This window comes from Callithrix jacchus, chromosome 4 (genome assembly GCF_049354715.1).
Source record: "Callithrix jacchus isolate 240 chromosome 4, calJac240_pri, whole genome shotgun sequence".
NCBI classification, from domain to species: Eukaryota; Metazoa; Chordata; class Mammalia; order Primates; family Cebidae; genus Callithrix; species Callithrix jacchus.
The window spans coordinates 91,348,827-91,420,557 of record NC_133505.1 but is presented as its reverse complement, the minus strand read 5'-3'; the positions used below and the strand labels follow the sequence as shown (position 1 = coordinate 91,420,557).

The following is a 71,731-nucleotide window of genomic DNA, read 5'->3' as shown; positions in this document are numbered from 1 at the left end:
CAAAAGCCAAAATAGACAAATGGGACCTAATGAAACTCCACAGCTTCTGCACAGCAAAAGAAACAGTCACTAGAGTGGATCGGCAACCAACAGAATGGGAAAAAATTTTTGCAGTTTACCCATCTGACAAAGGGCTGATATCCAGAATTTACAAAGAACTCAAACGGATTTACAGGAAAAAAACAAACAAGCCCATTCAAAAGTGGGCAAAGGATATGAACAGACACTTTATGAAAGAAGACATATATGAGGCCAACAATCATATGAAAAAATGCTCATCGTCACTGGTCATCAGAGAGATGCAAATCAAAACCACATTGAGATACCATCTCACGCCAGTTAGAATGGCGATCATTAAAAAATCTGGAGACAACAGATGCTGGAGAGGATGTGGAGAAAAAGGAACACTTTTACACTGTTGGTGGGAGTGTAAATTAGTCCAACCATTGTGGAAGACAGTGTGGCGATTCCTCAAGGCCTTAGAAATAGAAATTCCATTTGACCCAACAATCCCATTACTGGGTATATATCCAAAAGACTATAAATCGTTCTACTATAAGGACACATGTACACGAATGTTCACTGCAGCACTGTTTACAATAGCAAAGACCTGGAATGAACCCGAATGCCCATTGATAATAGACTGGATTGGAAAAATGTGGCACATATACACCATGGAATATTATGCAGCAATCAGAAATGATGAGTTTGTGTCGTTCGTACGGACATGGATGAATCTGGAGAACGTCATCCTCAGCAAACTGACACAAGAACAGCAAATGAAACACCGCATATTCTCACTGATAGGCGGGTGATGAAAAATGAGAACACATGGACACAGAAAGGGGAGTACTAAACACTGGGGTCTATTGGGGGGAAAAGGGGAGGGCCAGTGGGAGGGGGAGGTGGGGAGGGATAGCCTGGGGAGAAATGCCAAATGTTGGTGAAGGGGAGAAGGAAAGAAAAGCACACTGCCATGTGTGTTCCTACGCAACTGTCTTACATGCTCTGCTCATGTACCCCAAAACCTAAAATCCAATAAAAAACTAAAAAAAAAAAAATACCTGAGACTGGTAATTTATATATTTAAATAAGTTTTTTTTTTTTTGTTTTTCTGAGACAGAGTCTCACTCTTTCAACCAGGCTAGAGTACAATGGCATAATCTCAGCTCACCACAACCTCCACCTCCCAGGTTCAAGTAATTCTCCTGCCACAGCCTCCTAAGTAGCTAGGATTACAAGTGTTTTCCACAATGCTAGGCTAATTTGTTTTGTAATTTTTAGTAGAGACAGGGTTTCACCATGTTGACCAGGTTGGCCTCAAACTCCCGACCTCAAGTGATCCACCCACCTTGGCCTCCCAAAGTGCTGGGATTACAAGCATGAGTCACCACACCCAGCCTGAAAAATAAGTTTAATCGGTTCATAGTCCTTCAGGCTGTACAGGACGCATAGTAGCTTCTACTCCTGGGAAGGCCTTAGGAAGCTTACAATCAGGGTGCAAGGTAAAGGGGAAATAATCATGTCTTACACAGATGGAGCATAAAGAGAAGAGGGTGGTGCTACACACTTTTAAATGACCATATGTCACAGAACTCACTATCTTGATGACAGGTCCAAGGGGAATAGTATTATATCATAAGAAACTGCCTCCATGATTCAATCACCTCCCACCAGGCCTGACTCCAACTTTGGGGATTACAACTGAATATGAGATTTGGCTGGGGACACAGATCCAAACCATATCAGGCCTGATGTTTGATATTCCTCCTATGCTACTGGACTTCCCCTTCTCCAGTTACCTCTTGAACCAAGAGGTTTCCAGCTGTCCAGAAAAAGCTGATTCAGCCCATTCCCCTGAGGACCCACCTTTGGGTCAACCCTTAAGACAAAGTTGACAGCAACAGAAAAATTCTTTTCAAGAAAACCTATGGTCAGTGTGAAATGCACCTGACTCATCTCAAAAAAAGAAAAACTGACTTAAAGTAGAGGACCAGCTTCAGAAAACCTGCATCAGGTAGCAGAATTTTCAGTAATGCTAGCAATCACCTTGGATTAATCTCTCCCTAACCTCTCCCCTAGTTTTCTGATAAGACTGATATTCTTATATAAACAAATAGAATGGGTAAGGAGATCCCAGAGCTGAGTGCCCTGTTACAGGTGGAAGCTTAAAGCAGATTTGATTCTTAAAGAAATGAAGGAATGTGACACTTTTTGTATGCTAATATTTTGGACCAAAATTCCTAACCATCATAGACATTAGATAAAAGAATTTAAAGGAGAGCCATAAAAATACAACACTTGATTTCCAGAGTTTTGAAAGAGTTAAGAATAATAGAACAATGGCTAAATTTCCCAGTAAGAGCAAGTAATTGAAGAAAGAATATCAAATAGCAATAAAATAATGCATATGCATTGATTAAGGCTCTTCAGAGAAACAGAACCAACTAAAGAGTGTGTGTGTGTGTGTGTGTGTGTGTGTGTGTGTAGGAAGTAAGAGAGAACATGGTAAAATACATACATATATGTAAGTGTGCCTGCACACATACACACATATACATTGCTGAACTATTTGCCATATATTATACATAGAAATAAAATAAATACGTGACATACATATATTTGTCTGAACCATTTGAAAATGAGGTACAGACATCATGAAGTGAGTTTTAGACATTATGAAGTAAGGTTTAGACATCACCTCTAAATATTTCAACATGTATGTTCTAAGATTCTCCTCTAGGCTGGGCGTGGTGGCTCAGGCCTATAATCCCAGCACCTTGTGGGGCTGAGGCGGGCAGATCATTTGAGCTCAGGCATTCAACACCAACCTGGGCAACATGGCAAAATCCTGTCTCTAGAGAAAATATAAAAATTAGCCAAGCATGGTGGTATGTGCCTGTAGTCCCAGCTACTCAGGAGGCTGAGGTGGGAGGATCGCTTGACCCCAGGAGGGTGAGGTTGCAGTGGGCATGATAGCACCACTCAATGCACTCCAGCCTAGGTGACAGAGTGAGATCCTGTTTCAAAAAGAAAGGAAAAAGGAAGAAAGGAAGAAAGGGAGGGAGGGAGGAAGGGAGGGAGAATACATTATAAATCAACTTATTTGGAAAGAGTTTCAGTAAATCCAAAGATTCATCAACGATGATACCAAGAGACTTTATGTACACACTGCATTCCTGGGGGATACACATCAAATATCAGCTATAATTTATACTTCTGAGGCCATTAGAAAGCCCCCGTGAATTAAAATAGGCTAAAGAGACACAAAAATAAAATACAGTGAATGAAGCTTGGTAAATTCTGGCTGAAAAAAATCAGTTAAAAAAACATTTTGTAGACAATTGAAAAATATGAATTTGAACTAGATATTATATAGTATTTTAATTTTCTCAAAAGTGCACTGGCATGATTTCAGCTCACTGCAGCCTCAAACTCTTGGGCTCAGGCAATCCTCCTGCTTCAGCCTCCTACGTAGGTGGGATTACAGGTGTGAGCCAACATGTCCAGCTCTCATATTGTTTTCTTATACGTAAGTATCTTCCAGAAAGAAATTCTGAGTTTTCTTTTATTTAAAACCCCTCATTGTATAATTATTTCACAAAGTTAACAAGCTCTAATCATTCACACAACATGAGGTGAGAAAATTCTCTTAATGACAGGCTATTAAGTCACATTTCTGAGCTAAAAGATTCCTTGATCCATTGCCTTGTCATAGTACATACAAGTTCTTCCATGTACCTGAAATAAGCCATTCGGAACATAACAGGAAAGGAAGCACCAGTGTGACAAGAGTGAAGTGACAAATATAACTTTAGGAAGCCACACACTATACCCCATTTCCCATTCCACTATAATTTTTGTAAAGAAATTATCCATTCCTGACATTTGGTACATAATAGCTTATAATTCTTTTTAATTATAAAGTACTTAGAAAATATAGTCATCACAACGGCTGCATGATAAAAATGGATGGCAAAACTTTTTTTTTTTTTTTTTGAGATGCAGTCTTGCTCTGTTGCCCAGGCTAGAGTGCAGTGGCACAATGTTGGCTCACTACAACCTCCACCTCCCAGGTTCAAGCAATTCTCCTGCCTCAGCTTCCCGAGTAGCTGGAATTACAGGTGCCCACCACCGTGCCTGGCTAAATTTTTTTTGTATTTTTAGTAGAGATGGGATTTCACCATTTTGGCCAGTCTGATCTCAAACTCCTGACCTTGTGATCCACCTGCCTCAGCCTCCCAAAGTGTTGGGATACAGGCATAAGCCACTGTGCCCGGCCAAAACATTTTAGTGTATTAAAAAATTACTTTAATGATGTACATAACTATTGCCATGACTACATCCTCTTAAAATATCTTTGAGCAAACCATAGTAACTGTTATCTGTTTGTCTTTTAAATAACTATGAAACTCTAAACCAGAGCACAGCCCAAAATACATAACACATTGTCATATATTGTAAAGCTAAGGGGTGAAAGGGTCAATATAACATCTGCTTGCAAACCTTATTTTAGGGATTGAAAATTCTAGGATGTATAGAATTCAACAAGTTAAAATATTTGGTTACTAGCTGGGCACGGTGGCTCACGCCTGTAATCCCAGCACTTTGAGAGGCCGAGGGGGGTGGATCATGAGGTCAAGAGATCGAGACCATCCTGGTCAACATGGTGAAACACTGTCTCTACTAAAAATATAAAAAATTAGCTGGGCATGGTGGCATATGCCTGTAATCCCAGCTACTCAGGAGGCTGAGGCAGGAGAATTGCCTGAACCCAGGAGGTGGAGGTTGCGGTGAGCCGAGATCGCGCCATAGCACTCCAGCCTGGGTAACAAAAGCGAAACTCCGTCTCAAAAAAAAAAAAAATTTGGTTACTATAAGCATTCCCAGCCACTTTCTAAGCAATCATTTGCTAGCAGCCATTCTAATCAGTGCTTAAGAATGATCTGAACATTTTATTTAATACTGCTTATAATTGACTTGTGAGAACCTCCAGGAGAATGGACAGATGTAAGGTGCTACCCAAGGACAGACTGAAAGAGAGCTTTCATTCAGACAATGTTGCATAACATTGGAGGATGGGGTTAAAAATATACGCATCAACCATGAGGTCAAGCTGGTATACAGAAACCGAAAAGATTAACTCAAATTGGCCAAGCTGACAAGACAAGGATATTCTTTATTATGTACATGAGGGCATGTATGCTTTTAAGGGTACTTAAAACTAGTTCATTTGGCCAGGCACGGTGGCTCAGGCCTGTAATCCCAGCACTTTGGGAGGCCGAGGTGAACGGATCACAAGGTCAGGAGTTCATGGATCAGGCTGGCCAAGACGGTGAAACCCCGTCTCTACTAAAAATACAAAAATTAGCTGGGCATGGTGGCAGTCACCTGTAGTCCCAGCTACTCAGGAGGCTGAGGCAGGAGAATTGCTTGAACCCGGGGGGCAGAGGTTGCGGTGAGCCAAGGTTGTGCCAAGCGCCACTGCACTCCAGCCTGGCAACAAAGTGAGACTCCATCTCAAAAAAAGAAAAACAAAACAAAACAAAACTAGTTCATCAGGTAAATATTAGAGTCCCAACAGAAAACATGGATAACTTGAGAAAAGTTCAATAAAGAGGCTATTTACAAGGTGAGTAAGGTGTAGGGAAAAAAAGAGAATAGTAACTCGGTTAGCCTTTAGTTTCTGCTGTAAAGAAAAAAATAGTAATAGTATCCTGGGCCTAGATGAGCTTTACTCCCAGGCCTGGAAGTGCAAGAAAAAGGAGGAAAGGTATGAGATGGCCACCTTGACAGAAACTTCCCTTCGATCCAAATTTCACGCTTGTATATCCAACTGCATGTTTGATATTTAATACTGAATTATCTCCAGACATTTCAAACTTTAAATGTCCCAAAATGAATCACCCATGGAACTCAGATCTGGAGGTGGAGAGGTGCTTCTTTTGCTTTTCACTGTGGCTCCCAACTCCCCTTTTACAAAGCCTCATCCTAACTCCCCTTTTACAAAGCCCCATAATCTTTGACATGGACCAGGATATTTTAGCACTAGCTTCTTCTCCTCATTGCTGTCATCTGCCAAACTCCTAGGCTATCACCTTCATTCACTAATGACTCTGGCACCTGTCTTATAGTCTACTTGTACCACTACTCCTATCAACACGAGTAGTGTTGTCAACATCCACAGTAATGATCCATCTAACAACTTAGACTCTCAGCTCCTCAACCTCCAGTGATTATTTCTTCCAATGATCAATTTACCACTCTGCCTCAACCACCCACTCACTCTTTAACAAACGACTGTACTACCTCCAAAATCTCACATTCCAGAACCTTATTCTCTAGCCCTCCCATTCCCTATCACTTCTAATCTTTGCACAGAAGCTCTTCTTTGATCTTAATGAAATCTTCAGTCCATGAACACCATCCCTTTCTCACTATAAAGCATTCCCTTACCCAGTTTATATTTTTGTTCACCGCTAAAATCATTTCCTTGAAAAAGCCCTTAACTCCCCCAGCCCTTTCTTCCTTATCTTACCTGACAAAGCTGTAACACTAATTAATCCCACATACTCCAACACCTGTACCCAAGTGTCTGAATAGCTATAGAAACAGAAAGCGTAAACTTTACTCACATTACATTTATGGCCATAAATTTCACGAGCACTCCACACTGCCAGGCAATCCTACTTTACTTCCCTAGTCTGCCTGTTTTTCCCTTTTCCATAATGACAATTTCACATATCTTTTCTCTTATACTGCTTCTTTTGTTTTTCACTGTGGCTCCCAAACCTTATCCTAACTCCCCTTTGTCCAACTTTCCTTTGTCAGTTGATGACCTTGCCTCATAATCGTTTAAGAAAATACAAGTAAGTCAGGATCTCTATTTTCTGTATTTATACCTTCTGCTATCAAGCAAGTGACACCTGCTGCATACCATCAGGAGCAGCAGCATCAGGATGTCAACCCAATACATAATTTGCAGGTATTAAAGTCACTAAGAAAGACATGACTCACACAGGCACTGAAAGAAACAATGCTTTACTCACCTAGAGAAGAAAGAAAAGTCAGTTTCAATAGTGTGCATTGGTCCACCATGGCAGCAGGTCTTGCCTGACAGCTGACATAGGGTGATAGTCTTCACACATCCCTGTTGTGCTACATGTGAAGGACCCTGTTCCCTTTTCACTGGGAACAGATAGAGCAGTAGGGCTGGCCAGCTGTCAGGATGTACATTCTTTAAGTAGGATAAAGAAGTACACATGATGCCCAGAATAGTGAAAGATACTCCCAAATAAGGAGATATGCTCAGCATAAGTCGTTAGAACCCCTTTTCTTCATATAAAAATATGTTTCAGACCTGAGGGATACTCTCATGCAGCCATGCAAGGGTCAACAGCCTGTGCAGAACTGTCTTTCCCAACAGTCCAACTCCTAATCCATACTTGGATGCTAACATAGCAGGTAATGCATATCAGATTTGGTAGGACCAAAACCTGACCAGGATTTGGAGGTGAAGTTGATTCTTGTGGGGCCCCTGAACAACCCATTATGGATGTTGTCTTCTCTCAGAGACTCTCTGTTATTTTGAGACAGCATCCATCTGGGTTACTGGAGAAACAGGCACTTGGGCTTAACAAGGAACTTAACCAGGAACCCCAAGTGCCTGGATCAAGCCAAATAAAGAGATTAATATGAGTCCAAGGAACTGTGAGTGTATAAATGTTAACTGTCTCCCTGAATGTGGATCTTCTCCAACCCAGTTTTTACCCTCCCTGAATTATTGATATATACACAGCAAGAGGTGTGGGCAATAACACAAAACCACCCTATTCTGCCAGCAAATAATCAAGCACTATTCAGTTGTCCATCAACACCTTGGCTAGTGAGTTCATTGCATTTTATTAGTCTTGGACAGCTTGGAGAAAGTTCAAGTCATTGTGCACTGGCCAAGCCACTATAATGTGAGTGTGGGATGAAAGAGATTTCATTGTGGGGCAGCAAATCCTGCACACACTGAGCTTGCCACTTATCTCCACAAGTGTGCTGATTCTCATCAGTGTTGTCATGCCAGGCAAAGCAGGAATGAGAAGAGGAAAGATTAATATTCCCAACCCATCCCCTCTGCATAACCTCCTGAGGCCAAAGACACTCTTTTTCAATGACCTGGGATGACACTTACTCAAATATAGCCACCCAGGCTCTTTGTCTGTATACTAAGGCTACAATTTTCATGAGCATCCACTGTCCCATTGCTTAACCCTAACCTTTCAGTCCTAGTCATCCAACTCAGGGAAGGAGGTCACATCCTGAATAAATTCAACATATCCTAAAATATTGCCCACCTATATGGAGGTTCCAGACACAACAAGGGGAATCCTAGTGTCTCGATATTCTATCACTGTAGTACTACCTTCAGGTCTGAATCAGAGACCCTACTGCTGGTGCCACTGCAACATAGACCACAAACCATCCCTGGGGAGTCTGTTCAAGTGGGGAAAAAAATAAAAAGAATGGTTGGGTATACTGATATTAGGATTTCAGAGGCACAGCCTAATCAGGCATCTGCCTAGTTCTCCACCCACCTGCAAACTCAGTGTTTTTCTTCTCTGTTTGAAACAGGGTATCATTCTGTCACCAAGGCTGGAGTGCAGTGGCATGATCATGGCTCACTGCAGCCTCCACCTCCCGGGTTCAAGTGATCCTCCCCCATCAGCCTCCCTAACAATTGGGACCACAGTTGTAAGCAACTGCGCCTGGCCTTAATATTTTCTAATATGCATTGAAGTGCCATGTTTCATAGGTATTGAGCTGACCACTTTATCACTTTATTATCCTACAGTTTGCTTGGGAGTAATAGTGAACATGAAAGGTCCAACTCTCCTTTCTTTGCAAGGTATTACCACAATTTTTGTTCCACATAGGGAAGGCTTTCATGGTCTAATTATTAATCCATTAGGGACTAGACTACATGATTAGCCCATTTAAAAGGCCCATGAGTCTGCAAATATGTAGGAGGGATTTGCTGTTGGAATGGCCTGTATAGACATGTTTATTGTACAGAGACAGAGTGTTCTTATCTGTTCTCAAAAGGTGGCCATCCTTGGGGCAGATAGCCACAGTGTCCCATTGGACTTTAGTTTCAAGGATCTATCTGTGAACCAAGCCATACCATCTGCAGGAACATCTCTGAACTGTGAGACCCATTTAGTAAAGATTTGAAAGGAAGTATCCCCATTGGGCCATTAGTTCCCTCCAGCAAAATAGATACTTGTTTGTGGAGTTAATTAACCCCTTGGGCCCCCAATCAGGCTCCCTCTTAGATACATCATTTTTATTTAATGACAGAGCTTTGCTGAACTTGTTTTATTAACAGAATTAGTGAGTACCCACATAAGGACTGGCAGCTTAGGCTTTAAGGTCACATACAGCACTTCAGCAGTCAGGTTTTCTGTTTTCATCAGGTCCCAAAAGCAGGCCAAGAGTTGCCATTTAAACGGAGTGAAACTGGCTGCCTCAGGTAATTTATACATTTAAAACCCAAGGGATCAACACATCCAAGTAACAACAGCTTATTATCACAGATTCAATCTATATAGGTAGGAGTAACCGAGATCTGTAGTTTTGGCAGGCTTCCTTGGCCCCAATGGCAGGACCCATATCATTGCATGTTGTATGACCTTTAGAGCCTTTTGTTATTGGGGGCCCCATTTAAAGGTGGAGACTTTTTGAGTAATCTTGATTAAATGGACCAAAAGAATACCCAGACATGGTACATGCTATCTCTAATATCCAAACAGGCCATTAGCTGTTGAGCTTTTTTCTTATTTGTGAGTGCTGCCAAGGACAGTAATTTTTTTTTTTTTTTTTACTTTATAAAGAATACTTCTCGGATTGCTGGCCAGGCAGCTCCTAGGAACTGCAACTGTTGAGCCCTGGACTTGAGAGCTCAGTGTACATGCCATGGTGTCTATAAACTTAGGTAGGGCCTGGTCAACTTGTTTGTTTCTGTCAGGCCATCAATGAAGATGTCATTATTGCAGTGAATAACAAATATATCTGAGGGTAACTAGGCTTGTTACGGATCTAGCCCTACCCGTTGGTGGTATTTTGCAGGAAAACTGATGTTATCCCTGTGGAACTACAGTGAAAGTGTATTGTAACTTATTTATGTGAACACAAACCGGTCTTGATATTCATCCTACAAAGGAATCCAGAAGATGGCCTTGGACAGATCAATAATAATATGTTGGTCTCTGTGTGGGCCACCATTGCCTGAGTGATGGTAATGATGTCAGGTAACACAGAAGCCAAGGATGACACCTAATATAATCATTGGTAGCCTGGTGTCAGCCTCCAGGATCCTGAGGCCTTTTATACAGTCCAGACTGGTCTATTAAACTGAAACAAAGTGATACGTAACACTTCTGCCTGCAGCAAGTTCTATATCAACAGGATCGTGTCCGTTTATTCACTTGTTATGTAGTACTGTTTTTGTAGAATAACCTGCTGGGGCTTGGATAACTTTGGTGGTAGGTGGAAGTGGACATATCTCACTGTTAAGGCTTAAATCCTTTGTTGTGAGGGAACATATTCCCTGAGGTGGCAGTGATGCTGTTGCAAGTAGCCAAAATGTCAGTATCTATAATACAGTCAGTGCCCAAAATGGCCCAAAGGCCCCTACCTAAAAGCACGTATGATTTTAATCTGTCTGCTATCAGTTTACCCTTATTAATTCAGAGTCCCGGGATTGTTGCCATTTGGATACCAGTATCCAAGAGCCCCATAAAGTTTGGATTTGCAGCTGTGCACAGTGGCTCATGCCTGTAAACCCAGAACTTTGGGAGGCTGAGGCAGGTGGATATCCTGAGGTCAAGAGTTCAAGACCAGCCTGACCAATATGATGAAACCCTGTTTCTACTAAAAATACAAAAATTAGCAGGGCATGGTAGCATGCACTTATAGTCCCAGCTACTTAGGACGCTGAGACAGGAGAATTGCTTGAACTGGGAGGTAGAGGTTGCAGTGAGCAGAGATTACACCACTGCACTCCAGACTGGGCAAAAGATCCAGACTCCATCTCAAAAGAAAGAAAAGTTTGGATTTGCTTTTTCCTTTTTTTTTTCCAATCTTGGCAGGAGCATAGGGCTGCTGGTCCCCAGTGGGGACCTAGAGACCTTAGTTTTATCCCCCTTAATTCTATTTTATGTTGAAGAAATTAAGGTCTGGGTCAGGTGCAGTGGCTCACTCTGTAATCCCAGCACTTTGGGAGGCTGAGGTGGGCGGATCCCTTGAGGTCAGGAGTTCAAGATCAGTCTGGCCAGCATGATGAAACCCCATCTCTACTAAAAATAAAAAATGAGATAGGCGTTGTGCCGGGCACCTGTAATCCCAGGAACTTGGGAGGCTGAGGCAGGAGAATCTCTTGAAATCTGGGAGGCAGAGGTTGCAGTGAGCCAAGATCACACCGCTGTACTCCAACCTAAGTGACACAGGGAGACTCCATCTCAAAAAAAAAAACTAAGGTCGCGGTATGGGTGAGGAGACTCAGATACTCCCTGTCTGACTCATTGTATTCACTGCAAACATTATCTTCCTGATTGTCCTATTCAGCCCAGAGAGAAGTCAGTCCCCATATTTGGGGACTTGGAGAGATGCCATACAGGATTCTAAATCTTTTTTATTTATTTATCTAAATCTTTTCAATCTTATGAGCACACTTTTTTGTTTTCATGGCTAAGATTAGGATCCTAACCTCTAATTTAGCAACATTTCTCTCCATCTGACAGCATTGGCCTAGATCTTCTATAGGGATCCCATCAATCTTCCTTTTGTCTGTCCTGGTTTTTTATTTTTTGAGACAGTTTCACTCTTGTTGCCCAGGCTGGAGTGCAATCGTGCAATATCGGCTTGGTGCAACCTCCGCCTCCAAGGTTTAAACAATTCTCCCGCCTCAGCCTCCGGAGTTCCTGGGATTATAGGCGTGTACCACCACACCCAGCTAATTTTGTATTTTTAGTAGAGATGGGGTTTCTCCATGTTAGTAAGTCTGGTCTCAAACTCCTGACATCAGGTGATCCACCCATCTTGGCCTCCCAAAGTGCTGGGATTACAGGCAAGAGCCACTACACCCAGCCTTGTCTATTCCGTTTTAACAATGAAAGCCATATTATTCTGTGGGTCAACCCTATTCTTTTTCCCTTTGTCATCCCTTGGATTCCTCTTTTGGCCCTATGGACATTGCTTCCTGTTGTTAAGAACTACGTTCAGCTCAAGTTGTTGGAAACCATTGAAACCATTTTGTTTTGATCCAAAAGCAGGACACTCAGTGGAGTTTTTCCATTGCTTCCCCACGATGATTTCAGAAAACAACAGTAGGGATAATGGGGTCTTCTCTTTGCGGAGACCTCTGTCACATGAAGGCTTCCACTGTATCATCCATATCCTGGCAGCAGGGTCACACTACTACGTATGACTTTCCTGAAGAGTGGTTACAGCTTTATGAACGGTAAGTGGGTCTTAGTCTTAGGAAATCCCCCACAGCTGGGAAGACTGTTATCAAGCTCTTTTCAACCTAAATCAAGAGCAGCTAGGACTCATCTCTATCTTTGTCCTGTTGGTTGCAATGTAAGCAAAATCATGTTGCAGCAGGGAGTCAGTGGTTAGCTTACCTAGACTGAATAACTCAGTCTGACACACTAAGGTCCACAACACCTCGTCATCCAACAGGTAACTACCAAAGCCACATACAACTCCCCTGGCCTCCGACCATGTCTTTTTTTTCCAGTATTTTTATTTCATTATCAAGGAAGGTACTCATTTTAACAGTTTCATTTTCAGACACACTATCGATGGTTTTGTGATACTGAAAACAGGTCTTACTTGGGACTTGTAAATGAGCAGACCAGGAAGAGTTTCCTGTATGGGGACCTTTAATTCCCCTCAGCCATTGTCTGCAACCCCTGGGACACAATGAGAGTTGACAGATCGTTTGGGAATGTAAAGTTAGCTGGCCAGAGCTAAGGTTTAGTTTTCCTATACTTTTCCTAGGGCCCACCTCTTGCATTTCCACCCTCATCCATTGCACCAGTTTATTCTTGTTAACAGGGAGAGTGTCGACATCCCATGTACCCCTCTATGCAACCTGAGGGAGGTCAACAGCTCAGTCATTCCATCATCCCCTCAGGGAGCTGGCACCATCCTGAGATGGCTGGACTGGCAGACCCTGCTTGCTGTGCCAAACTGTCGAGCAAGTTAACACCTGTTGCCTACCGTGAGGAGCAGCAGTTTAAGTATGTCATCCCACTGCATGGTTTGCAGATGACAGGGTCACCAGGAAAGACACAATTCACAGAGGTACTGGATAAAACAACACTTTATTCACATAGAGAAGAGACAGAGGAAGATTCGCTTCGATTTGCATATGGTCACTGCAAGGCAGTAGGGTCTTGCCATGCAGCTGACACAGCATAATGGTCTGCATGCATCCCACTTGGGCTGTGGTAAAAGGAACCCCTTCCTTCTCAACTAAGAATATATAATAGTACTGGAATTGCCCAGGTGCTGTATGCTGCACATACTTTAAGCAGAACAATGAAGTACACATCAAGCCTGGAACAGGGAAAGATACTACCAAATAAGGTGAGGTATCTAGCTCAGGATGTAAGGGCTCCTTATCTCCATGAAAAAAAAATGTTCCAGGCCCATGTCACAAAGTAAACTCTTATGCAGCTATGCAGGGTGGACAGGCTGCACATGATGGCCTTTCCCAATACCTGCTTTCTCTTTTAACAGATGAAATAGATGAAGTATCCCTATTTCAATCAAAGATCTCCATTTGTATCCTGGAAAGGATCTTCTCTTATCTTCTCAAGGGTTTGGCTCCTATAACTTTTGCCTCTTTGCCCTGCATCATAAATCTTCTCCCTCTATTAAAGAATTCCCATGAATATATAAATATACTCTAGTATTTCCTATTTACAAAGGAGTCCCTTGTCTTTACATCCCTCTACCTACTGACCCATTTGTGCCTTCTCAACTCCATCTCTTCAAGTAGACTTCCACCAGCATGATTCCACTGAAACTTGTTTACAAGATCACCAGTAATCTTCATGTTGCCAAATCCAATGGTCATTTCTGTTCTTACTTGATCTTTCAGAAACATTGAACCCAATTCACCTATCTCTTCCTAAATTTTTTCTTCATTTCTGAGGTATCACATTCTCAGTTTCCCAAGGGGTCTCCTTTGCTGGCTCTTCCTTTCCTACTAGAACTCTGCAGTGTTCCAGGGTCCCATCCTGGGCGTTTTCCTCTTCTCTATTTATACTCTTTCCTTGATGATCTCACTTATGTCATGCTTTAAATTCCTTATTCATGCCAATGACACTCAAGCCCTGACCTCTCCTCTGAACTTCAGACTCAAGAATCAAACTGCCTCCTTAATATTTCCACATACACAAGATATTTTTTCTAATTTCACTCTTTAACCTATTTCTTGGAGTATTCATAAGATTTTCCATTGGCTATCCTGCCACAGAACCTAGAATTTACTGGCCAGATCAGACATTGGGAAAAATTTAAAAAGAATATTAGACTAAGAGGTAGAATTCCTTTACGTTCGTTTCCTTAGATCCACCTCATCTGTCATAGAATTATTTCTTTTATTAAGACAATTTTTCTGCTTTGGAATAAGGTAATTATGCCTCCAAAACTTAACTTTTTTTTTGAGACAGTCTTGCACTGTCACCCAGGCTGGAGTGCAGTGGCACAATCTCAGCTCACTGCAACCTCTGCCTCCTGGGTTCAAGTGATTCTCCTGCCTCAGCCTCCAGGGTAGCTGTGGTGCCCGCCACCACACCCAGCTAATTTTTTGTATTTTTAGTAGAGACGGGGTATCACTATGTTGGCCAGGCTGGCCTCAAACTCCTGACCTCATGATTCACCCACCTCGACCTCCAAAAGTGCTGGGATTACAGATGTGAGCCACCACACCCAGCCTTAACTTCTTATATATGTTTCTCCCACGATTTCACCAAAATCTTTGTGTACTTTTTCCTTATACATTAATTTTGTAACCAGATCCTTATGTCGACTCTTTTTAAGGTTGTATACTATAAGCTAGCTGTACACACTATAGTATTAATTCTAATTCTAGGCCACCACTATTGGCTCTTTTTTCTTTTCTCTCCACACTCATTTGTTCACATGGCTTCGATCATCCCTTCTACATTATTGTTTGTCAAATGGTCCTCTAGTGCTGATTTTTCTCTGGCTTTGGGTCCACATTTCTGATGGACAACAGGACAACTGTAACCAACCAAAGGTTCCACCCAAAATTTAACACAACCAAAATGGAATTATCTTCTTTTCTTTGTTCCCAAAGCAGTAACTAGCTGTCATTCTCTAGGCTGACTGGGCTCCACTCCACTTCCTCTCTTCTCCCACAGCTCATCATCACATCCTTCATTTCTTTCTTTGGCACAGCTACATAATGCCCTGGTGACATGATTATGCATTTAAGGTCAGAAAGACTTGGGAACATTAGTTAACTGAGATCTCCCTGCCTCATTTTGCTCATTGCTAACATAAAGTTAAAAATACACACCAGAACTGTCTTGAAGAGTACATGATCTAATGCATGTAAGAACCTAACAGCATATAACAAGTTCTCACCAAATGTTGTCTTCCCTACCTTCCATTTCCATGGTCAAAATTATAATGGTGTCCCTCACAATATCTCATATCTAAACTCTGTAAAAAATTGAGTGGACACTTTTTACTAAACTATAAATTCCTTCAAGTTTGACTTTTGTTATTCACATTAGAGTTCTCTGAAGTACACTGCATACACCAGGGGCTCAGTGAACATTTCTTTTAAAAAAAATGACTAAAGTGATTATCTTATCAGGAATTTTGTTACAGAATAGGAGAACTTACTTTCAAAAATAATAAAGACTTTAAATATAAAAGACACTTTTAATTTCAGTATTGATCTTTACGAAGTCACCAAATATTTGGTAGTAATCTGTTTGACTGTTTTAGGTGTGAGAGCTCTCACACCTAAAACCAATGGCTTTATCCCTCAGTTTATCTTTGTTTCTTGAAGAAACAAATATCTTAAAGGAGTTGTGTACTGACTTTACAGTGATTGTACACATTTACAGGAGGGCACTGTTGTCCAATTATCAGGCTCTGAACTAATTTCATTTTTACATTGCCTTTGTTACAATTATTAGTTTTTGAGTCAAAAGTAATACAGGGCCCGGCACGGTGGCCCACATCTGTAACCTCAACACTTTGGGAGGTCCAGGTGGAAGGATTACTTGAGGCCAGGAGTTTAAGAACAGCCTGGTCAACAGCAAGACCCTGTGTCAACCAAAAGAAAAAAATTGGCGGGATGTGGTGGCACACACTTGTAGTCCCAGCTACTCGGGAGGCTGAATCAGAAGGATCACCTGAGCTGAGGAGTTTCAGGCTGCAGTGATCTGTGATCACACTATTATACTCCAGCCTGGGTGACAGAGCAAGACCCTCTCAATAAAAAATAATAACATGGAAGGTTCTTTTTTTAAAAAAAAAGAAAAAAAGACTGGAATAGGCCGGGCACAGTGGCTCATGCCTGTAATCCCAGCACTTTGGGAGCCAAGGCAGGTGGATCACAAGGTCAAGAGATAGAAACCATCCTGGCCAACATGGTGAAACCCCGTGTCTACTAAAACACAAAAATTAGCTGGGTGTGTGTGGTGGCATATGCCTATAGTCCCAGCTACTTGGGAGGCTGAAGCAAGAGTATTGCTTGAACCCGGGAGGCAGAGATTGCAGTGAGCCAAGATTGTGTCACTGTATTCCAGCCTGGCGACAGAGTGAGACTCTCTCAAAATTAAAAAAAAAAAAAAAAAAAAAAAAGACTGGAATATATATCAGATATGTAGTACCTTTTACTTTTACCATAAAACAGTGGTTCTCAAACTTGTATATGAATCACCCTACACTTGTGCTGTCCAATGCAGTGACCAGCCACATAAGGCAACTGAGCACTTGAAAAGTACAGAGCACATATGCATGTAAATGTTCACTGCAGCACTATTCACAATAGCAAAGATATAGAATCAACCTAAACACTCATCAAAGACAGATTGGATAAAGAAAATGTGGTACATACACACCATGAAATACTAAGCGGACATAAAAAGAATGGGATAATGTCTTTTGCAGGAACATGGATGGAGCTGGAGCCATTATCCTTAGCAAACCACTGCAGGAAGAGAAAACCAAATACTGCATGTTCTCACTTATAAATGGGTACTAAATGATGGGAACTCATGAATACAAAGAAAGGAACTATAGACACTGAGGCTTCCTTGAGAGTAGAGGGTTGGAGGACAGAGGAGAGCAGAAAAAAATAACTACTGGGTTCTAGGCTTAATATCTAGGTAACGAAATAATCTGTACAAAAAATCCCTGTGATACAAGTTTACCTATACAAAGCAAACCTGCACATGTATTTGCACACCTAAAAGTTAAAAAATCATGATCAATGTACAGAACAAATTGAGATGTGATGTAAGAAAAAAATACACACCTGATTTCATTTACTGCATACAAAAAACAAATGGAAAAATATTTCAATAATTTCTACAGTGTTCATATGTCAAAATAAAAAACTTTGATTATATTTGGGTTAAATAAAATAGATTAGAACTTCATTTTTTTTTTGAGACAGGGTCTGGCTCTTGTCACCAAGGCTGGAATGCAGTGGTACAATCTCAGCTCACTGTAACCTCTGCCTCCTAGGCTCAAGGCATGCTCTCACCTAAGCCACCACATTCAGCTAATTTTTTGTTTTTTGAGGGTTTTTTTTTTGCATTTTTTATAGAGACAGAGTTTTGCCACGTTGCCTAAGCTGGTCTCGAACTCCTGAGCTCAAGCAATCCACCCATTTCGACTTCCCACAGTGCTGGGAATCACTGTTTGTATGGCTTTTGACCAGGTGGTGTTTATGGTCTTCAACATGGCAGATATCCTACATCTACGAAAAATACAAAAAATTAGCCAGGCATGGTGGCGCCTGCCTATTGTACCACATAGTTGGTGGGCTGAGGCAGGAGGCTCACTTGATCCCAAGAGGTTGCAGTGAGCCAAGATAGAGCCACTGCACTCCAGCCTGGGTGACAAAGTGAGACCTTGTATGAGGGGGAAAAGTCATCTATGTGTACTGATATGGAAAGATGTTTATGATAGCTAAAAGAAGGAAAAACAAGTTGCAGAAGAGCATATAGATTTCATTTGTATGTGAAAAACGAAGTACATATATTTGCATTTGCATAGAAAGTCTCAAAAACTGTTAATATTATTGCTGAAGAGTACAACTAGGGAGATTTCTAGGCATATGGAAAAATACTTTCGCTATGCTTTTTTTTTTTTTTTTTTTAATTGTTTTTAATACAGTAGAGACAGGGTCTTGGGCTCAAGCAATGCTCCCACCTCGGCCTCCCCAAGTGCTGAATTACAGGCATGAACCACCACACCCGGGCCTACTTTGCCTCTTATATCTTTTTGTACTGTATTAGTTTTGTTTTACTATTTACTGTGAGCAATACACAAATTTATATTAAACATTACGAAGTAATATAAAAACTGACATAATGCCCGGCCCAGTGAATACTTCATCATTTAGGTTCCTGTTAGAGACATGGGCTTTTCACTACTACCTTTTAATATGAAGTTTGATCTTCATTCTAATTTTCTAAAAAGCCACCTAATGTATTAGTTAATTCACTCATTCATTTAACCATAACCGACAACCTACCTAATGCTAGGCTCTGTTCTAAGAAAAAATAAACAGCAGAGCACAAAATCAGATGTGTTCCTCCCACACTCTAGCAGAGTCGGACCATAACCAAATGCACAAATAAACAACGTTAATAAGTCCTGCTCTGAAATACAGAAGAACGACCTGAATTTTCAAATACGGAAATGTTCAAACGTCGTTGTGTGCGCGCGCGCGCGCACTGACACACACACGCAAACATGCTTATTAATGAAAGTACTGCTTTTGAATTTTGTAAGTTTGTCTTCTGGATAAAGTATTCAGGGATATTTCTCAAATTAATATTTCTCTCTTTTCAGTATAACTAATTTAGTACAAAAATAGTTAAAATTAGCAAAGCATTTCAGCTGTGTGACCTTACCCAAATTACCTCTCTGCTTTAAGCCTCAGTTTTCTCTTCTGCAAAATGGAGCACTGAATCTCACGTTCGGTGTTTGAGCGAGACTTGTATGGTTAGGTTTAGAGTGTAACCGGATGCCTGACAGGAGGAAGCGTGAGGAGGAAAGGGCCCTCACGACGCCTTCATGCCCGCCCTAAGGCCAGGCGGGGCCGCGTGCCCGGGCGGCTCTCACGTGGCGCTTGCCGCTTTTTCACCGGAGCGTTTCTGTCAGCCAACTGACCTCTCCCTGGAGTGCAGCATCCAGGGCTCGCGCGCTCGTCCCGCGGCCTCCGCTGGGGGCCCACTCCAGCCCAGCTCCAGCTAGTCAGCCCGGCTTCTCGAGTCGGTTCTACGCTGAGGCCGCCCTGCGCTGCAAAACTTGTGTCCACTCTCGGACCCAATCTGTCCTGTGCGGACTTGGCTCGGGGCGGGTGGTAGCGTCGTTTCCAACTGCGGCTGTTTGAATTCTGGCGCCACTCCCGCGCCACGTAGGGTCTGGTGGCCGCCAGATTCTCCAACGTCGCTTCGCAACGCGCCTGCAGGCCAGCGCTGGGAAAAGGACGGGCGCGCGGCCGGACTGCGGCGCGCGCCACACCGCAGAACCTGCATCGGAAGAAAGGAGCCGCCGCGCGCGCTCCCGCTAATTCGCGGCCACGCCCCCTATTACTTCCATGTCCAATAGGTGCAAGAGGGCGGGGCGGCCTCGTTCTGACTCTGGGAGGCTATATAGGGAGCTGCTGGCTAAGCGCTTCGGTCTTTTACGTCGGCCTTCTGGTTCGTTTGGCTGTTTGCTTGTTATGTGGGTGGTTGTGGGCGAGTACGCGAGCAAAAGATGGTGGCGCAGGCAGAGATAGGTGCCTTAGTACTGTGAAGCCATCTTAGAGATAAGCTTAGAGAGCTGAGGGTTGAAAGCTTGCACGTGGGAAAACGCGCGGCCGGATTGCCACCTGTACTGAGGTTGAGTCCTGGCGGCCGCAGGCTCCGAGTTTTGGCGTGAAGAGGCAGCCGATCAGCGACGGGCGCCGCGCGCTTGCAGGCCTCCAGCACGAGCCTGAACGGCGGCGGAAAAACCACAGTTACGGGATTGGGGTAGAGGGTTAGTTTTAAGAGCCAGGGGCCTTTAAAATGGCGAAGACCTTCCGTCGGCGTTATTTTAAAATGGGTAGTCTCGACCCTGTGCTGAGATTGAGCTGTTTGAAGGCGGCATTGTGTGCAATTTGGATTAACGAAAGGTAGGGGTTTCATGTGGAAAAACGCCTTGGAGTGTGACATTTCTGCGAGAATGCTTATACATCGATACCTCGCAGAAACAATGGCGCTGTCTTTCAGTGACACAGCGGAACCTCTCGGTGAAGATGCAAAGGTAAGAGCTGTTAAACTTAATTTACAAACTAAAGGAGTAAACCTGTGGATTTACAGGAATAGCAACTGTTGCATCCTCTGAAATTTTATTTTTGTTAGGTACGTGAAAAAATTCCAACAGATCTGGGAGAATATTTAATGGAAAATCGCTTGGTTAAAACCTAACACTCTTAACAGGTATGTGTTCTTTTAGTACTTTATGATCGTAGCGTTTAATCTACACTTAGACTAAATTAATTTTTTTGTCATTGAAGTGTTTTGGGTGCTGACAAGTAGCTAATGAAGATATGAATGTCAGATGTCACTGACTAGCAGCTTCATTTTGAAGTAAGTTATATGGCTTAAAAGTTCTGTATTATTTGTACTATAATACTTGGCTTTTAGATTTACCTTGGTTTATGGTCAGTGTCACAGAAGTGCGGTTTAATGTATTATGCGTACATGTGTAAGGCATGATTGGTCTAATTGATGATGAAACCTATCCCGAAGCTGATGACCTGAAGAAAAATATGTACGGATTCGGCTTCTGAGATTTAAGACCAATATTCAGAGGTGGAGTAAATTTTGTTGCCATGATTTTGTAACAGCTCTGTTCACAACAGCTCAAAATCTTGGGGGTTTGTTTTTTCTGCCAACAGTGAGGGTCGCTGTCTGCCCATTGATAGAGCCCAGAAGTTCCAAAGTTGCAACGATTTCTGTAAGTGGAGTTTTTCTGTTTTTTTGCTTAGCAATTAGTGAATATTGTGGCCTTGGTCTTATCTGTGATGATCTTATCCCGAACCTGAACTTCTGTTGAAAAAAAAACTACGGATCTGGCTTCTGAGATGGACCATTATAAGGACAATACTTTTTTCAAAATGCTTTTACGTAAGCTGTTATAATGTTGATAGTCTTGTAAGAATCTCATGTTTTTCCTTTTCTAGGGCTAGTACCACGAGGTTTGCTTGACTGTGGTATGAAAAGCTGATAAGAAAACCATCCAGAAAGAAGCTCTTCATTTTACAAACATGAAAATAAAAATGTAATTTTGGATTATGTTGTTTTTGTATTATTTTTAAATAGGTCCTGAAATAACATGGCAGACGTTAGATGGAAAATCCACTAACCAGCCTTATAATTCTGAATAAATGTTTCGGCTTTATGCAAGGTACAATGTAAGGGTTTTGGGATCAGTGTAAGAGTAGAGAGGTAGGAATTACTGGTGGGAAGTATGTCAGGCATTAAAAGAAGTGTTACTGAGCAAATCATGAAATATTTAGTTTTGATGTAATTAATAGATTTGAAAGCCTGGATGCTTAAGTTGAGAAATTGGGGGGATGAGATATAGAAAATAAGAGCCCAATACAATAATGATAGCAGTTTATCAACTAAGTGTGGTCATGAGGGAAAGTAACTGATAAAACAATCTGGTAAAGACATTCAGGCTTGCTAAAATTAAAATCTACGAAGAAAGATCATTTGGCAGGATGGGTTACATAATGCTGAGTATCTGATACTACCAAATAAATTGAGGGAAGCCTTGGCATGTAACGTTTGTTGACAAAATGCATCTTCATTGTCGGGCGTGGTGGCTCACGCCTGTAATCAGCACTTTGGGCGGCTGAGGTGGGCAGATCAGCTGAAGGAGACCAGCCTGACCAAAACATGGAGAAATCCTATCTCTACTAAAATACAAAATTAGCCCGGTGTAGTGACATATGCCTGTAATCCCAGCTACTCAGGAGGTAGAGGTTGCAGTTAGCCAAAGTCACACCATTGCGCTCCAGCCTGGGCAGCAAAGTGAGACTCCCATCTCAAAAAGAAAATGCACCTTCACACTGAAGGTAGTGTGTTTAAGATGGCAGTTAAAGCAGTGTTTGCATTTGCACCCTTGCTCTGATGCCCTTACCTGCTGTGCTTAAAACTCTATTATAATCATTGTCATTGTCTTTCTCCCTCTCCTAGAACTTCTGTTTAAAATTTTTAAATCTGTTTTTCATTAGTTCAAAAGTGCCTAGAACAGGGCCAGACACATCAGTAAGTGGTAAAAGACTATTGAGATCCCATAGAGTTTTCAGGGAAGATTTCCTTACCCTTTTCTCAAAGCTGGCAAACAAGACAAAGTTGTGAAACAGACCATTTGCTTTGGAGCCCTCTGACCTCTTCCTGTAGCTCCTACCTCCTTTGCCTTCCAACAGATCTTTTAATATGTCACATTTTCTTAGTTGATACCAAAATTAGTATTCCACATTGACTTTATATTCACTGAGCTGTGCTAGGCTCTGCCAAAAAGGCCTGAAATAAAAGAACCATGGCACAAGATGTCTAGGAAAAGTCAAGCTATAAAGAATTCTTGAAAATAGAACAAGTGGATTTGAGTCTTAAACCAGCACAGATTTTGGGAAAATAGGCCTAAGAAATACTGAACAAAGACAGTATGGTCCAGAGCCTGAGAGAAATACTGAGGATTTGGGTACCAAAAGGGTGAATAGATGTGGGACAGAAAACTAAAATGTTAATACCCTTAAGCTATTATTAGTCTCTAATAGCCTCCCTAAAAACTCAGGCAATATCGGCTAAGATCAGGGACTTTTAGTTGTGTAAGTTAACTCTCGAGAGTATATCTGCTGCTTGGGACCAAGTACAATGGCTCATGCTTGTAATCCCAGCACTTTGGGAGGATTGCTTGAACCTAGGAAGAGACCAGCCTGGAAAAGCAAGACGTCATCTCCACAAATAAAATTAGCCGGATGTGGTGACATGCACTTGTTCAGCTACTTGGGAGGCTGAGATGCGAGGATCACTTGAACCTAGAGGTTGAGCCTGCAATCAGCCATGACTGCACCTCTACGCTCTAGCCTGAGCAGCAGACAAAGGCCCTGACTCAAAAAAAAAGGACCTAAACAGTTTGACTATACTTACTAGACTGGGATATGTGTGCTTTGATTAGTTTCAGAAGTTAAAAGATAATTTACATGTGTCTGACTTTAGCCAACAGGAATTTATCATCTGCCTTATACCAGGCTTCCAGGTAATCTTAAAATATAGTAAGCTCAAACCTACCATTTGGTGCTTTCTAAAATTAGTTCTATTGCCAGAAACCCAATATCCACTCTTGGCTCGCCATTGAACTGTGTCCTGTGAACTGAGGAACACGTCAGCACTCAGGCCACTGTCCATGAAAGAGCTTTTAGCCGTTTTCATGATTTTTTTTATCAGTTCCCCAGTTGGGATTAGAGCCTTTGTTTGAATCTCAGCATGCTAGAATAACCTGCTTATCTTTTGCTAGTCCTTCCCTGGGAGTGGGCCCCTCATTCCCATCTTCCCAAAAACTTGGTTCTGGATCCAAACAACATAGTACTTATAAGTATATATTAGTATATATGACCTAGCTGTCTGACTGAATGTTGCCACTGCCCTGGTCTTACTCCCTCCACCCTGTATGTACACAGAGACCATGTTGGGGCAGAAGAGGATACCTTTTCAGTATGAGAACCAGACTCTTACTCTCATGAGTCTTGGTCTTCTCCCTATACTGCTAGTCCACTGCTGAGGTCTCAGCATGCAATGTAGCTGAGTTTATCAGAGTTACAAGGGTTTAGTAACTAGAGAATTGCAAATCAATTACAGTTCAATCTAACCTATTTGAGAACTTCATTGTTCTTGTCAGTTACTTCACTCATTATCGTTCTCTTCAAAAGAGCAATGGAATAATGGAAAAGGCATTTCAGAATATGCAAAAAGTTTATCATTTGAAGATGATATTTACAAATGTGCATCACTTTATTGAGATCAGGAAACTTTCGTCCTTGCCTTCTGTAGTGAATATAGTGATGTACAAAAATGTGTACATTTTAAAAGTATACAATTTGATGAGTTTTTTTTCATAGGTACACACTCATAAAAGCATTAACCTAATCAAGAGAATGACTATATCCATCACTGCCAAAAATGTTCTCTTGTAGGCTTAATTTTGAACTTGTTTAAGATGGCACATGATACTCAAATTGGGATCTTTGAGTAGGCAGTTAGATATAGAAGTCCACAGTTCAGAGGAGAGGTCTGAGCTAAAGAAATAAAATTAGGAGTTATCAACATATGTAAGGCATATTTAAAGCCATAGATGAGATGAGATCACCAATAGAGAAGAAAGTCCAAGAGTTGAACCCTGTGGCCTTTCAGGATTAGGACATTTCAGGTTTATTCAAATCCTAGAGAATAATTTGTGCTAAGTGACTAAAATCAGCCCACAGAAATCTGTTGTCAAATTCAACAAAGTAGAAACTAACAATGCCTGGAATTGAAATGAGCCGAGAAAAAGAAGGATGAGAACCAAGCAAATAGTTGCTTGGGACTGGAAAATGCCTTGGATTTAATGTAGTCCATTGGTCAACATGAAAATTGAAGAAGTTAGTGTCTGATGATGACTGCAAAGTAACAGACAAGTGATCTTCAGGAGAGAATAAGATGAGGAATTTAGGAAATATGATAGGGCTTTTTCATCAGACACTGCGGAGTTGGAGGAAAATGGAGCCGACCATGGACAGGTTATAAATTTGTCTAGCATTGATAAAGTTATCAGCTGAGGCTGAAAACCACCAATTTTAACAAAGATAATGAATATATTTCTTCAGTACTCTGTAGTGCTTATCTCCCTGGGAGCAGAAAGCAGATAGATTGGATTAATCCAAAATCAGGGATAAATTGACCAAGAGGAGCAGAGCAATAATGGGCCAAGAGTATTGAGGATGCAGGTAAAAGTGCTAAAATTACTGTATTGACCTTGTAATCCCAAGCTGATCAGGGAAGGAAAAAAAAAAAAAAAAAAAGGAAAGGGCTGGAAAATTGTCACAGGTAATGACAGAGGATCAGATGTGCCATAGAAAGGTGTTGTTGAAAACAAGGTAGAATAAGGCCCTCTCCATTTAATACTACAGACTGAGCCATATATCATGTTGTGATTATTTGTTTCTCCCTCTCTGGACCTGGAGTGTCAGTTCTTCTAAAGCAGAGTCTTCCCTTTAATCTCTGTTTAAACTTGGTGTCTAGGATAATGTAACGGCATCCATAAAATGTCTAATAGAATGGAATTCAACGTGTATTTTAGTGTGGAACTGGTGGTGTGATTTAAATTCTCCGAAAGAGATAGAAGTGAGAAGAGTTGGAAGCTGTTGTGGCCTTCCAACTTCATATTTTGAATACCACAAAAAGAAGTATAATGTAAACCCAGAATCACTATCAGTGACGAGATTCAAAAGAATTGAGATGTACCCCAAAGAGCATACCTTACTAGTGTCCTAGAGAAGTTTAATATGTTTAATTAATACCTATGGTTTTTTTGTTGTTGTTTGTTTGTTTTTTAAAGACAGGGTTTCACCATGTTGGTTGGGCTGGTCTTGAACTCCCAACCTCAGGTGATCTGCCCGACTTGGTTTCCAAAGTACTTGGATTACAGGTGTGAGCCACCATGCCTGGCAATACCTATGTTCTTATTGATGCAGTTAAAGTGACCAACTATTAGCAACAAACCCCAAACTGTCCTTTGTACAAAAATAGTTGATTAGGCCAGGTGCCGTGGCTTACGCCTGTAATCCCAGTACTTTCAGAGGCCAAAGTGGGAAGATCACTTGAGGCCAAGAATTTGAGACCCACTGGGCAGCATAGCAAGACTGTCCTTACAAAGTGTTAAAAAATTAGCTGGGCTACTTGGAGGATCTGGCTACATGGCAGGCTGAGATGAGAGAATCGCTTAAGCCCAGGAGTTCAAGACGGCAGTGACCTATGATTGTGCCACTGCACTCTAGCTGGGCAAGAGTGAGACACTTTCTCAAAAAAAAAAAAAGTTGAAGTTATTTGCACTGTGTCTATATTACTGCTCATATGCATATTTTTAATAACTGGAGGCCATTCCATCAATAAAAACACGTTGAGTGCATTAAAAATATGGATATGAGCAGTCATAAAAATATAGGCCAAATAACCTTATCATTATTATTATTATTATTATTTTAGAGACAAGGTCTTATACTGTCACCCAGGCTGGAATACAGTGGCCTGATGATAGCTCACTGTCACCTTGAACTCTTGGGCTCAAGGGGTCCTCCCACTCAGGCTCCCAAATAGCCAGGAGATCCTCCAGCATATGCCCCCAAGCTCAGCTGATTTGTATTACTTTTTATAGGGACAGGGTGTCACTACGTTGCCAAGGCTGCTCTCAAACTCCTGACCACAAATGATCCTTCCACCTTGGCCTGCTAAAGTGCTGAGATTAAAAGTGTGAGTCTCCTCACCAAGCTGCTATTTTTTTTTTAAAGCAATGAGATGAGAGCTCATTCTGTCACCCAAGCTGGTCTTGAACTCCTGGCCTCAAGTGGTCCTCCTACCTCAGCCTCCTGAGTAGCTAGTATTATTGATGTGAGTGGCCACACTTATACCAAATAATTTTAATCAACTACTTTTTATACAAAAGTATAGTTAGTCTGGGGCCAGCCACAGTAGCTCACGCCGGTAATTCCAGCACTTTAGGAGGCCAAGGCAGGCAGTTCACTTGAGGTCAGGAGTTTGAGATCAGCCTGGCCAACATGGTAAAACCCCATCTCTACTAAAAATGCAAAAATTAGCCAGGCATGGTGGCTCATGCTACTTGGAAGGGTAAGGCAGAAGAATTGCTCATACCCAGGGCACCGAGTTTGCTGTGAGCCAAGATCACCCTACTGCACTCCATCTAGCCTAGGCTACAGAGTGAGACTTTGTCTCAAAATAAAAAATTAAAATAGGCCAGGTGTGGTGGCTCACGCCTGAAATCCAAGCACTTTGGAGGCCAAGGCGGGTGGATCACCTGAGGTCAGGAGTTCAAGACCGGCCTGACCAACATGGCGAAATGCCGTCTTAAAATAAATAAATAAATAAACAAAAATTTTAAAACTAACAAAAGTACAGTTTGGGAATTGTTGCTAATAATTGATTAGTTTAATTGCTTCAATGAAAACAAGCATTAAACTACTCTGGAGCAATAGTAAGGTGTACTCTTTGGGATACATCTTAATTATTGACTAGCCCTTAAATAGAGAAAAAAGTGGCCAGGCATGGCGGCACGCGCCTGTAATCCCAGCACTTTCGGTGGCTGAGTCAGGCAAATCACCTGAGGTCAGGAGTTCAAGACCAGCTTCACCAACATGGAGAAATCCCGTCTTTACTAAATATATAAAAATTAGCTGTGCCTGGTGACAGTCACCTGTAATCCCAGCTACTCAGGAGGCTAAGGCAGGAGAATCACTTGAACCCTGGAGGCTGAGGTTGCAGTGAGCCAAGATTGCACCACCGAATTCCAGCCTGGACAGCAGAGAGAGACTCTGTCTCAAAAACAAAAAAGGAAAAGAAAAAAGAATATGCAAACATTGCGGCCAGGTATGGTGGCTTGCCTCTAACCCCAACAGTTTGGGAGGCCAAGGCAGGAGGATCACTTGAGCCCAGGACTGTAAGACCAACCTAGGCACAGCAAGACCCTGTCTGAGAGGCAGAGAGAGAGAGAGAGAGAGAGATACACATTGTTGAGAGTTTGGTCACATGCCCAGAGATATCAGGATAGTTTTGAAGTTCATGGACTTGTCCCCACATATTGATATAGCTCACTTTCTTGAAGGATATTGTTTGCTTTCAATTCAATCTGTTCCTGAGGAGATTGAACCATATTGGTAGACTTAAGTGTGTGATGATTCAGAAATATTCTAAGGTTTGCATTCATTTGTTCTTTAAACAAATATCCTGAATGCCTACCATGTACACATACTATCCTAGGCACTAGAGATACAGTAGTAAACCAAACAAAAATCTCTGCCCTTGTGGAGCTTACATTTTGGGAAGAGGAGAAGGACATTATATAATAAATAAATTATCAAGTATGTTAGAAAGTGAGAAGTGACAGAGAAGAAATAGGATATGAGACATTGGGAGTAGGTTTGGGTAGCTGATAAATATTGCAGTTTCAAATGGGGATTCTCTCATCTGAGAGGCAATTAAAATAAATGGGGTTGACAGAATAGGCTTCAATGAAAAGGTGACATTAATTAAGCAGAGATTTAGATATCTAAATCTCTCACTGTTTCTTAGGTGAGAGACTGAGCTATGCATTTATCTGGGAAAAGGTCATTTCCATAGCAGTGGCCTAGAGGAAAGAGCATGCATAGTTAGAAAGGAAGCAAGGCATGCAGCTTATGTAGGCCTTAATGGGTCTTTTTTTTTTTTTTTTTTTTGAGACGGAGTCTCACTCTGTTGCCAGGCTGGAGTGCAGTGGCACTATCCTGGTTCACTGCAACCTCCACCTTGTGGGTACAAGCAATTCTCCTGCCTCAGCTCCCTGAGTAGCTGGGACTACAGGCATGTGCCACCACACCCAGCTAATTTTTAGTAGAGACAGGGTTTCACTGTGTTGCCCAGGATGGTTTTGATCTCTTGGCCTTGTGATCTGCCCACCTTGGCCTTACAAAGTGCTGTGATTATTGGGTCATTGAAAGGATTTCACTCTTAGTCAAATGAGAACCACTGTGAAAGAAAACTCAGAAACTCCAAGTATGATTCATATGCATCAAAATCTATGAACCCTACCCCTAGGGCCCAGATTATGTCCTCTAAATACTACTTACCACTAAAAGGAAACAGATTTGGGACAAGAAATGTACAAGATGAGCTTGTTGCACCTTGCTATAGTAGGTAGCAAGACTGCTAGAGTTATGTTAAAAGAACTCAGGAGTCAACTTGGAGAGTCTCTCACTTTCGAAAGATGGAAAATTTGTCTATTATTTAACTATAATAGAGAAAAAGACAGAAAATATCTTCAAATCTATGAATTTAGAATGATACTTTTAAAAACTGAATTCGGGCCAGGCGCGGTGGCTCACGCCTATAATCCCAGTACTTTGGGAGGCCGAGGCTGGTGGATCACGAGGTCAAGAGATCGAGACCATCCTGGTCAACAAGGTGAAACCCCGTCTCTACTAAAAATACAAAAATTAGCTGGGCATGGTGTGCATGCCTGTAGTCCCAGCTACTCGGGAGGCTGAGGCAGGAGAATTGCTTGAACCCAGGAGGAGGAGGTTGCGATGAGCAGAGATCGTGCCATTGCACTCCAGTCTGGGTAACAACAGCGAAACTCTGTCTCAAAAAAAAAAAAACTGAATTAGAAAAACATTCTAACAAATTAGTTAATATAGGCAATAAACATCAATGACTGCTAACATCCAAAAAAGAGAGGTGATAGATATTATATGTCCCTGAAGAAAGAATTTGCCACTGCCTATTTCAGACTCTTGTATGAAGACAACAAGAATGAATATGAATTTGATAAAGCCTCTGGATATAATTACCAATTTACAGATGACAGAGAAATATGTTAAACTACATTACAGAGATCCAATCAACAAAATCCAGGCTATGAAAAACTCTACAAATGATTTTTTTTTTTGAGATGTACGCTTGCTCTGTTGCCCAGGCTGGAATGCAGTGGCATGATCTCAGCTCACTGCAACCTCTACCTCCGAGGTTCAAGCAATTCTCCTGTCTCAGCCTCCTGAGTAGCTGGGATTACAGGCACCTGCTACCACAGCTGGCTAATTTTTGTATTTTTGATAGAGACCGGGTTTCACCATGTTAGCCAGGCTGTTCTCAAACTCCTGACCTCAAGAGATCCACCTGCCTTGACCTTCCAAAGTGCTGAGATTACAGAAGTCAGCCACTTTGCCCAGCCCACAGATGATTTCTCTAACAAATAAATTGCAAGGAAAGAAACCAACCAAACAAGAGATGAATGGGTAACCTATAAATCAAGATCTGAAAAGATATATCAACATTCTCAATGTTTGCATCCCAGTTAGATTCTCATTCAATATTAGGGGAAAATATTATGACATTTATGAGATATATGTTTAAACACAGGGTATTTCATGTATTAAAAAATAATTGGGACTTTGTTAGGTGTGATAATGGCATTTGGCTCTTTGTTGTTAAAGAGTCTGTATCTTTTAGACATACATACTGAATTATTTATGGATGAAATGATGTCTGAGATTTGCTTCAAAATAATGCAGGAAACAAAGGAAGTGGTTGAAGGGTATAAATGAAACAAGATTAGCCTGAAGTTGATAATTGTTAATGTTGGAATGATGGGCTCAGGAGTTTGTTATACTCTTTCACTATTTTTGTACATGTCTGAAATGTATACAATAATTTTTTTAATCTGTGAGTTTTTTATGTTGATTTAACTTCCAACAAAAGATATTGTGTTTCTTCACAATTTGATTTTATATTCTGGCTAGTTCTGTAACAGAACAGTGCAGTTTCCTGCTGCCGCAAACATGGTCCACCTGTCCATATTAGATGTGTAATGTCTTTATGATTCTACAGTGCTCTCATATGTTCTCTTTGTGATTAAATTCAGGGTATTCCACTCAGAGCATATGCTTTAGGGACATTTACATGCATTCAGCAAAATAATGCAGGCCACACACGATGGCTCATGCCTGTAATCCCAACATTCTGTGAGACCAAGGCAGGCAGATCACAGGAGGTCAGGAGTTCGAGACCGGCCTGGTCAACATGGTGAAAATCTGTCTCTACTAAAAATCTAAAAAGACAAAAAACAACCGGGCGTAGTGGCACATGCCTGTAATCCCAGCTATTCAGGAGGCTGAGGCAGGAGTAATCGCTTGTACCTGAGAGGTGGACACTGCAGTGAGCCTCTAGATAGCACCGTTGCACTCCGGGATGGGTGACAAAGTAAGACTTCATCTCAAAAAAAAAAAAAGAGGGCCAGGCACAGTGGCTCATGTCTGTAATCCCAGCACTTTGGGAAGCTGAGGCAGATGGATCACCTAAAGTCAGGAGTTGGAGACCAGCCTGACCAATATGGTGAACCTTCATCTCTACTAAAAATACAAAAATTAGCTGGGTGTGATAGCGCATGCCTGTAGTCCCAGGTACTTGGGAGGCTGAGACAGGAGAATTGCTTGAACCCAGGAGGTGGAGGTTGCAGTGAGCCCAGGTTGTGCCACTACACTCCAGCCTAGGCAACAGAGCAAGACTCCATCTCAAAAAAAAAAAGGAAATGAAAGAAAGAATGCATATAAAATGTTTAATCTAGTGCTTGTCATCATGCATTAGCTATAACTGTTAATAAAGTTGGGTGTTTCTGTGCATATCAGAAAACACAATATTGTAAGCCACTATGTTCAAATAAGTTAAGTCCATCAGATCTCTTTAGTTAAAAAATATGTGATCTGTAGAAACAGCTAAGTAAAATTCCTTAGCAATTTCTCATCACTTAAAAACACAGCATGGGCCAGGCGCAATGGTTCACTCCTGTAATCCAAGCACTTTGGGAGGCCGAGGTGGATGGATCACCTGAGATTGGGAGTTTCAGACCAGCCTGGCCAACATGGTGAAAACCCGTCTCTACTAAAAATGGAAACATTAGCCAGATGTGGTGGTACATGACTGCAATCCCAGCTACTCAAGAGGCTGAGACAGGAGAGTATCTTGAACCCAGGAGGCAGAGGTTGCAATAAGCCAAGATCGTGTCAATGCTCTGCAGCCTGGGTGACAGAGTGAGACTCCATCTCAAAAAAAAAAAAAAAAAACAGCATAGCAAGGAGTGGAGACTTACACCTATAATCTCAGCACTTTGGGAGGCCAAGACACAGGGATGACTTGAGCCCAGGAGTTTGAGACCAGCCTGGGCAACACAGCAAGACCATCTCTTTATAATAAAACTTAAAAATTTGCCAGGCGCGATGGCTCACACCTATAATCCCAGCACTTTGGGAGGCCGAGGCGGGTGGATCACGAGATCAAGAGATCAAGACCATCCTGGTCAACGAGGTGAAACCCCATCTCTACTAAAAATACAAAAATTAGCTGGGCATGCTGGTGCACTCCTGTAGTCCCAGCTACTCAGGAGGTTGAGGCAGAAGAATTGCTTGAACCCAGGAGGCAGAGGTTGCGGTGAGCCGAGATGGTGCCATTGCACTCCAGTCTGGGTAACAACAGCGAAACTCCGTCTCAAAAAAAAAAACTTAAAAATTAGTTGGGTATGGTGGCATATACCTGTAGTCACAGCTACTCCGGAGGCTGAGGTTGGGGGGAATCACTTGAACCCCTGGATTCAAGAGTCAGACCCTGTCTCAAAAACAGATTAGAGATAGACAGATGGATAGATAGATAGAAAGATGATAGTTACAAAAATAGACATAAAGACAGATATCGATCAATCTTGCTAAAAATTACATGCATATCTCTCATCCCTTCCCTTTGGCTCAGGTAGAACAATTTGACCAACCAGGTATATGTGGGGCATCAGCATATTATACCAAACATCTAATATTCTGATTTTCTCTCTGTTATCATCTCTGCTCTATGGTATTACTTCACGATCTCCTAACCCAACAACGTATATATCCCCCATCTTTTTTTTTTTTTTTTTTTTTTAGATGGAGTCTTGATCTGTGGCCAGGCTGGAGCACAGTGGCACAATCTCAGCTCACTGCAACCTCCACCTCCTGAGTTCAAGGGATTCTCCTGCCTCAGCCTCCCAAGTAGCTGGGACTATAGGCACCCACCACCACACCTGGCTAATTTTTGTGTTTTTAGTAGAGATGGAGTTTCACCATGTTGGCCAAGATGGTCTCGGTCTCAACCTTGTGATCCGCCCACCTCAGCCTCCCAAAGTACTGGGATTACAGGCATGAGCCACCGTGCCTGGCCTATCCCCCATCTTTTCATTATGAACATTTCAAACAATTAAAAAATTCTAAGAACAGAATGTTGAGTAACTGAAGCCATAAGTATTTTTCTCCTCCTTTTTCAAATAATGCCTAGTTTCTTAATCCAACTGTTTAAAACTCTGCATACTATATTCTCTGATAGCCATATAATTTTTTAAAAATTCATATTAATGAAATATTTCCACTGTTTTTGCCTTGTACAAAAATGAGAGAACATAATACACTTATATGGCAGCTTAGAAGAGTTCCAATCTGAATTTAGACATTATCTTCTTTGTAATATTTTTCACAGAACAGATGGTTAAACTATTTATTTGTTTGTTTGTTTGAGACAGGGTCTCTCTATATCACCCAGGCTGTAATGCAGTGGTACAATCATAGCTCACTGCAGCTTCAAACTCCTGGGCTCAAGTGATCCTCCCACCTCAGCCTCCCAAGTAGCTGGAACTAGCAGGTGCATGCCCCTACACACAACTGGCTACTTTTTTTTTTTTCTTGTAGAGACAGGGTCTCTCTCTGTTACCCAGGCTAGTCTCAAACTCCTGGGATCAAGTGATGCTCTCAACTCAGCCTCCCAAAGTGCTGGGATTATAGGTGTAAGTCGCTATACTTGGCAAAGTGAAGAACTGAAAGTTGGAGAATTTAATGCCATCAAAGATGGTTCAAGATATATGTGTGTGTGTGCGTGTTTAGTATATATATATGTCTGTGTGTGTGTGTGTGTGTGTGTGAGTATATATATATATATATATATATTTTTTTTTTTTTTTTTTGAGACGGAGTTTCGCTCTTGTTACCCAGGCTGGAGTGCAATGGCGCAATCTCGGCTCACCGCAACCTCCGCCTCCTGGGCTCAGGCAATTCTCCTGCCTCAGCCTCCTGAGTAGCTGGGATTACAGGCATGCGCCACCATGCCCAGCTAATTTTTTGTATTTTTAGTAGAGACGGGGTTTCACCATGTTGACCTGGATGGTCTCAATCTCTTGACCTTGTGATCCACCCGTCTCGGCCTCCCAAAGTGCTGGGATTACAGGCGTGAGCCACCGCGCCCGGCCCGTGTGAGTATATTTTAAGAGACAAGTTCTCACTCTATTTCCCAGGTTGAAGTGCAGTGGCTTGATCACAGCTCACTGTAGCTTCTAACTCCCAGGCTCAAGCAATCCTGCCTCAGGCTCCCAAATAACTGGGACTACAGTAACATGCCACTATGCCTGATTTCAATGTAAAAATAACTTTCCAAAATATACCTTTTATATGTCAACACTTCTTCCATACCTATCTCTTAATAAAAAGCCATCTCTGTCTTAAGATGCATTTACCTGAATATAACATCAAACTCCAAATGGCTTTAACTATACATAAATTTCTTTTCTTTTTTTTTTTTCTTCTTTTTCTGGAGATGGAGTCTTGCTCTCATCACCCAGGCTGGAGTGCAGTGGCGTAATCTGATCTCACCACAACCTCTGCCTCCCATGTTTCCAGGTTTAAGCGATTCTCCTGCCTCAGCCTCCTGATTGGCTGGGATTACAGGTGCCTGTCACCACGCCCGGCTAATTTTTGTACTTTTATACTTTTAATTCTGTACTTTTAGTAGAGACAGGTTTTGCCATGTTGGCCAGGCTGGTCTTGAACTCCTGACCTCAGGTGATCTGCCCACCTTGGCCTCCCAAAGTGCTAGGATTACTGCATGAGCCGCTGCGCCCAGCCAAATTTCTTAGCTCTTATAAAAGGAGGCTCAGAGGTAATGAAAGTAAATTGATTTAATGGCATAGTTATTATACGAGGAACCCAGATTTGTTCCATTTTCCACTCCACCACCCTAGGTCTATAAGTTTTGCCCTCAAGATGGCTTCTCTCATGGTCATAAACTGGCAGCAGCAGTTCCAGACATTGTATCTAGACACAATATTAGCCAGAGGAGAAGAGGGATTATCTTTTTTTTTTTTTTTTTTGAGACGGAGTTTCACTCTTGTTACCCAGGCTGGAGTGCAATGGCGCGATCTCGGCTCACCGCAACCTCCGCCTCCTGGGTTCAGGCAATTCTCCTGCCTCAGCTTCCTGAGTAGCTGGGATTACAGGCACGCGCCACCATGCCCAGCTAATTTTTTGTATTTTTAGTAGAGACAGGGTTTCACCATGTTGACCAGGATGGTCTCGATCTCTTGACCTCGTGATCCACCCGCCTCGGCCTCCCAAAGTGTTGGGATTACAGGTGTGAGCCACCGCGCCTGGCCCGGGATTATCTCTTATTTTATTTCTTCTTGAGAATGAGGAACTCGGTTCCAAAAATTTCTGACAGACCACACTTCTCATCTCATTTACTAGTATTAGATCATGTATCCATTACTAAACTGCTTACTATGAAGGAGAATGGCATCACTATGATTGATGTGGACCAATCATTTCGGGACAGAATGAATGTTGAGGTTTCAATCACAATAGCTAATATGACATTTTACACACTCTTCTACCTGAGTATAAGTGACTAATATTCACATGTCAATGTCCAAACAATTTGGTTTATCAGTTCTTTGACTTCCTCCACTTTCTGCCTCCACTCCAGTCCTTTTTATCTCAGATTCCACTATCCCATAGAGAGCCATGGATAAAATTCAAGAAGTCTATGAACTTGGACAGGGGAAAATATGTATCCTTTTACTTAACACTAACTGAAGTTTAGCATTTCCTCCAATAACAAATGTAGACTGTACACCACAGTAAACTAGCAATATCTATGGGTTTGTCACCAATAGAAAACACAGCTATTTTTTTTCCAAAGAGACATCTGCATCCTTATGTTTATTGCAGCACTATTCACAATAGCTAAGATATGGAATCAACCTAGGTGTCCAACAACAGATAAATAAAGAAAATGTGTCTTGCATGTTGGGATTGAAGAAATTTTTTAAATTAAAAAAAAAAAAAGAAAATGTGGGCTGGACATAGTGGCTCACACATGCAATCCCAGCACTTTGGTAAGCTGAAGCAGAATTGCTTGAGCCCAGTTACTCAAAACCAGCCTGGGCAACATAGCAAGATTCCATCTCTACAAAAAATTTTAAAAATTAGCCAAGTACAAGTGAGGCTGAGGTGGGAGGATCATTTGAGCCCAGGAGACTGGCACATGACAGCACCACTGCACCCCAACCTGATCAACAGGGCAAGGCCTTGTCTCAAAAAAAAAATGGAAACCATGATGTATATATATAATGGGCTACTATTCTGTCATAAAAAAGAATGACATCATGTCATTTACAGCAACATGGATGGAACTGGAAGAGACTATGTTAAGTGAAATAAGCCAGGAACAGAAAGTTAAACACCACGTTTTCACTCATGTAGAAGCTTAAAAAAGTTGATCTCATAGAAGTAAAATGTAGAACAAAGGATACTAGAGGTTGGGAATGGTATGGGAGATGGGAAGATAGGGAGAGATTTGCTAAAGGATATAAAATTACAGCTAGATAGGAGGAGTAAGTTCTAGTGTTCTACACCACTGTGAGATGACTATAGTTAACAGTAATATATAGTTTCAGATAACTTGAAGTAGGATATTGAATGTTCCTAAAACAAAAAATGATAAATGTTTGAGATGGTGAATATGTTAATTGCCCTGATATGATGACTATACATGATATATATTGAAACATCACTATGTACCCCATGAATATGTACAATTATGATGTCAACTTAAAAACATTTAAAAGTTTTTTAAAAATCTAAAACACACAAGGAATTGAGCCAGCATGAAAAGAATTAGCAAAATCTTCAAACCTCAAGACCAGACTCACAGGACTTCAGATACAGAAATTTTAAATAAAAATTATAAAATAAATATGTTAAAAATGTTTAAAGAAATAAAGAAATACATTGGTATATTATAAAGAAATAAAAGACCATAAAAAATAATTTGGATGATGTGAAAACAATCAAATAGACATTCTGGAAATAAAACATATATAACAGAGAGGAGTGAATGTCCTTCAGCTCCTGACCTCTCTGCATTTGCAAGTAGTCTGAGCGAGAAAATGCCAGAAGACCTCAGAAGCCAAGTGGAAGCCCCACAGTGAAGCCAGGACAGCCTTTTTTTCAGACTCAGCAGCTGTCCGTAGTCATGGCTGACACACTGCTGGAGCACGTGTGCTGCCTGAACATTGACTGGCCACCCCCACAACCCAGAACACTGCCATCATCTGTACTGTTGGCCCAGCTTCCTGATTGGTGGAAATGTTGATGATTAAGTCTGGAATTAATATGGCTTGTCTGAACTCACGAGTACCACACAGAGGCCATCAAGAATGTGTGCACAACTATAGAAAGCTTTGCTTCTGACCCCAGTCTTTAGTGGCCAGTTGCTGTGACTATGGACACTAAAGGGCCTGATATCTGAACTGGGCTCACGCAGGACAATGTCCCCATGGAGGTGGAGCTGAAGAAGGGAGCTACCTTCAGATCACACTGGATAATGCCTACATGGAAAACTATGATGAGAACTTCCTGTGGCTTGACTACAAGAACATTTGCAAGGTAGTGGAAGTGGGCAGCAAGATCTGCAGATAGAATAATTAATTTTTCTGCAGGCAGAGCGGAAAGGTACTGACCTTCTGGTAATAGCAGTGGAAAATGGTGGCTCCTTGGGCAGCAAAAAGGGTATAGACCTTCCTGGGTGGCTGTGGACCTGCTTGCCATGTCAGAAAAAGACATCCAGGATCTGAAGCTTGGGGTAGAATGGGATGTGGATATGGTGTTTGCCTCTCACATCCACAAGGCATCTAATGTACATGAAATTAGAAAGGCAATTATTGCAAATTGGAGGAAGGTTCCCACTTGCCCACCAGAGTTAGGCTTTTACCTTCCCACAGAAGCTGAGACCCACAGCTATATTTATGTCTCTTACAGTTCAGATCAGATACAAATGTATAAACTTCTACATTTTTTCTACCTAGAAATTATGATACCCTTTAAGCCTGTCACAGCTTTTATAATTTAATGCAAAGAAGCATATATATGGCCGGGCGAGTGGCTCATGCCTATAATCCCAGCACTTTGGGAGGCCGAGGTGAGTGGATCACAAGGTCAAGAGATCGAGACCATCCTGGTCAATAAGGTGAAACACCGTCTCTACTAAAAATACAAAAATTAGCTGGGCATGGTGGCGCGTGCCCATGGTCCCAGCTACTCGGGAGGCTGAGGCAGGAGAATTGCTTGAACCCAGGAGGTGGAGGTTGCGGTGAGCCGAGATCTCGCCGTTGCACTCCAGCCTGATTAACAAGAGCGAAACTTCATCTCAAAAAGAAAAAGAAGCACATATATTACTATAGGACACTTTTAGTTTGTTTAAATATTTTGATAGTTGTATTTTAATGTAAACAGTTTCATTTATTATCTTATACAGATGGTCTCCAATTTATAATGGTTCAACTTATAATTTTTTATCTTTACAATGGTGTGAAAGCAATACATTATGAGTAGAAACTGTAGATCAAATATTCAACCATTCTGATTTTCATTTTACTGGAGTATTTCATAAAACATATGAGATATTTAACCTTTTAACTTTGTGTTAGATTATAATGCCTAATTAAAAGGTAAAGTAAGTGCTCTGAGAGCATTTAAGGTAGACTAGGCAAACAATGATGTTCAGTAGGTTGGTTATATTAAATGCATTTTCAACTTACAATATTTTCAACTTCACAATATTGCCAATGGGGTTTATCTGAACATAACCTCATTGTAAATTGAAGAGCATCTTTTATGCATTTAAAAATATTTTTTGAGAAGAGGTCAATAGGGTTCACCAGACTGGCAAAGTGGTATACGGCATGAAAAGTTAAGGACCTCTGCATTTCATATCAATTCCTACTTGTTTTTAACTTCGTTTCATATTCAGCCTAATTTAAAGATTTACCAGTGACCCTCTCATGCAATATTCCCAACTTCCTTGCCCTGTCTTCTTTCCTGGACAACTACTGAAATCATTTTTGCAAAAATTATAACAATGAGAGAAATCTAACCTAACTGACTCTATCTTGGTTCTAACCTCACAAGGTCTACCTACTCTTGCTCATTCCTGGGCATGGGTCAAGCTAATCATGGGAATAATTTAGTTTATAGTTTAAAGCAAGGACAAAAGCAGTTCCTTCTTAAAACTAACCCCCTTATTGTTCAGGGACCAAAACTGCATACGTAAAGCTAATGAACAAGGTTAGAATTATAGGAGTGGCATGAATTCTGTGACGATGTAGACACAGTTAAACAATAACAAGCCATTGTTCCCTAGCTTGCTTTTCTTTCTTTTTTTTTTTTAATTGGGGTACATGTCCAGAACATGCAAGATAGTTGCATAGGTCCACACGTGGCAGTGTGATTTGCTGTCTTCCTCCCCTTCACCCACATCTGGCATTTCTCCCCATGCTATCCCTCCCCAGCTCCCCGCCTCCGTGCTGTCCCTCCCCATTCCCCGCAATAGACCCCAATGTGTAGTGCTCCCCTCCCTGTGTCCATGTGTTCTCATTCTTCATCACCCACCTGTGAGTGAGAATATGCACTATTTCATTTTCTGTTCTTGTGTCAGTTTGCTGAGAATGATGTTCTCCAGATTCATCTATGTCCCTACAAAGAACACGAACTCATCGTTTTTGATGGCTGCATAATATTCCATGGTGTATATGTGCCACATTTTCCCAGTCCAGTCTACCATCGATGGGCATTTGGGTTGGTTCCAGGTCTTTGCTATTGTAAACAGTGCTGCAATGAACATTCGTGTGCATGTGTCCTTATACTAGAACGATTTATAGTCCTTTGGATATATACCCAGTAATGGGATTGCTGGGTCAAGTGGAATTTCTATTTCTAGGTCCTTGAGGAATCGCCACACTGTCTTCCACGATGGTTGAACTAATTTACACTCCCACCAGCAGTGTAAAAGTGTTCCTATTTCTCCACAGCCTCTCCAGCATCTGTTGTCTCCAGATTTTTAAATGATCGCCATTCTAACTGGTGTGAGATGGTATCTCAATGTAGTTTTGATTTGCATTTCTCTGATGACCAGTGATGATGAGCATTTTTTCATATGTTTGTTGGCCTCATTTATGTCTTCTTTTGTAAAGTGTCTTTACACTTTGCCCATTTTTTAATGGGCTTGTTTGTTTGTTTTCTTGTAAATCTGTTTGAGTTATTTGTAAATTCTGGATATCAGCCCTTTGTCAGATGGGTAAACTGCAAAAATTTTTTCCCATTCTGTTGGTTGCTGATTCACTCTAGTCACTGTTTCTTTTGCCGTGCAGAAGCTGTGGAGTTTGATTAGGTCCCATTTGTCTATTGTGGCTTTTGCTGCCAATGCTTTTGGTGTTTTGGTCATGAAGTCCTTGCCTACTCCTATGTCCTGAATGGTTTTGCCTAGATTTTCTTCCAGGGTTTTTATGGTGCCAGGTCTTATGTTTAAATCTTTAATCCATCTGGAGTTAATTTTAGTGTCAGGTGTCAGGAAGGGGTCCAGTTTCTGCTTTCTGCACATGGCTAGTCCAGTTTCTGTTTTCCCAACACTATTTATTAAACAGGGAATCCTTTCCCCATTGCTTGCTTTTGTCAGGTTTATCAAAGATTGTATGGTTGCAGGTATGTTGTGTTGCCTCTGATGCCTCTGTTCTGTTCCATTGGTCTATATCTCTGTTTTGGTACCAGTACCATGCTGTTTTGATTACTTTAGCCTTGTAGTATAGTTTGAAGTCTGGTAATGTGATGCCTTCCACTTTGTTCTTTTTGCTTAGAACTGACTTGGTTATGCGGGCTCTCTTTTGGTTCCATATGAAGTTCAAGGTAGTTATTTCCAGTTCTGTGAAGAAAGTCAATGGTAGCTTGATGGGGATAGCGTTGATTCTGTAAATTACTTTGGGCAGTATGGCCATTTTCACGATATTGATTCTTCCTAACCATGAACATGGAATGTTTCTCCATCTGTTTGTGTCCTCTCTGATTTCGTTGAGCAGTGGTTTGTAGTTCTCCTTGAAGAGGTCCCTTACGTTCCATGTTAGTTGTATTCCTAGGTATTTTATTCTCTTTGTAGCGATTGTGAATGGCAGTTCGTTCTTGATTTGGCTCTCTTTAAGTCTGTTATTGGTGTATAGGAATGCTTGTGATTTTTGCACATTGAGTTTGTATCCTGAGAATTTGCTGAAGCTGCTTATCAGTTTCAGGAGATTTTGGGCTGAGACAATGGGGTCTTCTAGATATACTATCATGTCTTCTGCAAATAGAGACAATTTGGCTTCCTCCTTTCCTATTTGAATACCCTTTATTTCTTTTTCCTGCCTGATTGCTCTGGCTAGAACTTCCAGCACTATATTGAACAGGAGTGGTGAGAGAGCGCATCCTTGTCTAGTGCCAAATTTCAAAGGGAATGCTTCCAGTTTTTGCCCATTCAGTATGATATTGGCTGTTGGTTTGTCATAAATAGCTTTTATTATTTTTAGATACGTTCCATCCATACCGAGTTTATTGAGGGTTTTTAGCATAAAGGGCTGTTGAATTTTGTCAAAGGCCTTCTCTGCGTCAATTGAGATAATCATGTGGTTTTTGTTTTTGGTTCTGTTTATGTGGTGAATTACGTTTATAGACATGCGTTGTTGAACCAGCCTTGCATCCCCGGGATGAATCCTACTTGATCATGGTGAATAAGCTTTTTGATGTGCTGTTGCAATTGGCTTGCCAGTATTTTACTGAAGATTTTTGCATCTATGTTCATCATGGATATTGGCCTGAAGTTTTCTTTTCTTGTTGAGTCTCTGCCGGGTTTTGGTATCAGGATGATGTTGGTCTCATAAAATAATATGGGAAAGATTCCCTCTTTTTGGATTATTTGGAACAGTTTCAGAAGGAATGGTAACAGTTCCTCTTTGTGTGTCTGGTAGAATTCGGCTGTGAACCCATCTGGACCTGGGCTTTTTTTGTGTGGTAGGCTCTTAATTCCTGCCTCAACTTCAGAACTTGTTATTGGTCTATTCATAGTTTTGGCTTCCTCCTGGTTTAGGCTTGGGAGGACACAAGTGTCCAGGAATTTATCCATTTCTTCTAGGTTTACTAGTTTATGTGCATAGAGATGTTAGTAATATTCTCTGATGATGGTTTGAATTTCTGTGGAATCTGTGGTGATTTCCTGTTTATCGTTTTTTATTGCATCTATTTGGTTATTCTCTCTTTTCTCTTTTATCAATCTGGCTAGTGGTCTGTCTATTTTGATGATCTTTTCAAAAAAACAGCTCTTGGATTTATTGATTTTTGGAAGGGTTTTTTGTGTCTCTATCTCCTTCAGTTCTGCTCTGATCTTATTTATTTCTTGTCTTCTGCTGGGTTTTGAGTTTTTTGATCTTGCTCCTCCAGCTCTTTCAATTTTGACGTTAGGGTGTCAATTTTGGATCTCTCCGCTCTTCTCATGTGGGCAGTTATAGCTGTATATTTTCCTCTAGAGACTGCTTTAACTGTGTCCCAGAGATTCTGGTATGTTGTGTCTTCGTTCTTGTTGGTTTAGAAGAACTTCTTTATTTCTGCCTTCATTTCATTGTTTATCCAGTCAACATTCAAGAGCCAGTTGTTCAGTTTCCATGAAGCTGTGTGGTTCTGAGTTAGTTTCTGAATCTGAGTTCTAACTTGATTGCACTATGGTCTGATAGACTGTTTGTTATGATTTCAGTTGCTTTGCATTTGCTGAGGAGTGCTTTATTTCCAATTATGTGGTCAATTTTAGAGTAGGTGTGATGTGGTGCTGAGAAGAATGTATATTCTGTGGATTTGGGGTGGAGAGTTCTGTAAATGTCTATGAGGTTTGTTTGTTCCAGGTCTGAGTTCAAGTCCTGGATATTCTTGTTAATTTTCTTTCTGGTTGATGTTTCTAGTATTCATAATGGAGTGTTAAAGTCTCCGACTATTATTGTGTGGGAGTCTAAGTCTCTTTGTAACTCATTAAGAACTTGCCTTATATATCTGGGTGCTCCTGTATAGGGTCCATATATATTTAGGATCGTTAGCTCTTCTTGTTGTATCGATCTTTTTACCATTATGTAATGGTCTTCTTTGTCTCTTTTGATCTCTGTTGGCTTAAAGTCTATTTTATCAGAGATGAGAATTGCAACTCCTGCTTTTTTTTGCTGTCCATTTGCTTGGTAAATCTTCCTCCATCCCTTTATTTTGAGCCTTTGTGTATCCTTGCATATGAGATGGGTTTCCTGGATACAGCACACCGATGGGTTTTGGCTTTTTATCCTATTTGCCTGTCTGTGTCTTTTGATTGGTGCATTTAGCCCATTTACATTTAGGGTTAATATTGTTATGTGTAAATTTGATCCTGCCATTTTGATTCTAGCTGGCTGTTTTGCCCATTAGTTGATGCAGAGTCTTCATTTTGTTGATGCTCTTTAGCATTTGGTATGTTTTTGGAATGGCTGGTTCTGGTTGTTCCTTTCTATGTGTAGTGCCTCTTTCAGGAGCTCTTATAAAGCAGGCCTGGTGGTGACAAAATCTCTGAGTACTTGCTTGTTCACAAAGGATTTTATTTTTCCTTCACTTATGAAGCTCACTTTGGCTGGATATGAAATTCTGGGTTGAAAGTACTTTTCTTTAAGGATGTTGAATATTGGTCCCCACTCTCTTCTGGCTTGTATTGTTTCTGCTGAGAGATCTGCTGTGAGTCTGGTGGGCTTCCCTTTGTGGGTGACCCAACCTTTCTCTCTGGCTTCCCTTAGCATTTTCTCCTTCATTTCAACCCTGGTGAATCTGACGATTATGTGCCTTGGGGTTGCTCTTCTTGCGGAATATCTTTGTGGTGTTCTCTGTATTTCCTGGACTTGAATCAGACTTCAGAAGGTGGGTAATGAAAAACTTCCGTGAGCTAAAAGATCATGTTCTAACTCAATGCAAAGAAACTAAGAACCTAGAAAAAAGATCTGAGGAAATGATAACAAGAATGGACAACTTAGAGAGGAATATGAGTGAACTGAAGGAGCTGAAAAACACAACACGAGAATTTTGCGAAGCATGCACAAGGTTCAACAGCCAAATTGACCAAGCAGAAGAAAGGATATCAGAAGTCAAAGATCAACTCAATGAAATAAAACGAGAAACCAAGATTAGAGAAAAAAAGTGCAAAAAGGAATGAACAAATTTCCCAGGTTGCCTTGCTTGGTTGGGAAATTTTCCTGAATAATGTGCTGAACAGTATTTTCCAGCTTGGATTCATTCTCTTCGTCACATTCAGGTACACCTATCAAACGTAGATTAGGTCTCTTCACATAGTCCCACATTTCTTGGAGAATTTGTTCATTCCTTTTTGCACTTTTTTTCTCTAATCTTGCCTTCTCGTTTTATTTCATTGAGTTGATCTTCGACTTCTGATATCCTTTCTTCTGCTTGGTCAATTTGGCTGTTGAACCTTGTGCATGCTTCGCAAAATTCTCGTGTTGTGTTTTTCAACTCCTTCAGTTCACTCATATTCCTCTCTAAGTTGTCCATTCTTGTTATCATTTCCTCAAATCTTTTTTCTAGGTTCTTAGTTTCTTTGCATTGAGTTAGAACGTGTTCTTTTAGCTCATGGAAGTTTCTCATTACCCACCTTCTGAAGTCTGATTCTGTCATTTCATCACACTCATTCTCCGTCCAGCTTTGTTCCCTTGCTGGTTTGGAGTTGTGGTCCCTTGTAGGAGGTGAGGTGTTCTGGTTTCAGGTGTTTTCCTCCTTTTTGCACTGGTTTCTTCCCATCTTTGTGGATTTATCCACCTGTCGCTTGAGTAGTTGCTGATTGCCCAACTGGGTCTCTGAGTGGACGTCCAGATTGTTGATGATGAAGTATTTCTGTTTCTTAGTTTTCCTTCTAACAGTCTGGCCCCTCTGCTGTAGAACTACTGAGGTCCACTCCAGACACTGCTTGCCTGGGTACACCTGTAGCAGCTGTGGAACCGTGAGGGTTGCTACCCGTTTCTTCTTCTGCTATCCTTGTCCCTGAATGATGCCACCAAATGTCAGTCCAATCAGTCCTTTGTGAGGTTACTCTTTGGATATACGGGGATCAGGGAGCTGCTTGAGGAGACTGTCTGTATTTTATACTTGAGGAGACAGTCCGGACTTTATAGGAGCTCAAGTGCTGAGCTATGAGCTCCGTTGTTCATTCAGGGCTGCTAGGCAGGTACATTTAAATCTGCTGCAGCAGATCTCATAAAGCCCCTTTTATATTCCTCTAGTGGTCTGTCCCAGGGAGTTAGTGCTTTATTTATGAGTATCTGTTGCATTGTCCTGCCCAGCAAGAAGGCAGTCTAATCACTGCTTGCCTGTAGTGGCTATGCTGAGCTGTCGTGGGCTCCGCCCTGCTGCCGTGGGCTCCACCCTGCTGCCATGTGTGATTCCCTGTAGTCCTGTTTATATGGGTGTGGTTAGAGCTGCCGTGGTGATGATGGCCCGCCTCTGTAGTGGCGGACTCTCCCTGTTATGGCGGGTTGCCTCAGCAACGGCAGGCTTCGTCAGCAATGGCAGTGTACCTCCATAGGGGTCGAGTGCCTCAGTAATGGCGGACGCCCCTCCCCCTCTGAGGTGCACCATCCTGGGTTCAGCTGTGCTTGCCATGAAACTCTCAACCCCAAGCATTTCCAATTGCTGTTTTGTTTGTTTTTGTGGGAGTGGGACCCACTGAGCCTGATCACCTGGCTCCCTTTTTTTTTTTTTTTTTTTTAAGTTGAACAGTTGACTCTCTCCCGGGTGTTCCAGTTGCCTGCTGAAAGGCACCAGGATCTGTGTGATTTCCCATGCAGTGACCCACTGCACCGGCTGGAACCACGTTGCTGCCTGGAAATCTCCTGGCCTGGCTTTCTGTTTAAGTCCCGTTTAATCAGATGAATGTGCTAATCTGCCTTCCGAAATCTCCAATTGCCGGTTTAACAGGGCAACCAAACCAGTGTATTTTGTACAGAGTGCCGCTGCGCTGTGGCCCCAGCCCAAACAGCCACGCTGGCCCAAACAGCTGCGCTGGCAGCCCGTGCAGCTCCTACACCTGGGAATCTCCTGGTCTGTGGGCAATAAAGATCCATCTGGAAATGCGGCGTCCACTCACCATCTGCAGTTTCACTGGAAGCTGTAATCCTGAGTTGGTCCTACGGCACCATCATCTCTCTCTCTCTGCTTTTCTATATTGCTTACTGTTCAGGAGTTATATAGCTGGAAGCCACAAGATTTGTAACCCTGATTGCTTCTATAAATAACATTACTATTGTAAAATCTAAGACTGATGTTTGAGATAATTTTCAGACTTCTGCATCCTGCAGATGCTAGCTGTACCTGTAACCCATGCCACAGAACTGACACTATGGGGCCTGTGACTCTCCAACATCCCCATGAAAAAACTGATTCAGTGCACAAGGACAATTTCAACTTCCCTAAGCTATCATCCCTAACCAATAAGCAGCATTCATTCCCTAGATCCGGCTCACAAAATTATCCTTCAAAACTCTAACCTCTGCATTCTTGGGGAGGCAGATTTTGAGAAGTATCTCCCATCCTTCCATTTAGTTGCCTTGCTATAATTAAACTCTGCTGCAACACTGCTATCTCAGTGTATTGGCTTTTCTGTGAGATGGGCAAGGAGAACCCACTGGTCTGTAACACTACCTAGAAAAACCCCAGCTATGGATTGATTCAACCATTGCCTTTCTCAGTAACATGCCAGTATTACTGAGCCTTGCTGCAGAAATCACATGGCGATGCAGATTTAGGCCACCATAAATTTATGGTCTCCAACTCAACCAGGCTCTAAATGCTACAAGGCAGTTCTTATTTCCTTTGTCAGTTTTCTTTCTTCAGACTTCCTTTCTCCTCCACATTTCTTCACTCCTTCCTCTCCTATCTCAATTCTTTCCTCACCTAAAAATATGATTTCACCTCCCTCTTCATGGAGAATTTCGATGTTGTCAGACGACACAATTTCCTTACCCCAGCTTTCATATGTATCCACTGTTTTTCATTCTTCTCACTACAATAGAATGGTGTCCTGAGGGGTAAGGCAAATTTCTCCCCCAGTGTTCTGAATCACATTTATTTAGTCAACAAATACAGAATTTACTTGGTTGAATTATGCCTTCCCAAAAAAGATATGTTGAAGTCTTAATCCCTTGTACCACAGAATAGAAATAGGATCGTTGCAAATATAACGAGTTAAAATGAGGTGATGGAGTAAAGTGAGTTTTAATCCAATATGATTGCTGTTTTTATAAGCAGATGGCCATAAAAACAGAGACATGGGCCAGGCGTGGTGGCTCACGCCTGTAATCCCAGCACTTTGGGATGCCGAGGCGGGTGGATCACGAGGTCAAGAGATCAAGACCATCCTGGTCAACGTGGTGAAACCCCGTCTCTACTAAAAATACAAAAAATTAGCTGGGCATGGTGGCGCGTGCCTGTAATCCCAACTACTCAGGAAGCTGAGGCAGGAGAATTGCCTGAACCCAGGAGGCGGAGGTTGCGGTGAGCCGAGATCACGCCATTGCACTCCAGCCTGGGTAACAAGAGTGAAACTCTGTCTCAAAAAAAAAAAAAAAAAAAAACAGAGACAAAGAGAGAACATCATGTAATGATAAAGGTAGAGGTTGGAGTAATGCAGCTACAAGCCAAGGAATGTCTTAGACTGCCTGAATACCACTAGAAGCTGAGAAGAGGCAAGAAAGGCTTCAGAGGAAGCATGGCTCTGCCAACTTTGATTTCAGACTTCTAGCCTCCAGGATTGTGAGACAACAAACAAATTTCTGTTGTTTCGAGCCACCCAATTTGTGATACTTTGTAATGAAAGCCCTAGGAAACTAATGTGATATTATCAGCACAAAAAAGTGAGCAAAACAAAGATCCTTGCCCTTGCTGTAGAGCTTAACTGACCTTCTAAAAGCCTAGATTCTCTCTTTTTTTCCTTTATTTTCTACTTCCCCCTCTCTTCTGGCTTCTCCCACTTTTAAATGTCCCAAATCACTTTACATAAAAATTATAATATCCCTTGCCTTCAAGTTCCCTTCTATCTACCAAGTTATCCCTCATTCTTTTTTTACGGCCACGTTTCTTGAAAGAGTTGTCACCAGGCATGGTGGCTCATGCCTGTAATCCCAGCACTTTGGGAGGCTGAGGTGGGTGGATCACGAGGTCAGGAGATCAAGACCATCCTGGCTAACACAGTGAAACCCTGTCTCTACTAAAAACACACACAAAAAATTAGCTTGGCGTGGTGGCATGCACCTGTAGTCCCAGCTGCTCAGGAGGCTGAGGCGGGAGAATCACTCTCACCCAGGTGGCAGATGGAGGTTGCAGTGAGCTGAGATCGCATGACTACAATCCAGACAGGGTGACAGAGCAAGAATCCACCTCAAAAAAATGAAAAAAAATAGTTGTCTACGCCTGCCTTGTATGCTGATCTACTCACATTGTAGCCCACTGCATTCTCACCTTTGCTTCCATCACTCCACTGAATTTGCCCTTGCCAACATCAACAGATAACAGTCTTAGCCACCATTGATTTTAATGCTCAGCTTTTTGCTATGCAGCCCAAATAAATGTTTATTGCAATCTTACTTTGATCTTTATTTTTGTTGAATCCAAAATATACTTAGAAGAATGTATTTTATGGCCGGGCATGGTGGCTTAGCCCTGTAATCCCAGCACTTTGGGAGGCAGAAGCAGGCAGATCATCTCAGGTCGGGAGTTTGAGACCAGCCTGACCAACATGGAGAAACCCCATTTCTACTAAAAATACAAAAAATATTAGCTGGGTGTGGTGGCACATACCTGTAATCCCAGCTACTCAGGAGGCTGAGTCAGAAGAATCGATTGAACCTGGCAGGCGGAGGCTGCAGTGAGCCGAGACTGTGCCATTGCACTACAGACTGGGCAACAAGAGTGAAACTCCAACTCAAAAAAAAGAAAAAGAGTTTAATTTTTGTTTTAAAATTAAATTAGGCCGGTCGTGGTGGCTCACACCTCTAATCCCAGCACTTTGGAAGGCTGAGGTGGGTGGATCACGAGATTAAGAGATTGAGAACATCCTGGCCAACGTGATGAAACCCGGTCTCTACTAAAAAATACAAAAATTAGCTGGGAATTGTGGTGCATGCCTTTAGTCCCAGCTATTCGGGAGGCTGAGGCAGGAGAATCGCTTGAACCCAGGAAGTGGAGGTTGCAATGAGCAGAGATAGTGCCACTGCACTCCAGCCTGGCTACAGAGCAAGACTGTCTCAAAATAAATAAATAATTCAATAAATAACTTGATACATCAATAAATCAAATTAAACATTCTAACTGGGCACAGTTTTTTACTAACCTTTTCTGGTTAACTTGTAGGGGTATGAAATTGAATTCAGAAGATTTAGGCTATTCAATTTTGATTTTTAAAATTTGTTGGCCCAGCACGATGGCTTTCACTTGTAATCCTAGCAGTTTGGGAGGCTGAGGTGGGTGGATCACCTGAGGCCAAGAGTTCAAGACCAGCCTGACCAACATGGCAAAACCCGTCTCTACTAAAAATACAAAAAATTAGCCCGGTGTGGTGGTGCATGCCTGTAATGGGAGCTATTCAGGAGGCTGAGGCAGGAGAATCGCCAGAACCCAAGAGGCAAAGGTTGCAGTGTGCAACTCCAGCCTGGGTGATAAGAGCAAAACTCTATCTAAAAAAAAAATTCATTGCAGGTTTTTCTGTGACCTAATAGCATGATTTTTGTCAGCATCTGTAAGTGCTTGAAAAGTTGTATTCTCTGTAAGATACCAAGTTCAACATGTATATAAAATACTACTTTAAACTTACTAATTAAATTACTTAACATTTTTGTCCTTGTTTATTTATTATCAGCCTTAACCTAGGAAAGTGCAGTATTAAAATCTCTTATGGTAATTTATTTCCTTTTCATGGAGTTTTATTTCTTCCCATTCCTATGGCTATATTTTCCTTCCGACTAGTAACTGCCCTTTCTGTACTATAACACTTCTACCTCTTTTCCAGCTATAGAGTGGGTTTTGAGCATTTTTAGACTATGGGGTTTATATTTGTAGTCTTTTCCCTAACCAACATTTACACAAAGTAAATACACACATGATTGAATCAGTTTAGTAACTGATTTAATATTGTAAAAGTTCTATTCTTCATTTATTTATAGGCAAATTTCTCTATATAAAATTTCCAGGCTACTCGCCCGCCCTGGGAGGTGGGAGGCAGCAGGGGTGGCGGCGGCGGCGGCAGCGGCGGCGGCGGTCGCTCATCTCTCAGGAGCCAGGAGCTGGGACCAGGGCCGAGCCCACGGGCAGGGGCGCACCAGCCAGTTGGAGATGTCTGCCCAGAGGTTAATTTCTAACAGAACCTCCCAGCAATCGTCATCTAATTCTGATTACACCTGGGAATATGAATGTTTTGCGATTGGACCAGTTTCCTTTGAAGGACTCAAGACTCATAAATATTCCATCCTGATTGGATTTTGGGTTGGTCTTGCAGTCTTCAAGTGATTTTCATGTTTTTTGTGCTGACCTTGCTGACCAAGACAGGAGCCCCACACCAAGACAATGCAGAATCCTCAGAGAAGAGATTCAGAATGAACAGCTTTGTGTCAGACTTTGGAAGACCTCTGGAGTTGGATAAGGTATTTTCTCGCCAAGGCAACGAGGAGGCCAGGTCTCTCTTTCACTGCTACATCAATGAGGTGGAACGCTTGGACAAGGTGAAAGCTTGTCATCAGACCACAGCCCTTGACAGTGATGTCCAACTCCAGGAGGCCGTCAGAAGCACTGGGCAGCCAGAGGAGGAGCTGAACAGGCTCATGAAGTTTGACATCCCCAACTTTGTGAACACAGACCAGAACTCCTTTGGAGAGGATGATCTTCTGATTTCTGAACCCCCTATTGTTCTGGAAACTAAGCCACTTTCCCAGACCTCACATAAAGACCTGAATTGAGAAACATGCTCTGTAAAGGGTCTTCCTGGAGATGTGGTTCTGTCTTTGTATATAGCAAGAAATCTGCATCCACCAAAATTGTGTTGGGGGGAGAGAGCCACACAGAGATAGGCACAGAGAGACACGGAAGAGACCCCTTTAGAAGAGAGCTGAGCTGATTAGGCTGAGTGTTTTTTCGTTTGTTTGTTTCGTTTTGTTTTTGCTTTTTAATACATTTGGAGCTTTGGGGGGTATTAAAGTATTGACATTCAACCTGCAGCATGTGGCCCAGGATGGCCTTGAATGCAGCCCAACACAAATTTGTAAATTTTCTGAAAATGAGATTTTTTTTTTGCTATTTTTTCAAAGCTCACTAGCTATTGTTACTGTATTTTATGTGTGGCTCAAGACAATCCTTCTTCTAGTGTGGCCCAGGGAAGCCAAAAAATTGGACGCCTCTGATTTATACTAGCTCATCTTCCTTGTTGAAAAATTTGGCCAAATACTTACTGTCAGCATTCTTGGGTGAGGATTAGCCTACTGAGCTCTAATCTGGCCCTGCCACTACCATGCTCTACCCTTAGTGCTTTACCTTTCTGGACTGCCAAAGTTTTAATTATAGGTTGAATGTCTGGAGTTATCCATCCCACCTCTAGTATGTTGTGAATTTATGACTTCACCTTCAGATGAGGCTGAGCTCTACATAAAACAGTATAAACTAGGGTATTGCCTCCTACCTCTTGCAGGCTCTCCCAAATCTCCATACCTTTCACCAACCCTTAATTGAGCCAAGCTTTAGTCAGGGGGTCTGACTGTCTACCAGGATGTCAGGAGGCTCATCTTAAACTGTCACTGTGGGCAATGTTTCTGGTCGGTTGTGCTGAAACAGCTATTCTGAAAACATCCAGCTACCCATGCTGTAACCTGGGGACAGCCCTCCCTTGCCTCAAAATGAGTACCAGTTCATAGTACATGCATGGTACTCTTGTTTCCAAGAAATGTTAGGAAGGTTGTCAGCTGAGTGAGTGGAGGTGCCTTCTGGGTATCTCCGTGTTGGTGTATCCGTGCCATTGGTTACATAACAAGAAAAAATACTATTTGCCATGCTATTACCTTGGTAGATGTATAGGTGATAGTCATCTGGCTTTGAGCTGAGATAGTCAGTGGGTTGTAAATTCCCCACTAACAGATATTCAGAGTGGCCTGAATTATGTAACATGTGAGCAACACAGAGTTAATTTCATGGAGGAATCAAAGCTGAACACTGGTATTAAAACAACTTGGTTTTATGCACACAGTTGCATGCATGGCAAGCTGTTAATCTCTGGGTGGCATTTTCATTATGAATTTGTATACTACCTGTCTTGCTTAAGCTACAAAATAAATGAATTTGACTGCAAAAAAAAAAAAAAAATCCGATTTAACAATAAATTTAAACAATTGTCAAGGTCGTGAAAAAGAGGTAAATCAAAATATACTTATATAACACAAATACTCAAAGATTTTTATTATGGAATTGTTTGTAATGGTAAAAACAAAAAACAGCAACAAACAAAAATCAACCAAATGCTCATCAGTAATAGGTTGGCTATAGAAATTATAAAACATCTGTAAAATGAAACTTTATGGAACTATTTAAAGTTGAAGTATATGAAGTATGAAGTATACTGACATGAAAATGTACCCAAACAGAGCTGCTACACCGGAAAGATGGCGGAGCAAGAGCAAAGAAAAATCCCTTTGGTTCCAGAAAATCTCCTGAAAAAGAGGAAGGCTTATCAAGCCCTCAAAGCCACTCAGGCAAAGCAGGCACTTTTGGCAAAGAAGGAGCAGAGGAAAGCAAAAGGGCCCAGGTTTAAGCGATTGGAATCATTCCTACATGATTCCTGGCGGCAGACCCGTGACAAGGTGCGTGTCAGACGACTAGAAGTGAAGCCTCACGCCTTGGAATTGCCAGATAAACATTCTTTGGCCTTTGTCGTACGCATTGAAAGGATTGATGGTGTGAGTTTACTGGTGCAGAGAACCATTGCAAGACTTCGCCTAAAGAAAATTTTTAGTGGTGTCTTCGTAAAAGTCACTCCCCAGAACCTAAAAATGCTGCGTATAGTGGAACCTTATGTGACCTGGGGATTTCCAAATCTGAAGTCTGTCTGGGAACTCATTTTGAAACGTGGACAAGCCAGGGTCAAGAATAAGACCATCCCTCTGACAGACAACACTGTGATTGAGGAGCACCTGGGGAAGTTTGGTGTCATTTGCTTGGAAGACCTCATTCATGAAATTGCCTTTCCGGGGAAGCATTTCCAGGAGATCTCATGGTTCTTGAGCCCTTTCCACCTCTCAGTGGCCCGTCATGCTACCAAAAATAGAGTGGGCTTCCTCAAGGATCATGGGCACACCTGGCTATCGGGGTGAGCGCATCAATCAGCTCATCCGCCAGCTGAATTAGCACCAGGTGCCAAACTGCAATAAATTTTTATCAATGAAGTAGAAGCATGTGTTTTTGGGTTTGGAGAATTTGTATCAAGTATCTTCAGAGAAGATTATTTCCTGCTTTATCTTTGAAAACTGGAAAGGAAGTATCAAAGAAAAGACAGTAGCTGGTCAGGCGCAGTGTCTCATGCCTGTAATCCCAGTACTTTGGGAGGCTGAGGAGGGCGGATCACCTAAAGTTGGGGGTTCAAGACCAGCCTGATCAACAGGGCGAAACCCTGTCTCTACCGAAAATAGAAAAATTAGCGGGTCATGGTGGCCCATGCCTGTAATCTCAGCTACTTGGGAGACTGAGGCAGGAGAATCGCTTGAACCTGGGAGGCAGAGGTTGTGGTGAGCCAAGATCACACCATTGCACTCTAGCCTAGGCAACGAGCGAAACTCTGTCTCAAAAGAAAAAAGAAAAGAAAAAAACAGTAGCTATGTTCATGGCAAGTATCTCTCATCACAATCCAGTTCCAAGGAAAAATTCCAGCGTTTTCTACATTGGCTGCTGCCTCATCTGAAATCAGCACATTCCATGGAGGAAGGAGTCCTGCTTTGCTGCATCTCTTATCCTAGGGTTTAATGTTGGTAGTTGAGTAATTCTAGCATTTGTACAAGGCTCCCTAAGACTCCTGCAGTAGTGGACAAGTCCAGGGACATAAGTGAATCTGGTGATTCCTGGGGCCTTGTGAGAAAGACTTGAAATACACATAGGAGGAAAGGTACAAAAATAAATGTTTACTTGTCTCTGCAAAAAAAAAAAAAAAGAAAAAGAAAATGTACCCAAACATACATATGAGGTGAAAAAACTAGTTATATTCATAATAAGATGACATATATGATATGAAACCCTTCTTGTTAAATATGTGAAAATAATATTAGTATTTAGAGAGATAAAAACTGAAAGAAATATACATGATTTAGATTTTTATACAGTAGCTCTCTTTGGAAATGAGATTATAGGATATTTTTACTTCTATTTTATATGTTTACATAATTGTTGAATATTTTTATGGGAGTATGTATTATCTTTTATAACAAAAAATATTTAAAATAAAAGTAGGTCTACAGATATACAAGTTAGTAGTCTGATAAACTATATCATTATCCTTGTCTTCTTGGAGAATTCTGTGATTGAATTATCTAAGACTTTAATTTCCTCACACTCTTCTTGCTGGCTTTTCATCTCTTCATTAATCTCAACGCAAACACCGGAAGAAAAGAACTAGTCACATTTTATCAGCTGAGTTGAAAAAATAGACACAATAATGTAATTAATTTATATAAATGGTTAAGTTTCAAGTGACTATATTCTAGTTGGGTCCTTTTGTGCTAGATTAAAGCCTCAATCTAGCAAAATAAAAGGAGTATTATTTATTTTAAGAAAACATGTTCAGGCTGGGCAGGGTGGCTCACACCTATAATCCCAGTACTTTGGGAGGTTGAGGCGGTTGAATCACGAGGTCAAGAGGTCAAGACCATCCTGGTCAACAAGGTGAAACCCTGTCTCTACTAAAAATACAAAAATTAGCTGGGCATGGTGGTGCGTGCCTGTAGTCCCAGCTACTTGGGAGGCTGAGGCAGGAGAATTGCTTGAACCCAGGAGACGGAGGTTGTGGTGAGTCGAGATCGTGCCATTGCACTGCAGTCTAGGTAACAACAGCAAAACTCCGTCTAAAAAAAAAAAATGTTCAGTAGAACTTTCTGCAAAGATTGGAAAAGTTCTATATTGATGTGTTCATCTCAAGTCACACGTAGCTACTGAGCCCTTGACATGTGGCTAGCATAGCTGAGGAACTGAATTTTAGACTTTATTCTATTTTCATTAATTTAAGTAGCCACATGTAGCTAGTTGCTATGGTTTTGAACAGTTTCATTCTAATTTAAAAGAAGCTGCAGAAACAACAAAATGTAATGTGTGAACTTGGTTAAATGTAGTGTGTGGAAAAACACATGCAGAAGTGCTGGTAGGTTTTATCTTCATCTTGCTCTCTCCTGGTGTGTAGCCAGTTCTTTTACCCAATTGTAAACCCTACTAATCAACAGCAACCACAGGCCTGCCACCAGCCACAAAACAGCCCTCTTTTTTTTTTTCGGGATCTCGTCCTGGAGTGCAGTGGTACAATCCTGGCTCACTGCAGACGTGACCTGCTGGGCTCAAGCGATCCTACCTCTCAGCCTCCCAAGTAGCTGAGACTACAGGTGTGTACCCCTACACCCTGCTAATTTTTGTAGAGATGGGGATTTCACCATATTACCTAGGCTGGTCTTGAACTCCTGGGCTTAAGCAATCTGCTACCCTCAACTTCCCAAAGTTTTGGGATTACAGGTGTGAGCCACCATGCCTGGCCAAGAACAGCCCTCTATAAAGTTACTTTTCATGGTCTCATTCCAGGAATGAGACAAAACTGGCTTCTAGTTGTCCTGTAAGCACTCCTCGTTCACCTAGCCTTGTGGAGGACTGCTTAGTGACATGACTCATTCTCCAAATCTCCCCTTTGGATCATAACTTTCTCAGCTTCTCTCCTCTCATATAAATTCTTACTCCCGTAATAAAATGTTTATTTCATAATACTCATAGTGGTTTTGCTTCTCTGATTGTTTCCTCACTGATACACACTTGAAATCTGTTACTCTCCCTTTTTTTTCAACTCAGTCAGTGATACAACCAACCACCCAATTGCTCCCTTACTCCCTACTTTCAGTCCATCATTAAGTCCTTGGCAAACCATATTTGAAAATACACCATGAATATGCCCACTTACTTCCTTCACAACACCTTTAATCCAAGTAACAGCTACCCCTCCTCTGGTTCCACTTCTATCCTCAACCTCCAATAACCATTCAGTTTCTAAAGTTCTAAACACTAATTTTATTTCATTTTATTTTTATTTATTCATTTATTTATTTATTGAGACAGAGTCTCACTCTTTTTGCCCAGGCTGCAGTGCAGTGGTACAATCTCTGCTCACTGCAACCTCTGCCTCCCGAGTTCAAGTGATTCTCATGCCTCAGCCTCCCCAGTAGCTAGGACTACAGGTGCACACTACTGTACCCGGCTAATTTTTGTAGTTTTAGTAGAGATGAGGTTTCGCCATGGCTGGTCTCAAACTCCTGGCCTCAGTGATCCATTTGCTTTGACCTCCCAAAGTGCTGGGATTACAGGCCTGAGCCACTACACCCTTTCCTAAACACTAATTTTAAAGATGTGAAATCTTTCAATGATTTTCTGTTGTACTTAATCACATATTCCAGCATAATCTGGCTTCCTGCTAACTTTGCCAAATTCATCCTAGGCCATGCTTATTTATAGTTTCTGTTATCTTATAACTTAGTTTGACATAATTTCCCATAGCCCAAGCTCTAACTCCCTCCTCATGACACTGATTCTACCTTTTTTTTTTTTTTTTTTTTTCCTATAGGAATCATCTGGTGCGAGATGCTGGTCAATTAGCTGTGAAAAAGCAAGGATGGGTGGGTGTTACAGAGTAGGATAGCCTAGGCTGCTCCCTTAGCAGGAGCTTTGGGTGGAGTCACCCTGGAAAAGAATTTCTAGATACACCATGATGGACATGTTCAGTGTAAAGACTATCACAATAGTTTTCTTTTTTTGCACAATGAATTATCTTGAAATCTGAACAAACAAAGATTGTTCTTATACTGGAACTCCATTCAGATTAGAATGGGAATACTTGAATAAAACTATTGTTTGGGTTTATCCCAAATTTAAATTATTATTTAAGTAATCCCTATTCTTTTTGTAGTTACTGGTATATACTCTGTGGCTTCTTGTAATTTAATCCATCACCTTCTATCATAAAAGTTAAAAGCCAAAAAGCTAAAATGACATTGGGTTTCTAATCTTAGGAAAAAAAGCTAAAATCATTACAAAGAATGTCTAACATTTCTAGCATATTTAAAACATCAGTCTTCTTTTAATGAATAAACTTAATAATTTTAGCTCACTGTTAGATTTACAGAAAAATAAGAAGGTACACAATTTCTGTTTACTTTCTCCCCAACACCTCCTCCACCCTCCAGTTTCCTCTATTACTAACATATTGCATTAGTTCCATATAGTCCTTCATTTGTTACAATTGCCAAACCAGTACTAATACATTATTATTAACTAAAGTCTATAGTTTAAGGTTCACTCTTTGTGTTTTACATTTTATGGGTTTTGACAAATACATAATGACATATTCGTCATTACAGTATCAAATAGAATAATTTCACAGCACTAAAAATCCCATGTTTAATTTATTCATTTCTCCTTCCCTTCCCCTGAGCCCTTGGCAACCACTGATCTTTTACTGTCTCTATAGCTTTATCTTTTCCATAATGTCATATGATTGGTATCATATAGTATGTAGCCTTTTCTGATTGGCTTCTTTCACTTAGCAATAAGCACTTAAGATCTCCTTTTTTGTGTGTGTGTGTGTGGTTTTCTAGGTCATTTTGTTCTTTCTTTTTCTTTTTCTTTTTTTTTTTTTTTTTTGAGATGGAGTTTCGCTCTTGTTACCCAGGCTGTAGTGCAATGGCACGATCTCGGCTCACCGCAACCTCCACCTCCTGGGTTCAGGCAATTCTCCCGCCTCAGCCTCCTGAGTAGCTCGGATTACAGGCACGCGCCACCATGCCCAGCTAATTTTTTTGTATTTTTAGTAGAGACGGGGTTTCACCATGTTGACCAGGATGGTCTCCATCTCTTGACCTCGTGATCCACCCGCCTCGGCCTCCCAAAGTGTTGGGATTACAGGCGTGAGCCACCGCGCCCGGCCTCTAGGTCATTTCTTTAGAGTGCCAAATAATATTCCATTCTGTCTGTCTCACAGTTTATCCATTCACCTATTGAAGGACATCTTGGTTGCTTCCAATTTTTGGCTATTGTGAATAAAACTACTATAAACATTGGTGTGCAGGTTTTTGGGTAGACTTTTTTTTTTTTAATGACCAAAATGCATTTATTTAATATACATCACAAGGGCTCAACCGAGGCTTAATTTAAAAGACAAAACAAAACAAAAATAATACCACAGCTCAAGATAGAGTCCTATACAGAAACCACAAAAAGGACAGACCACCTAAGGAAAAATGACAAAGATGACACAAGGACAGGCTGAGCATCCTGGGTCAGGGCTCCTGGCTGGTGACCTGCCTTGAGTAGGTTTCTTGCAGGTACTTCTTAAAAGCTGTGGGGTTTTTCCAGAGCTCGGCAGCATGCGTGTTCAAGGGACTATCGATGTTGGGTTCTCCTAGCAGGCTCTGGATGGAGAGCAGAATGGTCCTGAGGTCATACAGGGCAGACCACTTGTCCTTCAGGATATGTTACACTGGGTGTCCACATTGGGGTGATAGCAGGGTGTGAGGAACTTCACCGTGGGCGCATTGTAAGGGTAGCCACTGGGGAACTCTAGTGAGAGCTTATACCACAGATCTTCATATACTGTTCCAGCTGCTCCATGGATGATCCCTACCCATTTGAAAAGGTTGTCTGATTCAGGGAAGACAGAAATCCCTTTATCACCAGACATCATTAAGGTCATCAGCTCCTGCTGTAGCGTTTTGCCCACGGGGGCCCGGGCGGCGCCCTCGCTAGCTGGGCTCCTTTACCGGCGGCAGCAACGCTAGTGGCGGCTGGGTCGCGGTTTTGGGAGGCCATCCGGGCGGCGCTGGCAGAGAGACAGGAACTCGGAGAACACGACTGCAACTGCCGACTTTTTTTTTTTTTTGAGATGGAGTATTGCCCTGTCGCCCAGACTGGAGTGCAATGGTGTGATCTCTGCTTACTGCAATCTCTGCCTCCTGAGTTCAACCGATTCTCCTGCCTCAGCCTCCTGAGTAGCTGGGCTTATAGGTGTCCACCACCATGCCTGGCTAATATTTTGTATATTTAGTCGAGATGAGGTTTCACCATGTTGACCAGATTGATCTCAAACTCCTGACCTGGTGATCCGCCCGCCTCACCCTCCCAAAGTGTTGGGATTACAGGCATGAGCCACCGTGCCTGGCCCAACATGTTTTTAACACATTTGAGTAAATACCAAAGAGTGCGACTGCTGGACTGTACGATAATAGTATGCTTAGTTTTGCAAGAAGCTGCCAAACTATCTTCCAAAGTGACCATTCCATTTTGCATTCCTACCAGCAATGAATGTGAGTTCCTGTTGCTTCATATTCTGAGCAGTATTTAGTGTTGTCAGTGGTTTGGATTTTGGCCATTCTAATTTGTATATAGTAGTCGTTCACTTAAAAAAAAAATTGCATACAATATTTGTACATATTTATAGGGTACATGTGGTATTTTGCTACATGCATACAATGCGCAACGATCAACTCAGGGTATTTAGGATATCCATCACATTGAACATTTATCTTTTTTTTTTATATATATGGAGTTTTGCTCTGTTGCCCAGGCTAGAATACACTGGCACGATCTCAACTCACTGCAACCTCTGCCTCCTGGGTTCAAGTGATTCTCCCTCCTCAGCCTCCTGAGTAGCTGGAATTACAGATGCTTGCCACTGTGCCCGGCTACATTTATCATTTCCTTGTGTTGGGGACATTTCAAATCTAGTAACTTTGAAATATATAATATGTTGTTAACTGTAGTCACCCTCCTGTGCTATCAAACCCTAGAATTTATTCCTTCTATCTAACTGTATGTTTGTACCAATTAAACAACCTCTCTTCAACTGCCCCCCTCTGCCCGCAGACTCTGGTAACTATCACTCATTCTCTACCTCCGTGAAATGAACTATTTTTTTTTTTTTGAGATGGAGTCTTGCTCTGTCGCCAGGCTGGAGTACAGTGGTGTCATCTTGGTGCATTGCAACCTCCGCCTCCTGGGTTGAAGTGATTCTTCTGCCTCAGCCTCCTTAGTAGCTGCGACTACAGGCATGTGCCACCATGTCCAGCTAATTTTTTTAGTAGAGACGGGGTTTCACCATGTTGACCAGGATGGTCTCGATTTCTTGACCTTGGATCCACCCACCTCAGCCTCCCAAAGTGCTGGGATTACAGGCGTGAGCTGTCTGCGCCAGGCCAAGATGTACTTTTTTTTTTTTTTTGAGATGGAATTTCCTTCTTGTTACCCAGGCTGGAGTGCAATGTCATGATCTCAGCTCACCGCAACCTCTGCCTCCCAGGTTCAAGCGATTTTCCTGCCTCAGCACGTGCCACCACACCCAGCTAATTTCATATTTTTAGTAGACACAGGGTTTCTCCATGTTGGTCAGGCTGGTCTCCAACTCCCACCCTCAGGTGATCCGCCAGACTCGGCCTCCCAAAGTGCTGGGATTATAGGCGTGAGCCACCTCACCCAGCTCAGAGATGAACTTTTTAAACTCTCACATATGAATGAGAACATGTGATATTTGTCTTCCTGTGTCTGGCTTATTTCACTTAGTATAATGGTCTCCAGATTCTATTTATCTTGCTGCAAATGACAGAATTTCATTCTTTTTTATGTCTGAATAATATTCCATTGTACATATATATATATATATATGCCACATTTTCTGTTTCCATTAATACATTGATGAGCACTTGTGTTAATCTCATAACTTGGCTATCTTCTCATTGTTTTAATTTGCAATTCCCTGATGACATATGATATTCAACATGTTTTCATATGTTTAGTTGCTATTTGTACAACCTCTTTGGTGAGCTATCTGTTCAGATTTTTGCCCATTAAAGAGTTTTTGGCCAGGTGTGGTGGCTCACGCCTGTAATCCAAGCACTTTGGGAGGCCGAGGCGGGTGGATCACAAGGTCAAGAGATCAAGACCATCCTGGTCAACATGGTGAAACCCCATCTCTACTAAAAATACAAAAAATTAGCTGGGCAAAGTGGTGCGTGCCTGTAATCCCAGCTACTGAGGAGGCTGAGGCAGGAGAATTGCCTGAACCCAGGAGGCGGAGGTTGCGGTGAGCCGAGATCGTGCCATTGCACTCCAGCCTGGGTAACAAGAGAGAAACTCTGTCTCAAAAAAAAAAAATTTTTTTTTTGCTGGGAGTGGTGGCTCTTGCCTGTAATCCCAGCACTTTGGGAGGCCTAGGTGGATGGATTGGCCTCCCAAAGGCCAAGAGTTTGAGACAAGCTTGTTCAAAATGGTGAAACTCTGTCTCTACTAAAAATATAAAAATTAGCTGGACCTGGTGGCAGAAGTCTGTAATCCCAGCATCTTGGAAAGCTGAGGCACAAGAATTGCTTGAACCTGGGAGCTGGAGGTTGCAGTGAGTGGAGACCATGCCACTGCCCTCCAGCCTTGGTGACAGAGCAAGACTCCGTCTCAAAACAAACAAATAAAAACCAAAAAACTTTTATTTTTTTTTATTTGCCTAACACTTGGCATTAACATTTTTGCCAATTTTTAAATTAGTGTGTTTTCTTATTGTTCAGTTTGAAGAGTTCTTTGTATATTTTATTGAACAACAGTCTTTTATCAGATAAGTGTTTTGCAAAGTTTTTTTTCCCTAGTCTATGGTTTGTCTTTTCATTTTCTAGACAGCGTTTTTCTTGGAACAAAAGTTTTTAATTTTGACACAGTATCCTTTTTATTACTACGAAAATAAGATGTGAGACCGGGCACGGGTGGCTCACACCTTGAATTCCAGCACTTTGGGAGGCCAAAGTAGGTGGATCATGAAGTCAGGAGTTCAAGATCAGCCTGACCAATATGGTGAAACTACATCTCTACTAAAAATACAAAAATTAGCCTGGTGTGGTGGTGCGTGCCTATAATCCCAGCTACTTGGGAGGCTGAGGCAGGAGAATCCCTTGAACCTGTGAGGCAGAGGTTGCAGTTAGTCAAGATCATGCCATGGCATTCTGTCATGGGTGACAGAGTGAGACTTTGTCTCAAAAAAAAAAAAAGAAAGAAAGAAAATAAGATGTGATAGATATTGCAAAAATTTTCTTGATTACTAGAAAGATTAGGTTGAATGGCTTCCATGGTCTCTCTTAACACTAGGTTTTTATGGTTCTATGGAAAAAGCAATGGTGTGCTGTGAATTTTTACCATGTAAATTGAAAGGTTCCCCTGCCCATTATAAAATTAATATATGTTAATGGCAGAAAGTTTAGAAAATGCAGTTAAGAAGAAAATTATGCTTTTTTTGTTTTTTAAAATATGGCAGTATGGCATTGACTGGATAGAACAATTTTGGACAAGTAAAAAACCCAAATAGGCCTGCCTGTATGCCTCTCTTTCATTAGTTGCCAAATCAACAGGTCTGAATCTTCTCTGTTTCAAAGGTTACATGGATGTAAAGACAGCAATGAAACTAATGAATAATCCACAGGGCATGGTGACTCAAACCTGTAATCCCAGCACTTTGGGAGGCCGAGGCTGGTGGATCACCTGATCAGGAGTTTGAGACCAGCCTGGCAAACATGGTGAAAACTCATGTCTATTAAAAATACAAAAATTAGCCGGGCATGGTGGTGCAGGCCTGTAATTCCAGCTACTTGGGAGGCTGGGGCAGGAGAATCGCTGGAACCTGAGAGGTGGAGGTTGCAGTGAGCTGAGATTGTGCCACTACACTCCAGCATGAGCAACAGAGTAAGACTCTGTCTCAAAAAAGAAAAGAAAAAAAACTAATGAATAATTAACTTTAAAAACATATCATTGTATATATATTTATTGTATATATAATACGTATAACATGTATATATTAAACATATGATATATGTATGTCTTTTTTTTTTCTAGAGATGGGGTTTCACCATATTGGTCAGGCTTGTCTCAAACTCCCGACCTTAGGTGATCCACCCAACTTGGCCTCCCAAAGTGCTGGGATTACAGGCATGAGCCACCATGCCCAGCCTTGTATGTCTATTAAACATATATTATACATATTATATATGTATAATGAAAAATATTGCAGTAAATATTATATCTGAATTATCTCCTAAAAACAGCTATATTGATTTATCGTCTTGTGAACAGTAAACATGAATGTTGATTTCTCCATATACATGCTAGGGTTAACATTTACAATCAGATATTATTTATCTTTGTTGTTGCTATTGCTGTTACTTTTGTTTGGCTCAAGCGTTCATATAAGGGGAAAGCAGGCTATTTTGCAATAAAGGGAAGCTGAGATTCAAATGGGAAGATCTTAAATGGCAAAGAGGACATCGGAATATTTTTAAGCACTGGAAAACTAGAGAAAGAGTTTGAGAAATATTTTAAAAATTATAAAATGTTTGAGCCAGAATAATCTTTCAAATCATGTTCCAATGCATTTTTTTGGAGACAGAGTCTCACTCTGTCGCCCAGCCTGGAATGCAGTGGTATGATCTCTGCTCACTGCATCGTCTACCTCCCTCATTCAAGTGATTCTCCTGCCTCAGCCTCCTGAGTAGCTGGGATTACAGGTGTGTGCCACCACACCCAGCTAATTTTTGTATTTTTAGTAGAGACTGGGTTTCACCATGTTGGTCAGATTGGTCTTTAACTCCTTGACCTCATGATCTGCCCACCTCGCCCTCTTAAAGTGCGGGGATTACAGGTGTGAGCCACTGTGCCCGGTAATGCACCTCCTTTATAGATAAGAAAATGGAGATTCTGAGACGTGAAATGGTTTGTCCAAGTCCACCCAACTCTAGTAGTGGATCTGGGATTAGAAGGTTGTCTTTGTTTCAGCCTATTGTTCTATTAATTCAGCAAATATTTACTAAGCATCAAATCCTGTACAAGATAACTAAAGAGTATTTGGGATATAAAGAAATATTCATTAATAACTTTTTTATTTTTAATAGATGAGATCTTGCTATATTACCCAGGCTAGATTTGAACTCCTGGGTTCAAGCGATCCTTCTATCTATGCCCTTCAAAGTGCTGGGATTACAGGCATGAGCCACTGTGTCTGGCCTTTGACACTTTGTTTTGCTAGCACTTTCAGATACATTTCATTCTAACCCAGTGTGCATGTCATACCAAGTTAATCAATCTACTTTTTTTTTCAGTATCATTGGGGATTTCCCATGTTTCACTAATAATAGTTCTTGGAGTCAAGTCTAGAAGAAGTTCTGAAGGTCAAGAGGAAAATTATACTATTGTTTCATTAAAAAATGTGTCAAATTAAAAGCATGACTATCCACTTTTATTCAGTCCTGTTTTTTTTTTTTTAACATTAGTCACTTCTCTAGGTCCTCAGTGTGAGCAAATCTTAGAAATGCCAGACTATGCTGGGCGTGTTGGCTCACACCTGTAATCCCAGCACTTTAGGAGGCCGAGGCTGGTGGATCATTTGAGGTTAGGAGTTCAACCAGCCTGGCCAACATATTGAAACCTCATCTATACTAAAAATACAAAAAGGCTCGGCACGATGACTTACGCCTGTATTCTCAGCACTTTGAGCGCCCGAGGCAGGCAGATCACGTCAAGAAATCGAGACCATCCTGGCCAACATGGTGAAGCCCTGTCTCTACTAAAAATACAAAAATTACCCGGGTGTGGTGGTGTGCGCCTGTAGTCCCACACTACCAGAGTAGTCCAGCTACTCTGGAGGCTGAGGCAGAAGAATCACTTGAACCCAAGAGGCAGAGGTTGCATTGAGCCCAGACTGCGACAATGCACTTCAGCCTGGGCGACAGAGCAAGACTTGGTTTAAAAAAAAAAATTAGCTGGGGATGGTGGCACGCCTGTAATCCCAGCTACTTGGGAAGCAGAGGGCGGTTGCAATGAGCTGAGATCAAGTCACCGCACTTCAGCCTGAGCCAAAGAGTGAGTCTCCACCTCAAAATAAAAAAAACCCCAAACCCCCCACAAACAAACCACCACCACCACAACAACAAAAAACAAAAGGCCGGCCCGGTGGCTCACACCTGTAATCCCAGAACTTTGGGAGGCTGAGGCGGGCGGATCACCAGGTCAGGAGTTGACGACCAGTCTGGCCAACATAGTGAAACCCTGTCTCTACTAAAAAAACAAAAAAATTAGCCGGTTGTGGTGGCGGGTGCCTGTAATCCCAGCTACTTGGGAGGCTGAGACAAGAAGAATTGCTTGAACCTGGGAGGCAGAGGTTGCAGTGAGCCGAGATAGTGCACTCACTCCAGCCCCGACAGTGCAAGACTTCACAGCACCAAAAGAAAAAAAAAAAGCCAGACTCAAGGGAAGGCCAGGCTGAACAGGCTGAAGCCAGAAAGTGGCTGAGATGAGCTGGGAGACAGGTGGGACAGCTCTTGGATCTAGTTAACGATTTTGGCTGCTGTTCTAAGTCTAATTGGAAGGTAATGAAGGGTTTTAAGCGGATGCGCCATAGGATCTTACTTGTAATGAAAAGAAAGAAGGTGGAGGGACAGAGTCTGTACAGGAGACAGAGGGACATAGAGAAAAACAGACTGACTTGGGCTTTGAACAGATTAGGAGAGCTATAAGAGTGGATGAATCAGGAGGGTATGCCATTAGTACAGATGGTAGACGATGGTGGCTTTGCCTGGGTGGTTGCAACATAGAGAGAAATGGAGATATATTTAAAAGACAGAACTGACAGGACTTGATTAACTGATAAGGCAGTGTGGAGAAGGAAGTGTCTTGAATGATCCGCTCCAGCAATTCATGTAGGGGATGTTCATTGATATGTGAACTCTGGAGATGAAAGATTGGGGGAAGATCATGTGCTCAGTTTCTTACTGGCCCCCAGAGGGCCAGTGAGCCCACATAAATGTCGAGGGCGTGGCTAGAGAAAGAAATTAGAGGTCAGAAAAGAGCTAGAGATTTTAATTTGGGAGTCTTTGCCCAGGTAGAGGCACTTTAAAACAAATTTTTGATACCCAGGAAGGTCTAAACAAAGTGTTACATGTTTCAGACCCATTATTTTTATTCTTGTTTAATCCATAGTATGACTCTATTATTAAACATTTTGTTTTTCATGTACATCATTAACCACGACTTCTGCATTTCGAACAAAAATCCCTATGGCTGACGCAGCTGAATACCACATGTTTGATAGTAAGGAATCTGGGGTAGTGGAGATCTCAAATTCTTACTAAACAGGTTGGCTATATACTGCTTTGGCTAAGACGTACTTCGTATTTGATCCAGGTACCTATGAAAATAATCTAGCATTTTATGTGCTTGTGCCCTTTGAAGAGTGCTTATCTAACTTTTCCTCGAACCAGTGATTTGTTATAGCACAGAGCTCATTTGGGTAACCAGTAAGTTCTTAAAAATAAGCTTTTTAATCAAATGGACATTGCTAGTTTTTCATTACAGCTGCCCTGGATAAAAATTAGTATCCACAACGCATCTGTAATTCAAATGCCTTTGTCTTTTCTTGTACCTAGTCAACGGTTACAAAGGAAATGTCACTTCACATAAGATTGCCAAGTTTTTTTTATAACATAGACATTTTTCTAAAAGTTGTTCTAACCACGCAGCTTTGTGCTGTTTCAAGTTGCTCAAACTGTGCCAGGAGGAAGCCCTTAACTGCTTAAAAGGCCAGGGACTGAAACGGAGTATTGCACAACCGTTCACCACCGGGCGGTTTCGCTTCCAAATCTGGCCTTCGTGTCATCCCAAGGCGGGAGCCGCTCTTCGCTCCACTGGAGCCAGCCCCGTTCCCCCTTCAAAAGCAGCCGGGGTTTCCTCATCCAAGCCTGTGGCGCCCCTCCCTTCGCCTAAGGTTCCCTTGAAAGCGGCGCCGCGCGGCTGCGAGAAGGCCTCATTGTCCAACTGGGGAGACAGAGTCTAGAAGGGCGACTCCCGCACTCGAGTACAGTCGCTGCAGCTGACCAAAGGTCCGCGGGTCTCCGCGCCTCTCCCCTCCCCCGCGGCCCCATTGTCTGCCTCGCCCCGCCCCGGGGGACACGTGCGCCTGCAGCTTCCAGAGAAGGAGAGCGCGGGGCGGCGGCAGCGGCGTGGACACCGCCTGGAACGGCTACGCTGCCGCGGAGCCGGGGGCGGGGGCCGGGCGCGCACAGACCGGTGGGTGCCCTCCGGGAAGCGGCGGTCGCACTCAGCTCTCACAGCACTCTGCCCCGCTAGTCCCGGACCAGGCAGGAATGGGGCGGGCGGGAGCTCGGTGGGGGTGGCGTGCGCGTGGTGTCGCGGTGGGGGTGGGGTGGGGCGGAGTGGGGAGATGCCAGTCTCCTGACAAAGGAGAACGAGTGGGACACGCTGAGCCGGCCCGCCCCGCCTGGAGGGTAGCGGGAGGGGTAGTGTCGGGAGGGGAAGGGGCGGGTCTTTCATTCACTTTCGGCCCCTCCGCCGCCGACGGAGCGGAAGGGCGGGGTCTCGTGCCCCCCCACCCCAACCCCGGGGCTGAGGAGCAGGGAAGGCGGTGCGGCCTGGGGGCGGAGCCCGCGGGCGCGCGTCCCGAGGCGTAGGCTACGTCGTCACGTCAGCGCGGGAGAGAGAAAGAGAGGAGCCTACTCGGCAGGGACTGGGGGATTGGGCCGAGAGTGCGAGCAAGCGAGGGAGGGAGTGAGGGAGCGTGCAAGCCAGAAGGGGAAAGGCGGCCACTCGTGCCCGAGGGACCGCAGACGGGAGTGGGAGCGGTGGGGGAAAAGAGCAGAGGACGGGAATAAGAAAGGCCGAGAGAAGGCGGACAGAGGCTAGTGGTAGTGGTGGTAGGGGGAGAAGGAGGAGCTGAAGGAGAACAGGGGCTGAGAGTGAGTGAAGCGGACGCGCGAGGGAGGGGAGGGAAGGGAAGGGGGGGTCACGCGGGGGCGCGCGCGCGCAGCGGGAGCGCGCTCGGAGGCGAGTGGAACTGGATCGGGTTTGCTGCCAGCGGCGTGAGCTTCGGCCGCCATTTTACAACAGCTCCACTCGCGCCGGACACAGGGAGCAGCGAGCACGCGTTTTCCGCAACCCGATACCATCGGACAGGATTCTTCCGCCTCAGCCCAACGGGGAGGTAACGACCGCCAGAACCTGGGTCTGGGAGGGGAGCTCCATGACATTGTGGAGTAAGCTGGGGGAGGGTGGCGCGGGGAGAAACCGGCTTTTCTGGAAAATGGATTCCTAGGGGGAGAGGAGCACGTTGACTGGGGCTGCCTGGGAGTAGGCCGCGGCCCGCGCAGCCACTTCCTCCTCTCCATGTGCTGCTGCTTTTCAGGCTTTGTCTGCGGCGCTCCGGGAGGAGGCGCCTCCACGGCCCCGTGGCTCTCACGGACCGCGAACGGCTTCAGAGTTGTTGCTGTCGTGGCGGTCGCCGCGGCGCGGGAGTGGGCGGAGAGGAGCGGGTCTCGTCCCGCTGCCGTGCGGCGAGCTTGGGCGGTGCTCATGGTCCCGCGGGCATTGGGCTGTTCGCGGAACGCCCTCACGCTGCTAGGTTGCGGGTCCGGCGCCGCAGTCACTGCACGGAGGGGTAAGGGGTGGAGACTTGCACCGTGCGCCACGGGTCACGTCTCGGCCGGGCGGGCGGCCGGGGGTCGCCGGTTCCCGGGGAGCGCCCGGGGCGGAGAGCCATGTGTCACGGCGGAGACGGCGGCGCTGGGGGGCGGGGAGAGCCTGTGGCCTGGCGCCGCAACTGCCTCGGTGTTAAGGGGCGAGATTGTGCTTCTGCAGCTTTCTGGGGGCTCCGATCGCTGCTTCGGGTTGATGTTGGGAACTGGTGATGGTCGTCTTGGTTTGGGACTCGTTGGGTTTCCGTTGAAGGAAGTTGTAGGACATTGGAAGGCGCAGAGCACGTGTTTCTAATGGGCTCCTGGCGGCCGCAGTGGTGAGACTGCCGCTCTGGGTGCGGAGTCAGGGGCGGGCTTTGGGGTGCGGGGTTGAAGGGTGGAGAAATTGGGTGGTGGGAAGGTGGCTTGTATGAGCGCTTTGTTCTTCGCTGGCTGTTGTTACCGATCTATAAGCGGCAGGCGGGAAAAGCGCGCACTTTGGGGGTTTATCTTTCAGAGAGACGAGCCCAGTTTTGCTTTCTCCACAAACACCTCATTTTCCGAATGGGCACAGCTGCATGTGGCACGCTGGCTCGTACCCGTACTGATAGGGCTGTATTTGTAATATGGTTTTTCCTAGGGAGTGTGAGCAGGTGAGTCAGGGGTGGTGCTAAGGAAGAATATAGTGAATCGGTCCTTCTGTGCCCTGTGCTCCAAATCTGGCTTGTCAGGCGATAGTGACTGTAAGGCTTTTTTAAAGGGAGGCACAGGCTAGCTGGTGTAGTAATGGTAGAGAAAGTAAAGATGGGGCTCTCATATTGTCCTCTATTCTTTTTGAAGATCCTAGTTTAATTTTGCTTATTGCGTTTGAACAGATCTCTGGAAACATGGCTACAGAACATGTTAATGGAAATGGTACTGAAGAGCCCATGGATACTACTTCTGCAGTTATCCATTCAGAAAATTTTCAGACATTGCTTGATGCTGGTTTACCACAGAAAGTTGCTGAAAAACTAGATGAAATTTACGTTGCAGGTAAGAACTAACACTTGCAAAATTACATTATGAAATTTTTCTATTGGATTTCTGGCTTTGAGCTAAAATAGCAACTTTTTGTGGTTTCCAATAAGTGTGGGAACTGGAGTTTTGCGTGTTGTGATGGTTAAGTTTGAAGTAGAGGTAAAGATGTATAGAGGGAGGGAAGAAGAGACTGTTAGGAACTAAAGGCTGGCTTGCATGCTGGCTTGATGAATAAGTCTATGACAGTAGCAACAGCTGCTAGATGTTGAGAACAGGCCATGGGACTTTTTGAGTATTCTTATAGTAGGATTCTTCTTAAATAACTTGGTAACCGTAGACTTGTTTTCTTGTCTTTTTGGTGTGGTTGTTACTTTTTCTGGTGGTATTTGAAATTGAGTAGAGATTCAGTTGTCATGCCTGGTACTTTGTTGGTTGATTTTAGGACTCGTAAGCCTATAAGCTGTGGAAATAACTAGTGTTCAGAGCTATCAGACTTTGGAGATAAAAGCTGTAAAAGAAGTTGGCTTATTATTGTAAGTGTGGTTGGTAGGGCTTATTTAGCTCAAGATGCAGTTCAGAGTGGCTCAAGTGTGTTTTTTTCAGATATAGATAAAGGGAATAGAAGAATTGTACAGGCACACATGTACTTGTATTGCCAACATGGTCTTTAGAAAATATTTTCCAAAAATATTAAAATCCGATAACTTTTATTTCTTCCAGGGCTAGTTGCACATAGTGATTTAGATGAAAGAGCTATTGAAGCTTTAAAAGAATTCAATGAAGACGGTGCATTGGCAGTTCTTCAACAGTTTAAAGACAGTGATCTCTCTCATGTTCAGGTAATGTTAATGTCAGTGTTAAAAGAATTAAAAAATTGAATAGTTTTGATACTGTCTGCTGAATTTTATTAGATTCAGATATGACTTGTTAAATATGAATGGAACATGTTTTTTGCAGAACAAAAGTGCCTTTTTATGTGGAGTCATGAAGACTTACAGGCAGAGAGAAAAACAAGGGACCAAAGTAGCAGACTCTAGTAAAGGACCAGATGAGGCAAAAATTAAGGTATGTCTTCTAAACTCCTTTTAGTTTTAAAGTCCTTTTAACTGTTTGCTGATTTTGATAAATAGTCCTTGGGTGTGAAATGGATGTATTTTTTTAAGATGTTGAGATAATTTATCCATCTTTCCTAATTCCTGTTTTTTAAATAGTTTCTTGCCTTTAACTATTTGTTTCTAAAGCAATTTGCTGTGAAGTTTATCATGTTATCCAGCTTCTGATGTTTAAATCTGTTACATTGATAGTCCCAATAAAAGATTTAAAGAAATAAACCTGTCAACTCTAAATTATTTTTTGAGAAGCTGCAAAGCCACCTTACTGGTAGTTGAATACTGGTGGAGAGTGCACATTCAGCAACTGTCTGCTTTTCTTAGGGAGTCTCAAACCCCAGTTAATTTAGAACGTTAGCCTAGCTGCCCTTCTCTTCCCTTAGTATGGATTGTTACATTATATCTAAAAGTAGTTTTAACAGTAAGATTGTTTAGTGTGGATATGTAAATGAGAAATTGAGGCAAGGAGGGGTAGGCTTTTTTTGGTTTAAGATCATACCGAACAGTGAATGGATTCAAATTCAGCTTGGTTTTGA

General features: G+C 42.4%; 2 protein-coding genes, 1 long non-coding RNA gene, 2 other non-coding genes and 3 pseudogenes across 12 annotated transcripts in view; 7 read left to right on the top strand and 1 right to left on the bottom strand.

Moving 5' to 3' along the window:
- Window positions 1-19,960: 19,960 nt before the first annotated feature.
- LOC108591244 (uncharacterized) lies at window positions 19,961-21,602 on the top strand. Its single transcript, XR_004741920.3, has 5 exons — window positions 19,961-20,571; window positions 20,670-20,747; window positions 20,825-20,897; window positions 21,209-21,267; window positions 21,494-21,602. It is a non-coding gene; the product is annotated as an uncharacterized LOC108591244 (long non-coding RNA).
- LOC118153359 (small nucleolar RNA SNORD50) lies at window positions 21,034-21,103 on the top strand. The gene has a single exon (XR_004742598.1). It is a non-coding gene; the product is annotated as a small nucleolar RNA SNORD50 (small nucleolar RNA).
- Window positions 21,327-21,396, top strand: LOC118153358 (small nucleolar RNA SNORD50). Its single transcript, XR_004742597.1, has one exon. It is a non-coding gene; the product is annotated as a small nucleolar RNA SNORD50 (small nucleolar RNA).
- Window positions 21,603-37,297: 15,695 nt separating the features above from the next.
- On the top strand, window positions 37,298-38,312 carry LOC100410069 (pyruvate kinase PKM pseudogene; annotated as a pseudogene).
- Window positions 38,313-50,650: 12,338 nt separating this feature from the next.
- On the top strand, window positions 50,651-51,295 carry LOC100385318 (melanocortin-2 receptor accessory protein 2 pseudogene; annotated as a pseudogene).
- Window positions 51,296-52,940: 1,645 nt separating this feature from the next.
- Window positions 52,941-53,844, top strand: LOC100896657 (ribosomal protein uL30-like). Its single transcript, XM_035296275.3, is given in 2 exon segments — window positions 52,941-53,640; window positions 53,642-53,844. Coding segments are annotated over 2 exon segments (741 nt in total). The 5' UTR covers window positions 52,941-52,959; the 3' UTR covers window positions 53,702-53,844.
- A 4,920-nt stretch (window positions 53,845-58,764) lies between these two features.
- LOC100384951 (ubiquitin-conjugating enzyme E2 C-like) lies at window positions 58,765-59,445 on the bottom strand (annotated as a pseudogene).
- An 8,122-nt stretch (window positions 59,446-67,567) lies between these two features.
- Window positions 67,568-71,731, top strand: part of SYNCRIP (synaptotagmin binding cytoplasmic RNA interacting protein) — a 34,556-nt gene continuing 30,392 nt past the window's right edge. For 3 of the 8 annotated variants that reach the window (XM_078369743.1, XM_035296274.3, XM_017971242.4), the window contains exons 1-4: window positions 67,568-67,666; window positions 69,942-70,101; window positions 70,807-70,925; window positions 71,044-71,151. In XM_078369743.1, coding sequence (XP_078225869.1) covers window positions 69,954-70,101; window positions 70,807-70,925; window positions 71,044-71,151 — 375 coding nt within the window. In that variant the 5' untranslated portion in view covers window positions 67,568-67,666; window positions 69,942-69,953. Of the gene's footprint in view, window positions 67,667-68,072; window positions 68,598-69,941; window positions 70,102-70,806; window positions 70,926-71,043; window positions 71,152-71,731 lie in introns of those variants that run through there. The other 5 variants (XM_008994736.5, XM_002746784.6, XM_008994735.5 and 2 more) reach the window with 2 other exon arrangements.